Raw genomic sequence first — 72,089 nt, 5'->3', positions numbered from 1 at the left:
GTTTATTTTCTATTCAAGTTTGTGTGCTCCTTTTTGAATTTTCGTAGATAAGTGTTTTGTAACTTTGGAATACTTGGAGTTATATATATATAACTTTTATATATATATATATATATATTTTAACATATTAGTTAAAGCCATGGAGAGTGTACTAGTCTACCTAGGTTCAAATTCTGGCTTTACCCTATGACTTCCCTGTGGCTTCCTCTGCTCACCTATTAAAAAGGAGTATAATAAGACCGCTGTGGTGAGTTATATACTAAGTGCTATTTAAGCATTTGCTATAATGATTATGTATACTCGAAGGCAAGGAACTTGCCCCTTGATCGTCTCTGTATTCCTACTGCTTAAGAATTCCTAGTGCTTTTCTAGTGCATTGTCTTAGGATAGAGATAGCTCAGTATAGTTTTTCTCACTATAAAGTACTGTTAAGTTGAAAGTCTTTGCTTGTGTACTAATAATCTATGACATATCTGCTGAGGAGAAGGAAAGGAATAGTTTTAAAACTGCAATGGATAACAAAAGATTGTATGATGTAATGCCTTTATTATGTAATTATAAAACTAACAAATGATCATGGTAGGAAATTTGAAAAACTCCTAGACAAAATAGAGATCAACAAAATTTGGAGTAACTTTCAGAGTGTAGAATTGTCCATGAATATTAGTGCTTTCACATTTTCCAGGACTTTACGTAGACTCTGTTTCTTAAGAGTCTATTTATGATATTTTATTTTAATGATGTTTTCATCATGGGGACACACACACACAGAAATCTGTTAAAAAAAAGAAAGACATGTAAATCACTGATGTTTCAGATAGCCACATGAAATAAAGTGAGAAAGGTCAACAAGCTGAAAGAATGTGGAGTAGCATCTCCTTAATCACTTACATAATTCTGATAATTACCTCTTTGTGGGTAAAGTAATTAATGGGGAATCTAATTCAAGAAAAATGTATGAACTTCAAGCCTTCTCGAAGCCAAGTATTTCTTTCCACAAAAGGTTACTTTCCATGGCCGTGCTTCCTTATTACCTGACAGGGAAAGTGTATTGTATGGCAAAGGATCTTCCCGAAGGAGGGTGCTTCCCACACTGATTGTCATAAATGACTTCGGAATTACTGTTGCTGTATTACCAAAATCTTAAACTAGGATATTTTTTAACAAATGCGGTCCTTAGTTAATTTTTAGAGCTACAAACTGTCAGATGGCTCTGAAATAACAATTGTCTGGCTATTCTTCAGGGTGATCACAATATGTAATGACCTTGAGGTATCACTAAAAAGCAGAAAGGTGTGAGTCTTCCTTTGGTTGCAGAGTGAAATGCGAGTTGGAGTTGGAGTTGGAAAAGAGGCCGACAACCAAGTGATACAGAAGGAAATGTGAGGTCATTAGTGAAAAACCAGGTTTAAGTTAAGGTGAAGAGGCATGAGGAAATGGTCAGCTGTTACAGTATTACAAAGATCATGAAGAAGCATATCCATGAATGTGGTTTGTATTGCAATCTGCTGAAAAAGAGACAAATATCCTGGCCTGACCTTCATGGAGATTATATTTTATTGACCCTGATAATAGATTATTGTTAAAAAGGGCCTCCTATAAATTATAACCATGCAAAGGCAGCAAGATAATTTGCTTTTTCTTTATGTATGTGTTTCTCATTCCTACTCACTTCTCTCTTAGGTGAAGAGAAAATCACAAAACACAAAAATGTCAAATCTCAGCTATTCATTTTCAAAATATTTTTTTTTCAAAATTCCAATGGAGGCAATAGGTTAACTGTTAAGATTTGTAAGGCTCAAAAAGCTAGATTTTTACAAAGTGTAGCTAAATTTTATTCCATAAATAATAGATTTGGAAAGAATATGTGATGATGTAAAGTTGGAAAAAGCTGGTTTTTCTTCCGTAAATGACTTCACTGTGTTGGGAGAAGAGGCAGAGAAGAAATCAAAGTAATTTAACATGGGGTGAGATTTTCTGATAGGAGACTCTAGTGCTTTAAAATAGACTAGATAATCCTCGGGATAATCTGAGGGTAGAACAGACCAGTGCCTCATTTCCAATCTGGTACCCTGGAAGAAAACAGTGTATTTCCTTTGAGGTCTTGAGAGGTACTTCCTCTGCATTGTTTTGTTTTTGGTTCATTTTGCAATCAACCTTATTAAGGTATCATTTACACACAATAAAATGCAGACATTTTTAGTCAAAGGTTCAGTGACTTTTAATTAATGTATACATTTGTATAACTACCACCCCCATAAAGATAGATAACAATTCTAAAACCCTAGAAAGTTTCCTCCTAGGCTTTTGCAAAAGTATCCCCGTCTCCCACCCCAAGGCAACCACGGATCTGATTTTTATCTTTAGAGATGAATTTTGCCCAGTTTAGAATTTCATGTAAGTTGAATAATACAGTAGGTGCCCTTTTGATCTGGCTTCACTTGCTCAGCATATGGTTTTTGAGATTCATTCATGTTGGGATGTTTTAAACCAGGACTTTAGCCTGGGTGGCTGATGTTGTCTGAAGGCACCTTATAGGTACATCTGAGTCTCTGGCATTGTCACTGTCTGTTCTTGGCTCAGTATTTTCAACTTTACTAAGAAGCACAAGGTTGAAGTAAGGAAGATCATTGTCAGTATAATGGAGGTGAAGTGGGTTCTGTTATATAATATTCTCAGCATAAATTGACCTGCTTGGAATCATTGTGTTGATAATTGACAAGGATACTCTTCCTCCAAAAACCTTGATACTATAAAACTTCTAAAGGACGCTGTCCTAGGACTCTTTCAGTTTTCATTTTTTGGGAAACATTTGTGGAAAATTGAAATGCTCACAACCTGAAAGAAGCAATTATTCACCTGAAGGCTAACTCTGCTAAAGTTGAGTTGTCCAACCTTTATATGCTGATAGAACCCAAATAGCCTTGCAAAACAATGCTCTCTTATTGGATATAAGCATATAGATTGTTTAAGATGGATGTGTATATGCAGTAAAGTGAAAAAACAAAGAATCTTTGAGTTTTCCTTGCTGTTTTTTTTTTTATTTTTTCACTTACGCTTCTATATCATACGCTAATAGTTTAGGGTAACCTCAGGTTAGTTTTAGGTCCACTCTTTACATAAATATTGAAGTACTCCATACCCACCTTTTTTCTACCTTCCTTCTTTTCTTCCATCTTTCCTTTCTAACTTCTTATAATCCATTATACTTAATCCTGCATTTGTTGAGGTGGCAAGTACTGTAGGAAAATTGAAAGCAGTGTGAAATTTTGTTGTTCAGAATGCATTTTGACCAAATTCTATATTGAGAAAAGGTCTGAATTTACCCACAGTAACCCTTTCTCAGCATCTTTGAATAAAGGCCATAGAAACTGGGCTTTATATAATATCCTGACAGGTATGTAGAATTCATAGCAATTGCCCTCAAAGAGCTTAACTAGCATAGATGCATATGAATGCATTTAATGATTACTTTATTGGCTGCAGTGCCAACATACACAGTCTATTTTGTTTTATATCATTATCATTACCTGTTTACCACTGTATACATTGCTAATGGTGTGATTTCTATGGCTTGTGAATTTCACAGACAAATAGTATGTAATTTATTACACACTTTAGTGTAGAAGATAGAGACTTCATAAATTTTCGTGTGCTCTTTGCCCCCTTTGGAATGTATTACACTGAGATCAGGAAAAGTAATAAATTTATTTCAAATGTGCGTGATAGCTGAACATCAATTAGGACTGATGGGAAATATTTCTCCTTCCAGCAACATAACAGTTTTTAAAGACTAAGCCATTGAGTGTGGAGTTACTGAACATGGGACTCAGTTCACTGGGATCCCTTCTTAGAAAAATAAAGGAAAACTTGAATTGGATATGTGTGGCTTATTCAAGTAGTAACTAATCAGCTACATCTTGGTTAACTTAATTTGTCACAATGATTTGGTATTTTATTAACTCCCTTCCCCTTCTTCCCCTGACTCTCCCGAGAATGGATCATGAGTATGTTAAAACATACTAAGTCGTCTTCTATCCCTGTTAATCTAACTACAAAAACACACTTTCCTTATCCAATGTAACTTACTGTCTTTTAGAGTAGCTGTGGTTTTAATTCTCTACAAAATTAAAACCAGCAAAGAGAAACATTTTCAAGGAGCCACCACATTGCAGAGCTTTAGAAAGAAGACTTTAGAATTAAGGGCAACTATATCATTTTATAGCTAAAGCACCTGAGACCTAAAGTAGGAAGGTAACCATCGAGGTCAGGGAAAGGGGTTGAAGATCAGGTTTCAAGCTGAGAAAGAGTCTACAGGGACTCAATCTGAGCAGGTCAAAAACTGAAATGAGACCACGAATGTTCTGGGAAGGCTGGCATCTGGCCTCAGGTGTGGGATTCAGACAGGAAGTGGGCCCGGGGGGAACTGAGCTTCTGCAGTAGGCAGAGAAGTCCACCTCATCTCTGGAAAGTGCCATTAACATCAGGGAGTTGAGGGGAAAGAGCAATGAATTCCAGTCCCCCTGAGAAAGCAGGCCAATCTGATTAACTCTGAATTTAGGCTTATTTCAGATACTTCTTGAGAAAGAACTTGGACAAGAGCAAATCCCGCACAGCCTCTTTAAATCCATGCCCAGTATTTTCTGGTGGAGCTGCTTAAACCCTCCAAGTGACTCCAGTATTTTAATTTCACGCTATATTTAATTCCGACAATTCTATGATTGATTATTTAATGGGCAAATAAGTAGGGTCACAAAAGAGTGTGAATGTATTTTACAGGATGAGGATGGGCGGAGTGGAGCAGTCTGGAATAGGACACCAATAAAAAGGGATCTTGGTAAATAAGAACGTCTATTAGAAATGGAGAGGAATTTGCAAGGAAATTAGTGCCTGACACCACGCCCTTCTCTCTGCATGTTTAGAAGCTAGTTTCTAATTTTATTTTCATAGGAGATGTCCCTGTGATGAATTGTCTTTTACCTCCACACTATTTATCACGTGACATATTGTGAAGTTTGTGTGAGAGAAAGTAAGTATTAGCATTTGTCTTGGAAGCAGCTATAAACATTTCCTGGAACAATCTAGGGTAGAAGGAAAAGGAAAGGAAGGTGGAAACAAAGGAGAAAGACAGCTAATGACGCTGGAGTCTCTCGCTGGGATTTGTGATATCTCTTTTTGAAACTAACTACAGAAAGTCAGAACTTGACTGATTGTTTCTTGATCACGGTTTGTTTTCATTTTTGTTTTTTTCTTGCTCTCTCATCAGTTATTCCAGCCAGTGCTATGTCATTTTCAGTTTCATTAAGCATGCCTGTCTTGTTTCCATTTGCATTATTCATGCAAACGTTGATTGAACTGATGACCCCGAGTTATCACGGAAACATTAGATACACCAGTGGATACATTTCTTAATTTTAGAAAAAAATTACCGAGTGAAGGTTAAAATAACTCCTCTTAAATTTGTCATTTAAAAAAAACTTCTCCTAACATACAATACCTCATTGCCTAATAATGCCAGATAAGTGAAGAATACCTATGTATTCATGAATGCAGGCTAGTCTGTATATTTTTTGGCAGGTATGACCATTACCGAGGGTAACGGCCTGGTTTGCTAGCCATGTCCTGTCTCCTAGAAAGTTGTAGTTTCTGTTGTCTTTCAGTTGGTCCATTGGATATCAGAGGTGAATTTATAAAACTATACTTCCCTTTACACTTACTTTGTTTTGTTTTGTTTTGTTTTGTTTTTTACTTGAAGTATAGTTGATTGACAGTGTTGTGTTTCAGGTGTACAGCCAAGTGATTCAGATATATATATATATATATATATATATATATATATATATATATATATATATATATATATGTATGTATATATATATATATATATTTCTTTTTCAGATCCTTTTCCACTATAGGTTATTACAAGGTATTGAATATAGTTGCCTGTGCTATAGAGTAGGACCTCGTAGTTTATCTACTTTATATATAGTGTACACTTACTTTGTGTGATCCAGGCTGGTCAGACCACATAATTATTTTCACTTCTGATATAATTTTTTTCAGGTTCAACCTCAAATCTTTGATAAGAAGATATTTTATAATAAGGTTAGCATGTGTGTGCTCTAAATCCAACAGTAGTTATTAGAGATATGGTTTTGCACTAGGTATACCTCTCTTTTTTGTTCTTGGACAACCAATTGAAAATTAGCTTTTATTTTCTGGTTGGTTTGCTAGATGTTTATGACTATAATAAAAGTCTTAAATTTTGTCTCATATCTTAAAACACAATCTGAATTAGCAATGGATATTGTGCTATACATAGGGGCTGTGATATAAATATAGTTTCTAACTTCAAAAACATATAACCTAGAAGGGAACACAGACACATATGCAGCAATTATGGCAACTGCATTTGTTTACTAAGTGAAGTAGTACTGAGATGGATAAAGTGCTAGCAAGCCTTGAACAGACAAATCAGCTTCAAAAATAGATGTGCAGTTCTTTAAAATATTTTAACATTTTTCCAGCTACATGTAGAATATAACTTAACATAAAAACGGTATGGGTTTGAGGATATGGGGAGGGGGAAGTGTAGCTGTGACAAAGTGAGAGAGTGGCATGGACATATATACACTAACAAACGTAAAATAGATAGCTAGTGCAAAGCAGCTGCATGCATAGCACAGGGAGATCAGCTCGGTGCTTTGTGACCACCTGGATGGGTAGGATAGGGAGGGTGGGAGGGAGACAAAAGAGGGAGGGGTTATGGGGATGTATGTATATGTATAGCTGATTCACTTTGTTATAAAGCAGAAACTAACACACCATTGTAAAGCAATTATACTCCAATAAAGATGTTAAAAATAAATAAATAAATAAAAGAAGACTGACTCATCCAATTAAAAAAAAAAAGAAATTCTCTCGTCCTGGATTCAAGAGAAGGGATGAAGTAAAAGGGTGAGGAAGAACAAGAAGAGGAAATGTGAGCGTGGAGAGGGTAGGAGGAAGAGCAGAAGGCAACTAAGTGTATGTGCTTCCCTTACCATCCCTGACTTTTTTTTTTTTTGGCGCTTCAGGAAAACCCAAAAGCCAGAAAAGAGCATGGAGGTGGTCACCACTGCGTGTGAACAAAAAGGTGGAGACAAGAGAATGGTGGTAATCTGCGCAGGCAACTGGAGGATGACCTGAGTGCATCTCGCCAGGTAACGGTCCCCGTTCCATAGAACCCCTGAAGATGCCAGGCTCTTATGTTTAGAGGGGGGCCGGAGGCGTCTGTGGGGTCACCACATACATCACTCCTGGTGGTGGTGTTCACATTGTGTTCTTTGTAAAGAGTGTCCCTGGTGAGGTTCAACATCTCCCTCTGCAGGACCCAGCCTTGCCCTCCCAACCCGCCAAGGTCAGCAGGCAACATCCCCAGTTAATCACCAGGTGTGGTGAGATATCTGGAGTGGCCTTGGTACCCCCCAGTTCAGGCCTCCTGGGGAAAGGGTGAGGAGGACAGAGGCACCGGGGCTTCTTCTCATGCAAGAAGACAGCTCACCTGGCCCAGCGCTGCTGCATCCCTGTGGGCACGCGGTAGCCCTGGTATCCAGTAGGGGACACTGCAGGATCCACACCTGGCCGGGATTTTCCCAACCCCTGGGGACTGGGGACCCCTCAGCCTCTGTGGAGCCACACTGAAAGGCCTGGGTCACCTCATGGCATCATTTCTCAACCTGAGGTTCTATACATTTTTCATAGATGTGTAAAAATTGAATACAACACACACAAAAAATGAAGGCAATTCAAGGCAATGCTCATTTAGGATGAATTGAAGGACCAGGATTCCAAATTAATTATGACCTTAAAATTAAATAACAAATACATCTGGTTTTATTACACTCTGAAAGGCAGTGTCTTCTGTAAACTTTTCATGTTGGGATATAGCAAAGCTATAAAATTTATGATTCTATTACCACAGCATCAGGATATTTTTATTTTTATTTTTTTTCCTTCCCTCTTGCATCTCCCTCCCTCCCACCCTCCCTATCCCACCCCTCCAGGCGGTCACAAAGCAGTGATCATCAGGATATTTTTTAATTAAAAAGCACAGGCAAGTTTGGCTGGGGTGTTAAAGAAAGAAAAATGAGTATTAGGGGAAAAGGGAACATTACGGTTCTCTGCCCACTTCCACTGTGCTGGTCTCATGATGGGCCGTGTTGTGTGTGGGCTGGAGGGACAGGGTCACTACTCCCACCTGTGTCATCAGACCTCCCACTCCTCACAGTGCCCAGGTGAGAGGGACCCACACTTTTCACCCTGGAGCCCCAGGGCCTCCCCTTTCCTCTGCATCACTTTCACTGTTCAGGGGACCAGTCACTTGAACGCCGCTCAGCCAAATGCCCAGGTTAAATCGCCTCTGTAGGACATCTCTCTGTTATACCAGAACACACTTGGCAAAGAGCAGCAAACAGGCCTCAGTGCCCTGAGGATGTGAGCCCTGTGGATGTCAGGGCCCAAAGTCACTTCCAGGGTCTGAGTAGCCCCCTGGGCCCCACACACCGACCCCAGGGAGCCCACCTCCCCACTGATTCCAGTCCCTGCCTTTGTGTGGCAGGTTCTGGTCTGACACCTGTGAAGACCGTGACCTGGAGGCCTCAGCCTGAGACTCAGAGGGGATGGAGCTTGTGCAGCGTCTGGCAGCTTAAATGAGACACGAGGCCTAGGAAGGAGGGCCGCCTCTCTGCTCCCCCTCCACTCCTGAGTCAGCTAGTGAGTGCCGGTTACTTCCTGTCAGAGCTGTACAGATTTAGCATTAATTTTAGATATATGTTTTATTTTTAACACTGGAGGCTCTTACATCAAGCAAAATTGATCTCCTCCTTGGTTTATTTTTTAAACATTTCTATGTAAAATAACACACAAGTATAGAAAAGCACTCTCCGCAAAGGGAGGGCTCAGTGAATTACAATGGGCGCTCCACTCTGGGGAGCAGTAGTTTTTCCCTCTGTAAAAGCCCAGATGCTTCTGAGAAGCTCCTCTCAGCTTCCTTACTCTGGCCCCAGACCTCCACAGCGGAAATCCCAAAGGGACTGGATTCTCCCAGCCCTCCAGCGCCCTCCACTACTCTCTGATTGTGCTGCCACACTAATTTTGAGTTATTTGTGTGTAAATCACTGCACTTGGAATATACACGGAGTAACTGATTTCATTCTTAGAACCGAATAAGTTAGCACTTATTCTTCTCCCCTTCTACAGGGGGCTGTGAGGGTGCTGGGGATGTCCTGTGTATTGAACTGGGTGTTGGTAATAGATGTGTTTATATTTACAAGACACCATAAAGCTCTACACTTAAGATCTGTGCCCTGTACAATACACCAAGTAAACTTCAATTAGAAAGAGATGCAAAAAAATTTCCCCGCAAAACAAACTTCAGGCCCAGGTGGCTTCCTCTGATTTCTACCAAACATTTAAGACAGAAATGATGCCCGTCTCCTACACACTCTTCCAGAGAACAGATACAGAGGGAACACACCCACACTGCTTTCATCGGACCAGGAGAATACTGATGTCATACCAGCAGCAGATATTACAGGACAGGAGAAATTACAGGCTAAACACTTCTGAATGTCAATGTCAAAATCCAAAAGCAAATGTTAGCAGTCTAAATCTAGAGGTTTTCAGAAAGGAAGGAAACTGGGATTTCATGGCAGTATTTCCAGTGGTTGATGTGGACAGGATCACTGGGTGTTTGCGTGGAGAGAAGGGACAGTGCCATCGGGTTAGTGGAATGAACATTTGGTGACAGAGATTGGGAGGGCCTGGGTCATCCTCAGAGACAGTCCTGGGATGGGATCTCTAGGCTGTGGCTATGGAGGGGTCCCTCTAGGAGGACATGGGCTTCTCTCCTGTGCCACTGCAGGGTCTAGGGATGGATGAGGAGTTTGTAGGGGCTGGATTTTGATGAGGAAGGATGAGCAGGGAAGGTGCGCCCTCAGAGCCGGTGCAGCCACGGCCCCTCCCCAGCCGGGCTGTAGCCCAGGCTACTCAGACAGTTGCTCACATCAATAGTCAGGCGACAGTGGGGCACGCCAGCTTCACCCACTAAACCACCAAGCACAGCCCAGCAGGCCACTGTCCTCATTAATCAGCACTAACTGTGCATCCAGGGCTGGTTGTTGAAGACCAAGCTAATTTGTTAGAGACGTGCCATGTGGGCAGCTGGCTTGGAGAGACCAGGCCTCTGGGCCACGTGGAGACAAGCCAACCACTGGTCAAACCACCAGGAGGCTCACCCGGTGTGTGAAGATGCTGAGGGAGGAGGGTCGTAGATGGGACCCCCTGATCCTTCAAGGTACCCTCTTTCAGGGATATTTAACAGCTATGGAGTCAGGGATCAACATGTAAGGGAGGCAGCTGGATCAGGCATGGGCCCTCCTGTTGGCTCAGACCCCTCCTGTCCTTGGAGCAACCATGGGGCAGGCAGGAGGATTGGGGGGATGGAGGGAGGGGAGCCCTGGGCTCAGGAGTCCAGGGCACCACCTAGAGGATTCAGGGGTTCAGTGATTTCTGTCCCAGGGAACCAACTACATTCCTGTCCCACATCCATCTGTCATCAGCTTTGCGACTCTGGGAAAGTCACTTAAAATCTCAACATTTTAGTGCCATGTACCATAAAATATGGATCACAGCACCTGCCGTGAGTTCCCCACGGGGCTGATGTGGGGATCACAGGAGATGATAACAGATATTCTTCACAAGCTCTAAAGCATCACACCCATAACCTTCCCTGCTCCCCTGCCCTGTGGCATCCAGGTCCCCTCTCTGGAGGCAACACTACCACATTTCTTGCTTATTCTTCCAGACATTTACTATTTGAACACTTAGGTAGCACTTATGAAGTACCCATCATTTTTCGTCAGGGTCTACCTGATTTGTTGTATTAAGCTTCATCATGTAATACTAGTAAGTGGGCCCTATTAACATTTCCATTATCACAGAACAAGGAAGTGAGCACAGAGGGTCTGCATAACTTTCCCAGGTTCACGTGGCTTCTGGTATGATTTTAATCCAGACCATCAGGCACCAGCCCCCACTCTGTTGGTCACTGTGCTGTGCTCCCTTTCTATATTATCTCACTAAATAAAGTCATGTCCCCGTGCAGTCAGCCTGCTGGCTAGTTTAAGTGCACACCACATTGCAACACCCTCTTCTCAAGCCCAGCTTTGATTCACTTGGCTCCCCTAAGAGGCTGGTGAACAAAGAGAACAGACGTGTGACCTGGGAATGAATTGACACCTCCTCATGGCCTTCTCCCAGCAACATATCAATAGTTCTCTCAATTTTTCTTATGTTTTCCAGGATCATGACTTGGGTACCAAGAAGAAAAGGAAGATTATAAAGGAATCAAACACAGGATGCACAAGAATATCTTCTGCGATCAAGATAATCTGTTGGCCATCCGCAGCGGTGGTTCAGACACATCAGAATCAGCATCTGGCCAAACAACAGGGTACAGACACAAATAGCACCCTCACTAACCACTCCATCGAAGGTACTGTGGAAATAATACCAGTAAGTAGATTCAGGAGTAATGGCTGTAGTTTGTACAGCAGAGCCTGGATCTGGCTGAGGGAGGATTGGGCAGGGAAGGTGCCCACTCAGAGCCCATGCAGCCACTGCCCGCTCTTAGCCAGGCCTTAGTCCAAGCTGCTCAGATGACTGGGCAGTTTCTAGTCAGTGAGACCCTGGGGGGCTGTAAACTTCATCTGTTAAGCCACCAAAACACCAGCCCAGTAGACCCTGTTCCCAGATAATGAATATTAACTGCTCATCATCCAGGTTTGGTCAGTTGAAGATGATGCTAGTTCTCTGTGCAACTGTCATGTGGGCAGTTGGTTTGGAATGTCCTGGGTTCTGAGTCGTTAGGGAGTCAAGTAGACTACTGGTTATTCAGGGTGGTCACCTGACCACCAGGAAGTCTCACTGCAAATCAGCTGCTAGAATCCAGTGCTGAGGGGGAAGGGAGGGGAGATGCACACATATTTGGATATCCCGCTCCATCAGGGTGTCTTCATTTGGGGGAAAGGCATTGTATTTGGGGTCAGGGATTGAAACGTAGAGCCAGGAGGTGGGTCCCGATTTGAGCTATTCTCTTGGGCCCGGTACCTCCTCCGAGTATCAGCTGTCTCCCTGCAGCATCCTTGGGGCAGGAGGATGTGGGAAAGGGAGTGAGGAGAGCTCTTGGTTTGTGTATCCAGGGCATGATCTCATGTCCACGTGTTCAGGAATCTCTATCCCCAGGGAATCAACTCCCTCCCCTGCCTCAGACCCATCACTCCTCAGTGTTGTGACTCTGGGCAAGTTACTCAATCTCTCTAAATTTCAGTGCCCTGAACCGTAAAATATGGGCCACAGCCCCTACTCTGTCCACCCCACAGTGCTGATGTGAGAATCCCAAGAAATAATAGATTCTCTCCACTACTGAAAGTTGAGTATTGACGTTTCTCACTATTATTGTTGAGGAGTCTGTTTCTCTTTTCAATTCTGTCAGTTTGCTTCACGTATTTTGGAACTATCTTGTTAAGTGCAAAATGTTTATAATGTTTCCTCCTTGAGAAATGGACCCTTTTGTCACTCTAAAATGTCCTTACTTGTCTCTAGAAAAAAATTGCCATAATGTTTTTTTTTGCCTTATATGATAAAGCCAGTCTAATTCTCTTTTGGTTAATATTTGCTTGATATAAGTTTTCCCATCTTTTTTCTTTAGATCTCTTTGTATCTTGAATTTAAAGTGCAACTCTGTAGATGGCATATAGCTAGATCATAGCTTTTTATCCATTCTGCCAATGTCTGCCTATTGGAGTCTGTAAACTATGTATGAATACATTTAATTTAATCACTAATCAGGTAGCATTGAAATCTGTCATTTTGCCATCTGTTTTCTGTATGAGTTATATCTTTTTGTTCTAATATTCCTCCATTGCTGCTTTCTTTTGTGCTGGTTATTTTCTAGTGTACCAATTTAATTCCCATGTTGTTTCTTTTACTATAGATTCTGGGTTATAGTCTTAGTGGTTTCCCTGGGGACAATTAACATCTTAATTTATAGCATTCTAATTTGGATTAATACCAAATTAATTTCAGTGACTTAAAGAGACTTTACTCATCTGTGGATCGGTTCCATGTACCCTTCTGTATACTGTTATTGTCATATAAATTACATATTTTATACATTGTGTGTTCAGCAATGTAGATTATTATATTCTTGTAAGTGTCCTTTTTAAGCAGATAGAAGAAAATAGTACATTGTTTATATGTTTGTACTATATACATCTTATGTACTTATATTTACACTTTCTTTTATATTTACATATGTAACAATTTCTTCATGTAGATTTGCGTTACTCTGTTGTCTTTTCATTTCAGCCTAAAGGACTCCATATTCCTTATAGGCCTGATGATAGCAATGGATTCTCTCAGGTTTTATTTATCTGGGAATGTCTTAATGTCTTCTTCATTACTGAAGGGCATCTCTACTAGAGAATTCTTGGTTGACAGTCAATGTCTTTCAGCACTTCATTTTTTTTTTTTTTTTGGCCACGCTGCAGACAGCTTGTGGGATCTTAGTTCCCCAACCAGGGATTGAACCCGGCCCCTCTGCAATGAAAGCGTGGAGTCCTAACCACTGGACTGCCAGGAAATTCCCTGTTTTAGTACTTTTACTACGTCATCCCACTGCCTTCTGTTCTCCATGATTTTTAATGAAAGTCGACCCTTAAACTTAGTGGGGAGCCTTTGCCCGTGATTAGTCACTTCTTTCTTGTTGCTTTCATGATTCTCTCTTTGTCTTTGACCTTGAACCATTTTATTGTGATGTGGGCTTATTCAACTTGATGTTCATCGAACTTCTTGAATATTGATTGTGTTTTCCATCAAATTTGGTGAGATTTTGGCTAATACTTCACATGGCCTCCCTTTCTCTCTCTCATGTCTTTTTGGGACTCTTCTTTATGCATGTGTTGGTATCCTTGATAGTATTACCCAGGTCTCATAAGGCTCTGTTCATTTTTCTTCCCTATCCCCCCCTTTTTTTAACTTACTGTTCATCAGACTGGAACTCAGTTAACCTGTCTTCAAATTCACTGATTCTGTCTTCCTCCTGCTCACATCTGTTCAGCCCTATTGTGGGTTTGTGTCCCCCCAGTTATATATTAAATCTCTAATACCCAGTACCTGTGACAGTGTCCTTATTTGGAAATAGGGTCTCAAGTTAAGATATGGTTATATGGGATTACTGTGGGCCCTAACCCAATGGCTGTTGTCTTTAGAAGAGCAGGGAAGTTTGGATACACAGACACAGAGGAAAGAAGGCCCCGTGATAATGAAAGCAGAGATTGGAATGATACAGCTGCAAGACAAGGAAAACCAATGAGTTCCAGAAAATACCAAAAGCTAGAAAGAAACAAGGAAGAATAATTTTCTAGATCTTTCATAGGGAGCATAGCCGGGCCTACAGCTTGACTCCAGACTTCCACCCTCCAGAAGTGTGAAACAGTAAATTTCTGTTGTTTTAAGACATGTGGTTGGTAGTAATTTGTTACAGCAGCCCTGGGAAACTAATCTAAGCCCCTCCAGTGAAATTTTTAGTTATTACTGTCCTTTTCAACTACAGATATTCCATTTGGTTCTCTTTTATAATTTTATCTTCTTTATTGCCATTCTCTACTTCGAGGAATATAATTTTCATACTATTGTTTAGTTTTTAAAATATGATTTCTTTTAATTCTTTGAACATACTCAAAAAATGTTCCAGGGTTCATAGCAGCACTATTTACAATAGCCAAGACATGGAAGCAACCTATATCTTCATCAACAGATGACTGGATAAAGAAGATGTGGTGTATATGTATATATATATATATATATATATATATATATATATATATATATATATATATATATATATATATATATATATATATAATGGAATAATACTCAGCCATAGAAAAGAATGAAATAATGCCATTTGCAGCAACATGGATGGACCTAGAGATTATCATATTAAGTGAAGTCAGACAGAGAAAGACAAATATCATATGATATCACTTATATGTGGAATCTAAAAAAAATGATAGAAGTTAACTTATTTACAAAAATAGACTCACAGACATAGAAAACAAACTTATGGTTACCAAAGGGGATAGCAGGGGGAGGGAGTAGAGATAAATTAGGAGTTTGGGATTAACATATACACACTACTATGTATAAAGTAGATAAATAGGAAGGACCTACTGTATAGCACAGGGAATTATATTCAATATCTTATAATAACCTATAATGGAAAAGATTCTGAAAAAGAACACACACACACATATATATATATAAACTGAATCTTGTTGCTGTATACCTGAAACTAACACAACATTGTAAATTAACTACACTTCAGTTTTAAAAAATGGTTTAAAAAATAGCTGATATAAAGTATTTGTCCATTGTCAGGAGTTTCATGAAGATACTGTCTACTAGGGCTTTTTTCCCCTTGTGTGTCAGCCTGTTTTGGGGGGTGGCGAGAACACCCCCAGGCTATGTGATTCTCTCGCCGCCCTCAGTATATTATCATACTAGCTGCTATGATTTATTACCATGACAGCACACGAAGCAAAATAAGCTAAGGGTAAAAGTGCATGAAGGAGGTCCAGAGGAAACCAGGCACAGGCTTTTAGGAATCCTGCTCCAGTGGAGTCACACAGGCACACTGAACTCCTCCAGCAAAACTTGTGACAGCACATGTGAAATGTTGTCTTCCAGGAAACCTCATTAGAGACTGTGTGCCCAGAGGTTGTTACTGGGGGCTGGTCATTTAGTCATCCTCTGCCTAGCACATACCTAAACTCAAGAATTTCAGCAGGAAAGAGATGTTCAACATAAAGCACAGTGTTTGCAACAACAGCTTAGGCACAGTGAGCCACTTTGACTGGAGAATGGTGGGGACTGTCTTGATTCCAAGTTCCCAGTCTCGAGCCAAGGGCCAACCTAGCAAGCAGGCCTTTCTAAGGAAAGCAGTCTCAGCCCTACTATGTCAACTCTTTTCTGGACCACGTAGGACACTTTTTTTTTACTTTCTTCTTTTTTTTGGTGGGGGGGCATAAACTGGACATTTAAATTAATATCACATGGAAACTCTGAGAATCAGATTCTCACCCTTCCCCAGGATTTGTTGTTATGCTGTTTTTTTGTACTTGGTTTTTTTTTTTTTTTTTGCAGTACGTGGGCCTCTCACTGTTGTGGCCTCTCCCGTTGTGGAGCACAGGCTCCGGATGCGCAGGCTCAGCAGCCATGGCTCAAGGGCTCAGCCACTCCGCGGCATGTGGGATTTTCCTAGACCGGGGCACGAACCCGTGTCCCCTGCATCGGCAGGCGGACTCTCAAGCACTGCGCCACCAGGGAAGCCCTTGGTTTGTTTTTTGTTTTGGGGTTTTTTTTCTTTTGTTGTTTTTTTGCTATTGACTTTCCTGGGGGAATTCACTAAAGTGTATTCTGTGTCGTGTGTGACCACTGTCGTCCCTGTTTGGTTACTTGGTGGTCATTTGTTGACTGGATAGAGATTTCATTAACAGCCTGGAACCAAGAAGTCACCCAATCTTTACTGAGGGGCTCTGTGAGCATGGGGATTTTTGTCTTAACACTCAGCCAGGCAGTGGAAATCCCCACCTAAGCCTTCACTTCCTGCTTGTGCAGAATGGCAAGGTCAGCCAGAGGTGAGAGCTTAGAACCTTCCCAGGTCTTTCCTGAGCATGTGCACAGCCCTGAGTATGTGAGCCAATTCCTCATAATAAATCTCCTTCTATCTCTTTTTGTTTCTCTAGAGAACTCTGACTAGCTCAGGCTCCACATGACCTCTACAGCCAAATGCATACTTAGAATGTGTCAACTTTACAACATGGCTGCACCCTTCCTTCATCTCATCCAGACACATCTAGAGTCACTTCTCCTGACCCTGTCCCTACCGCCATCTGCCACACTTAGGCCCAGTGCAAATTCTATTATTTACTTGGATGAACAACCAAAAATTTTTTTTTTCTGTTGTTGACATATGCTGTTACCAACACCTAGAGCATTTCCCCCCTCATTTCTCCTTCTAGCTCATTTCCATAAATCCTAAAGATATCACCCTCTGGGGTCAGGTTTCTGTGTCCTAAATGCTTCCCCCAAGCCCAAACCCTCACTGGGGATTTAACTCAATTTGTGCTCCCAAGGCACCCTTCTAATTCTCACACCGTTGTGTTCAGGGACTGGTAGAAAAAGGTGAAGGTGGGGCTTTGGAGGCACAATTGAAGAGACTGACATCCAAAAACATAAGCTGTGTGAGAGCATTACTGTTCTAGCGTTAGGGACCCCAGGAAGTGGCCAATATATGCTGTAATGGTGGATAATCCACAGGACTGAAAAATTAGATCATTGCATGGAATTGAAAGATTGTTAGGAAGAAGTTGGGTAAGTAAATGTCCCTTTAGCTATTCTTGGCATTAATTGTTTACAGTTCCTTTATGGAAAAAAAATCGGAGGTTAAATAAACATTTAACCTAGCTCCTCTTCATTAATAAATACATGTAATACACATCATCAAGTAGATCCCAGTAGGTTTAGAACTGTGCTGCATATAAATATTTTTGAATGAGTAATTCTAAACATCCTTAACTGGATTTATTGAGTTTTGTTGGCAGTCCCAACTTTAAAAAGCCCCTTCAAGTACCCAATATTGTCTACTCCATATCTCCTCAGGGATCCATTGCTCCCCGATGCTCTGGGCAGCGAGTAGGTAGCCTGAAGCCCAAAGGTCTTTCTCTCACTTCCCTGTGGACCTTGAGCACAATGCAAGCACCAAGCTGCTGTCCCATGCTGAGCACTAATAATTAGCCTCATCTCCAGGCTGGAGACCAGAGAGAGAGAAGCCAGTCTGCCTTGACCCAGAGCCCACGAATCTCTCTGTGATTCCTGAGAGTCGGTTAACATACTTGTGGGTCAGGAGTGTGAGGACACAGCCTGAGTGTTGCTGCAGCCAAGCTGCTCCCTGGTTGCCCACATTGTTGCTATTTCCAGTACAGGTGATGGTGGCCATCTGTCCTGGGCCCTTGGATGCTGAGGGTGGCTAAGTCAGCCCTGCCTGGGCCAAAGACCCTAGAGGGAGAGAGGGAAGAGTGAGCCAAGTGAATGAGGGTACAGGGCAGAACTGAGGGGTCCCCCACAAATATTCCACCCAGAACAGGTCAGCCCTCACCTATGCAGAGAGGGAGGAGAATGATGAGGAGAGGGGTGCAGGTCATGGGGCAGGTGCTCAAGAGCTGTGCTGCCTGAGACTCCAGTGGGTGCTCCCCTAAGTCTCTCTTATTCTGAGGCACCCATTGGAGGAAGGAGTTCCTACATTCACGTGTCCCTGTTCCCCGACACGCTCAGCCCTGGACAATGTCTCTGTGGCAGGTTAACGGCCCCTCCAAAGATGTCTATGTTCTAATCCTTGGATTCTACCCAAATGTTGCCTTATATGGGGAAAGGGAATTAAGGTTGCAGATGGAGCTAGGCTGCCTATCAGCTAACATTAAAATAGGGAGAATATCCTGGATTATCCAAGCGGTCCCAACATCTTCACAAGGGCCATTAAAAGTGGAAGTGGGAGGCAGAAGAGTCAGTGTCAGTGGGATATGAGAATGACTCCGTTGGCCATTGCAGGCTTTGAAGATGGAAGGGGGTCCAGGAGGCAAGGAATGCAGACAACTTCTGGAAGCTAGAATGAAGGAAACAGACTCCTACAGCCTCCAGAAAGGAATGCAGCCCTGCTGATATTTATTTTAGCCCAGTAATGCCCACATCAGACCTCTAACTCAGAGTCAGGAAATTCATTATTCTTAGATTATATATTATATTGCTGCTTAGGCCAAATTCATTCCTAAGCTACTCAGTAACGTGAAACTTAGGTACTATGATACACTGGAGAAAGTTTATCTATAAGCCTTTGGAACAATAAAGCTTTCTCCTAGGAATATTTTTTGTTTGTTTTGTTTTTTTGTGGTATGCGGGCCTCTCACTGCTGTGGCCTCTCCCAATGTGGAACACAGGCTCCAGACGCACAGGCTCGTGGCCACGGCTCACGGGCCCAGCTGCTCTATGGCATGTGGGATCTTCCTGGACTGGGGCACGAACCCGTGTCCCCTGTATCGGCAGGTGGACTCTCAACCACTGCACCACCAGGGAAGCCCACTTTCTCCTAGAAATATTTGATACCCAGTTTCCTTCATCTTATTTATAAAGGACTAGTAGGCTAATAAAGTCAGATGGTGTCCTGGTCACAATATTTCTATTCATCTTACAAAAGCAACAATTTTTTCTAATCAGTAGATTAAGAAGCCTAAGACCATATTTTTAATAACAAGACTGAATTCAGTGATTTTAACATGAATACCTTTATTGAATCACATTTTAAATTTATAATTCTAGACATTATAGTTTTGTGAATAAATAATATATGTATTGCATTTATAAGAAATGTTCAGAAAGTTCTCATTACTTTGAATTTGTTCCAAGTGGTTTTTGTAGCTCTCTAGAAATGTACTACCATAAATGTATTATCATAAATCAAATTCTAGCTTTAGAAAAGAATGTGTTATCTTTAATCATGGAGACCATATCCTATATTATATTTATCATTATTAGCAATACAGCTAGGTAGGATGTTACCTGGATTACAGTATATTTAAAAGACTTGTTTTAATTTTGTTTCTTATAAGATGGGTTCAAATTGCAAACCTAAATTGATTAACCTATAATCAAAGCAATTATATTGTTTTTACACATATCCTTTTTGATGTATTTGAAGCCCCCTAACTACCCCACCTCAAAAAAAAACCACTCTAGGAGTATAAGAGAACAAAAGTTTCACATATTGTTTTTTAAATAAATAAATAAATAAATAAATAAATAAATTATTTTTGGCTCTGTTGGGTCTTTGTTGCTGTGTACGGGCTTTCTCTAGTTGCAGTGAGCGGGGGTTACTCTTCATTGTGGTGCACAGGCTTCTCATTGCGGTGGCTTCTCATTGTGGAGCATGGGCTCTAGGCGTGTGGGCTTCAGTAGTTGTGGTGTGTGGGCTTAGTAGCTGTGGCTCACGGGCTCCAGAGTGCAGGCTCAGTAGTTGTCACGCCCAGGCTTAGCTGCGCCGCGGCATGTGGGGTCTTCCCAGACCACGGCTTGAACCCGTCTCCCCTGCATTGGCAGGTGGATTCTTAACCACTGAGCCACCGGGAAGTCCCTCATATTGTTTCTTAAGTCTATTTAAAGATAGTTTTAAGTGGAGAGAGAAAAAAAATGTGTCTGCTTTCAGGAAAAACATGATAGCTTCATTTAAACAACTTATTCAAGACTTTCTTCTGATGATGATACAGCTAACACAATAATGTCACTCTTAGACATGCACAAGAGAATGAATTAAACAGAAATGCTAACAAAGCCCTTAATTTACCTTCTTTGTGGAAAAAGTGACAAAATATTACATTCCTGAGCCACCAACTTTTAAATCGCAAAGCTCTCCTTACTGCAGCTCCACCAGAAAAAATTCAGATTCCCATGCAGGTACAAAGAACAAACTATTTCATACATAGGTTGTTTCTTTCATACAAAATATTACACACAAATAAATTCCCATTTAATTTTGCCACTTTTATGTCTTTGTTGTCCTTGAGAAAAAGGATGTTACAAAAATAAAGTAGGTATGATTTTCCAAGTAGAATTTACTTGTTCATAGATATATATATTCTCCATGTGACTAATGACCAACCTTTTTTAAAAAATTTATTTATTTATTTATTTATTTTTGGCTGCGTTTGGTCTTCATTGGTGTGTGCAGTCTTTTCTCTAGTTGTGGTGAGCGGGGGCTACTCTTCATTGTGGTGCACGGGCTTTTCATTGCGGTGGCTTCTCTTGTTGCAGGGCATGGGCCCTAGAGTACGTGGGCTTCAGTAGTTGTGGCATGTGGGCTCAGTAGTTGTGGCGCATGGGCTTAGTTGTGCCATGGCACGTGGGATCTTCCTGGACCAGGGCTCGAACCTGTGTCCCCTGCATTGGCAGGCAGATTCTTAACCACTGCACCACCAGGGAAGTCCCCCAACCTTTACAATTAGAGCAGCATTGCTTGGAGTACAGAATATTCAGGCATGTTTAATCATAAAGTCCTTGTAACACATTTGAGAGGTAAATTGTAAAACAAAACTCTCACTGTCAGTTCTCCCGCCTGGAGAAGAGAAGCCTCATGTTAAGTTAGTGGTAGTATTGAAAATAGCATAACACACTTGGAGTCTCATCCATGTCCAGTCAAGAATGGTTTTAAACTCTGATCGTGCATCTAGGAAAAAAATTTCAGATGTACAGATGCAGAATGAGAAAATAAATTTACAAATTGTGGTTTTCAACATCCCATCATGCTTTCTTCTCTATGTTAAAGGTAAAAGAGACTTTTGACAGAGATCCATGTGGTTCTTGGTGAAGACTCTGGCCCACCAGGTAAGCCAGCTTATGGGCATAATGGCAAGGAGCAGGAACTCGGATGATACCCTTTAGGAGAAAGATCAACTAAAAATTTTTTTTTACCTTTATATCTACTTTCCCTAAGTTTAAATTTTTATGGATATCCAAGGTTCAAAAAGTAGATTCAATTTTGAACAGTTTCACAGATCTGAAGGAAAATCAGTATCAAAAAATACCATAGCCATTATGGAGAACAGTACGGAGCCTCCTTAAAACTAAAAACAGAGCTACCATATGACCCAGCAATCCCACTCCTGGGCGTATATCCAGAAAAGATGAAAGCTCTAATTCAAAAATATGCAGGTACCCCAATGTTCGTAGCAGCACTATTTACAATAGCCAAGACACAAAAGCAAGCTAAATGTCCATCAGCAGATGAATGGACAAAGATATGGTAGGTGTATACAATAGAATAATACTCATTCATAAAGAATGAAATAATGCCATTTGCAGTAACATGGATGGACCTAGATATTATCGTACTAAGTGAAGTAAATCAGAGACAAATATTATTTGATATCACTTACATGTAGAACCCAAAAAATAGCATACAAATGAACTTATTTTTATTTACAAAGCAGAAACAGACTCACAGCGACAGAAAACAAACCTATGGTTACCAAAGAAGAAAGTGCAGGGGGGAGCAATAAATTAGGAGTATAGGATTAACAGATGCACATTACCAAATTAAAGAAAAAGAATACTTACTAAAAAAGTGTAATACATGTGGCATAGTATGTAAGTTAGACTCTGTACTGAATCTGGGCTCAAGTAAAGCATGTCATGGATGACATTATAATGAGTGGGAGTGCCAGTGCCAGTGCCTTCTTTCACAGACTGACTCACAATAAAAAAGTCATACCTAGAATTATAGAACATAATTGGTATCAAGCTTATTTTAGAAGAAAAACAATGTAGCAAACCTAGTCTTTGAAGTAACAATTTACAGAAATCTATGATACAGAGTTTCCTTTATATTTAGAAGCCTGGCTAAATTTTGAGCAATGATTTGCTAAAGCAAATCCACAAAGGACAGTGAAATCATTGACAATAACACTCATGGGATTTAAACTCACAAGCATATGCGCTGATGCCTAGAGGCAGCAAACATCAAATTATCATGTTAGACATGGTCATAGGTAATGTGATTCAGAGATTCAGGGAAAGATCGGAATATCCATCTCTGCAAATCACCAGAATATATTCAAACTAAGTTATATAAGTGGTAAGGTTAACCAATTTATTGTAAATATTGAATGTTTATGTCATTTTATGTTATACTTTATGTTAATTGTACTTTTCATTTGCTTTGTTTTCTTCAATCCTTTCATGCCTTCTACTAGAAAAATCAATGTTTCTGCCTTCAAATTTAATTCATTTCTCCCTATCAGTTGGTATGAATGTCCTGTTTTATTTCTTGCTGTGGTTTTGCATAACTTTCTTATTTGCATAATTCACTTAGAAGTCTAAAGTTAACCAGAAGTTCTAGCCTTCTTCCTAACAACTGAATCAGAACGATCAATAAATATTTGTCTGTTTTTAAAATTCTCTGAAAAACAAAATGATTGAAGACAGAAAAAAATATCATCTAATATACCTATCATTTTTAACCTTCTTTAGGTCAATTCTTCCTTTCTCGTCCAAATCATGCAAACCTTAAAAAACTCTGTTACTATTTAAATAAAAAGGAATCTTTAAAATAAAGAAAGATGGCTTACCATTCCATCCTAGTCACCTCTAAATCAATAACTGTTCCTGGAGATGGATTGTCAAGTCTTCATCCTTTTCAATAAAAAATCTGATGTTTGTTTCTTCACCACGATGAAAGTTAGTCTGACACTTAAAAGATTAAGATCAATGTCACTCTGTTTGCTTTGCATTATCTCAGAAGCATTCAGAGTGTCGAAAACAGCCCACACATAGGAGCCATTAAAAGGAGTCTGCAGATGGTATCTCTCCACACACCCCAATTTTACTGTCTTAGCTCCAAGAGCCTGATTCAGGAAGTAAAGGAGGAGGTTTCTATTCATAGCCATTCAGATCCTAGGGGAAGGGTCCCTTCCTCCCAAAGTCAGGATTACTAGTACTGTCTGTGCTGGGCGCCAGGCTTCACTGACAAACAGGTGAAGCCAGAGAAGGGAACTGAGAGGAATCCCCAGTCCTGGGACGTACAGAACTCCAGGATAAAGGAGCTGCATAGTACAAACCATTGACAGGCTATGTTCATGGATTTTTAGGAATATCTGAGGTTAGCAAGCCCTCCTCCATCAAGGTTTGGAAGGAGATTAGAAAAAGAGAAGAATCATGCGGTTCCATATGGGGAAACAACCTGCTACTGCAAGGCTTCAGTTCTGCTTTCTCCTCTGACATGGGCATGGAACACAAAGTGGGAAGGGTCTGTTTTTTTCTCCCCACCCATCCACTGAAGCCCTCTGTATCCAGCTTTCCAATTCACACATCACAACTGTTGTAGATATTTCCCCCTGCCCCCGGAAACTAAAATGTAAAGCTTACAAAATCTGCACTTAATGAGTAATATACCCACTTGTGTCCTCTGTAAGCACTTTCTAAGTAGGACTCCATCTGTTTTAGTTCTTGGTCAATCAGTGCTTGAAACTGTCCATCTCCCACTCCAACTCGATGCACAATGGTAGAATGTGGCAGAGATGAATTTTGTTCATACCAGAGCTTCAAGGCAGCTGAAAGGAAGTCAGAAACACATATAAATAAACCATAACTTGGAACAAAGTGGCCACTGTTTTTGACAACTTCTATGTTCATTTGTCAACATGGTAGCTTTCAGGACACTGCTTAAATCTTCAGTCTAGTCCATACTTAACAACAGTATGAAAATTTTGAGCCAGATAATTCTTTGTGGTGGTCAGGGACAGGGAGTGTTGCTGTCCCATGCATGGTAAGACATTTAACAGCATCCCTAGCACTCTATCCCCATTGTGACAATGAAAAATGTTTTCACTCATTGCCAGATGTCCCAGGTGGGGGGACAGTATCTCCACCAGTATAGACTCAAGCCCTCCAGCTTCCACCAGGCACTGACTATGCAAACAGGTCGTCAGCCCATTGACAAGCTCCTGCCCCGATTGCTGGATGATGCATTGAGAGAACCACCTGTATGGAGAAAAATAAGCCATTAGTTTGGAAAACAATATTAATTCAGAATCAAAATGATGAAATTAATCCATGACCAAAAAAAATTCACTATCAGTGGTTGAGGACCCAAGTAAAGATCCATTCTTCATCCTGCTGTAGAGATCCAAGTATTGGTCTCTTCACATATCTTAGGCATTTTGTAACATTTTGCATGCACACAAAGAGTAAGAATGGAAACATTTGTTAACATTAACTACAAATTATACATGCTTTGAATACATATGACTCATATTGTTTCAGCTCCTGGGGAATTCCACAAAGTGCAAACCCAGTGTTTTTCTGGAGACTCCTACTTCTAGTTCAATGTCTTAAACAATGGTTCATCCATATGAATCTGCTTTGGAGGGAGCAGTTTGCTTCAAAACAGTAATAGCTATTGTGACCACTGCTCAACGTATCAAGTAAAATCACCTGTTTGTCTAGAGTTTCTATCCCCTTATTGCGTTTTTGTTTACTTCAGAGTATTAGGATGACCTGATAGGGTATGATGTATGTTTGCCTCTTCATCTGAATTTGTACTCCGATGGATGGGATCAGGTATTTTGGCTTTACATTTTCACTGCTGCATTCTCAGTATTTACACATAGCAAGTGCTCAAAAATATCTATTGCATGAATGCAAGCTTAACTTTTTACCTATTATCACAACATTTTCTACTAAAAAAGGCAGAGTAAATCCATGTTACTGTATTTAGAGTATGACTGGAAAAAAAAAGATCCTTAAAGGATACTGTGGAATTATACTTGGTGGGCCACAAACAACATTGAACATAGTGGTGGTTTGTGACTGTCCCACATACCATAATGCACAAGAGAAGAATATGCAAACCCATCTGCACTATGGGTTTTATTTTCTACTCTAAGCACAGAAAAAAGAAGGTCCCTGGAGAAAAGGAGAATCATAGGCTATAGAAGCACATCTCCTTATTCAGGTACATTATATACAAATGTATGAAGACAAGATCTTATGATACCTACAGGCCACTAGGTATGTTCCCATAGGTGTCTTCACCCACGTATATCCTAAGTGCTTCCTCATGTGTCCCTATGCAGAGGCTCACTGATCAAATCCTGCGGTTGGCAGAATTCTACCTGTCCTCATCCTTGGAACTTGTGAACATACTGAGATCTAGCCCCTGTGATGATGTTATATGGCACAGTTGACTTTAGGATAAGGAGAGTCTCCAGATGGATGATATCCGACCTCATGAGCTCCTTTAAAATCAGCAAGTTTTCTTTGGCTGATGACAGAAGAGGAAGATGGAGAGATTCAAAAGAGAACAAGAGCACAGTGTGAATTGGCGGGTTGGAAGTTGGAGGGGAGGCAAGGAGCACATCAGAAGGAATGTGGATGGAACTCTAGAAGCTGAGACTAGCTGTAGGTGACAGCCAGCAAGGAAGTGGGGTCCTCTGTCCCACAATCACAAGAAAATTGGCTCTGCCACATCGGCGTATGCTGGGAAGAGGATCCCAAGCCTCCAGGTGAGAATGTGGCTTCTGTGACACTTTTAACTTAGCCTTGGGACTTCCCTGGTGGTCCAGTGTTTAAGAATCTGCACTTCCTCCTCAGGGGGCATGGGTTCGATCCCTGGTCAGGGAACTAAGATCCCGCATGCTGTGCAGTGCAGCCAAAAAACAAAATCTTGGCCTTGTATGGCCCTGAGAGCCACGCAGTGCCCAACATCTGACCCACAGGACTGTCCATGGTCATGTGAGTGTCGTCTTAAGCTGCCATATTTTGTCATAGTTGTTAGGCAGCAATAGAGAATGATCAGAGGCTTCCATACAGAATGTTCTGGGAGCCTGACTTTGCCAGAAGATCAGGAGAGCACATCTCTAAGAACAACTTGCCCATGGAGCTTGCCAACAATGTGTGTTAGGTCCGCCTCTCCTATCTGGCCTCCAGATAGCTCCCCACTAAACACTGTCTGCCAAAGCTTACCCACCGCATCAAGTCTGGATCGATGCTTGCCACAAATCCTGCGACTGACTTCCGTCAATGTACAATACCGTGGAAACAATTGATAACGATGAACATTGCATTCTGCAACTTAAATTTTAAACCAGGTAGCAGCTTGAGTTAGAACACAAAGCAAATTTCCAATTAAATAGGACCTTAACAAATTCTACCAAAGACAGATGAAAGCAAGAGAAGGCAACAAAATCCCCACGTACTTCTATATCCACCTTCCAGAGGGCACCTCCTAGCTTGCAGTTCATCTGCAGGGCAATCTTTGTAGTGATGGTCTCTCTAAGGTCCATTTCAACACACACTGGCTTGGAATCGGGTAACTGACACACAGATATCTTTTTATGCCTTCATAACTTTCTTTATTTTCAGTGGGCAGCAAGAAAAGGACCTTGAAAGAAAGCAAACATGACATTCCCCAAAATGCAAGAACACAGTGATGTGAGAAATGGATGCGTGTCGAGGAAGCTATATAGGTGGAGCACTGACAAAGTAGAGACTATTTATTAAATAGATATCTGAATCCATGAGGGTGAAGGGTCTAGAATCACACTGCATTCAACAAGTGTGAGTGTGAGTGTATGGAAGAGACAGGCTTCGAGACAGGCATTTGGCAATATGCATCGATCCTTTAAACTTGCAAAACCCTTTCATCCTAGTCATTCCATTCCCAGGAGTCATTCCATTTCCAGAAGTTTATCATGAAGTCAATATGGGTGGGTTAAAAACACAGACTGATCTATACCATCCTCAGGACAGTCACCGTCGATGGGATGATGGCTCTGTGTGGGCACTTCCCAAGCATTCTACTTGATTCACTTAATTCTCTCACCAATCGACTGAGATAAATACTATTATCTGCCCCCACCAGCAAACAAGCTTGGGGGCTGTTATGGAAACTGCCTGATTTACAAGCAGCAGAGCAAGTTTCCAAACCCTCGCCAGGACCTTCAGTAGGACACTGAGCAGTTAGGAAGAGAGGCTACTGCTTGCCTTTTTTCTGACTAATGGGAAAAATCATCAGTATATTCTTTTTAACATAATGATGCTTATAGAAGTTTTTGGCAGACGTTCTTTATCAGATTAGGATAATTCTTTTCTCATTGTAGATTAAGTGAGTTTTTCTTTTCACATGAAGAAGTATGAGATTTTATTAAATGCATTACCTGCATGGACTAAGAAATATTCACCACACTATAATTCACCACACTAACCAGTTTTTTGAAAAATATAAACAACCTATTTCGAACTTAGTGGCCCACTCTAGCCCATGGTGTTCTCCTAATATTTCCTTAACCACCAGCAAATCTCTAATAATGAACTCTATTTATTCCTAGTGTTGTTGAGACTTACTCTTTTTCTTTATTCTTGACAGTATCTAATTTTAACTTTTCCAAAGCTTTAGATTTATTTGCAGATTGTTTTCTATTTAGTTTCTCTTTTTACTGTTGATTTCATTCATTCTATTTTACTTTGGTTGACTTGGTTCTTGGTGCATTAAAATCCAGACTTCATTCCCAGTGTATTCGTCAAGGGCTGTTGGTCTCATTTCTAGTTTGCTGTGTCACCCACGTTTTGATGCCTAGTACTTATTTATATAGTCCCTCGGTTGTAAGAGTTTAATAAATTTCCATTATTCTCTCTAATATCACTGTTACTTAAAAAAATAATGGTTTCTTCAGGTGTACGTGGTTTAATGATTTCTAATTGTAATGTACTGTGGTCAGTGTATGTGGTCGATAGGATCCTGGTCCTACATTATTTGGCTAGGTTTCTCCAAGCCCAGTGTGATCAGTTGAAGACAAAGACAAAATGAACTTATAGATGCACTTTTAAAGAGCACCTAATCTTTTGAGTCCATATTTTATACACACACACACACACATGCATGCCCACGTGCACGCACACATCTCCCTGTCTCTCCTTCCTCTCTCTCTCTCTCTCTCTCTCTCTCTCTCTCTCTCTATATATATATATATATATATATATATATATATATATATATATATGAGTAGGTTAATAGGTCAAGCTTTTAGGTACAAGTTTAAAATCTTCTAGATTCTGTTTTTTTTTTTTTAAATCTGCTGATCTGAGTTTCCTGGAGTGGTCAGCTAATATTGTCTCCTAAAATTTCAGCTTCTGGAATAGCATGGACCTGTCTCCTCTTAAGAGCTATTCAAGCTGATGAAGATATAGAAACATGCCTGTTTCAGGCTCAGCCAGTTTAACAAGGCAATAAAGAATGATAGGATTAAGATAGGAGAGAAGTAGGGACCCAGAGAGGTGATCCCAGCAACTGAGGCTGCATTCTCTCCTGAGGTATCTGCCCATCCCAGTAAACACGGCTGAGAGGTTGGGAGGCTCTGAAAAGACTAACAGCCTCTCCTCAAAGAGGGAGAAGGACAGAAATCAAAGACCAGGTCCTGCCAAGGAAAGGGTACTCGTGTTAAATCTTGAGCCTACCACTCTAAACAGATTCGATTTATAATACTATGCTTTAAAGACATGAAGCTATGAGAATGTTCCAGCTGATGGTGGGTGTGTACCACCTTGGTATAACCATTTAGAAATCTGATTAGCAGCATCTAGTGACAAGGAACATTCTTCTCCCAGGTACATCCCAGCAGAAATGCATACATATGAGCACTAAAGACAAGTACAAAAGTAGTCATGATAGTAGTCATGATTATTTGTAGTAATAGCAAAACTACAAATATCCCAAATGTTTGACAATAGGATGCATTAAGTTAAAAACAATGGGTTACTATCTAGAGCAAGAGAACAAAAAACTACAGCTACACCCAACAAAGATAAACCTCAATGCTGAGCCAAAGAAAAACCAACACAAGACTGAAGCCACATGGCTCTTTAGGTAAAGTTCAAGAACAGACAACATTAAGCTATGGTGATAAGAAGTCAGGGAAGTAGTTTCTTTCGTAGGATAGTGAGTGTGAAGGGGACAAAGTGAGCATCCAATGAGATTAAAAGATTATGATCCATTAAATAAGAATCCATGAGTCTGTGTTTACATAAGTAAGAATGAAGAGCTCTTCCTTATAATAAAATATCAACTAATAAATATAGAAGGGATATTGGAAACATAGACATCACTATTTGGTGAGACTATGTTAACTAACAACTGTTTCAGACAAGAATCCTCAATGGATGCTAAAATTAATGAGTGAAACTTCAATGAGAAACAGAACATTTGCATAGTCTTAAAGTGTCGCACCATAATAACTTTAATCAATTACAAAGGGATAAAACAGTAACTTTATAATGGTGAAACCTACCAGACCTCAACTTAATCAAATGAGCAAAATTACAATGACCAGTTAATACAGCAGAAACTAACACAACACTGTACATCAACTAAACTCTAATAATGATAAAAAATTATTACATGGAGAGCTGATGACTTAAACCATGAAAAGAAAAAAAAAAAGACCAGTTAAATCAACATCATGGGCTTCCAAATATGATGGATTTAGTAAACCATAGAATACTTCTGTGATATTCTGCAAGAATGCATTACCTGAATCTAGTCATAAGGAAATGGGCAAACCTATATTGAGGATTGTTCCATAAAATAACTGGCCAGTACACTTCTAAAATGTCAAGGCCATAAAACCCAAAGGCAGATTGAAGATACTTCCCAGATTAAAAGAAGACTGAAAAAGCCTGTTGGTTAGATGCCTCAGGTGACCCTTGATGGACCAAAGAATTTATTTTGCTGTAAAAGGGAATGATTGGAAGAATTTGGATTAGGGGTATAGATCAGATAAATGGCTCAGGAAAAAACATATATATACACATGTAACTACTATGAATAATGACACGTGTATATATATACATATATATGTATATATAGTGAGAAGGAAAGAATGATTATATGTAGGTAGATATAGAGAGGGAGAGAATGATTATAGGAATGTGCTAAAATTTACTGGTTGGGAAATCTGGATGATGGTTATAGAGAGATTTGTACTGTCTTTGCAACTCTTCCTATAAGTCTGAAAATATAAAGTGAAAAGAAAAAAGTTTTAAAATATTCAGGAAAATAGATAGTGGAGGTTTTAGATTGGATTGGTGTGTACTCATTTTTAAACAGAAAATTTGTAAAAGATTCTCTATTTAAAATAACAGGGACTATGTTCACAGTTGCCATTTTTACTGCCAATATCTGATTTTGAGGAATAGGTTATTAATGTTATGTGTAAGAGGGCTATTTTTATTCTTTTAGTCTTAAATTATTAATACAGTACTAGATTGCTTTTCCTTCCTGGTTTTAAAATTGTCTATAGTTTACCTATGCTTTTATTTCCTCTATTTCTGCCTTACTCCACCAGCTCACACGTTTATAGGAATTAAATTCTTTACTATTCCCAAACTATGTGAGTACTTATGAACTCTTGGTAGTGTTACCACAAATTCATATTAATATTTGGGAAGTTAATGTTTAATTTGGGATATAATATAAATATGTGACTTGATGTCTTCCCATCACATTCAGTGGATTACCTTACACAGCCTGGTTCTGGCCCCCACCCAGCACCACACAGCGTTTGAAATTCGTGAGCCACATGGCTTCACCCCTGCTTATATACGAGAATTCCCCTCTGTTCCTGGTCTAGGGAGACTTACATTTGTGCCAGAAGATGTTTTACACATAATTTCCAGTTCCTATTTTATTGGTCATTCCCAGTTGTTTGGAATGCATAAGATTGTAGGCATGCTCTCCCCACCATTTGAAAAGATACCTTAAAATATTTAAGGGACTGCCCTGAATAAAAGATATTGCTCCAAAAAGCAAAACTAGGATAAATTAGTAAAAGTGGGGCAAATTCCCATTCAAGTTTCAGATAAACTTTCTTAAGAGAAATTCCCACAATTAGAAAGGCAGTCTTTCACTTTCTAGGCAGATGCTAAATGAACAAAGAAAGTCATGTGATGAGTTGGGATGCAAACCACCACCAAGGCCTCTTCAACTCCATTCTAACACGTGATGCTTTGCTGAGTCCCACCAGAGGCTTCCTTGACCTAGCTGAGCATTTAAGGCTACAGCACCAGAGAAGCATGAAGCATGGCATTCAATCAAAGTAACAGGAAGCAAGACACAGATTTAAGAACAGGATTTCAAAAGTAAGACATTTCATTTGAGTATAATAATGGCTCACAGAAGGTATCCTTCAGAGTAGCCTACAAGGTTGCTTGGTAGAAGCTGAAAGGAGAGAAAAGTCTAGGCTCTATGGAAAAGACAATAGGAGGAATATCCTGGTTTCAGGATCAAGAAACAAAGATCCCTTTTAAGAGCATCCTGGGGACTTCCCTGGTGGTCCAGTGGGTAAGACTCCACGCTCCCAATGCAGGGGGCCCAGGTTCGATCCCTGGTTGGGGAACTGGATCCCGTATGCCACAACTAAGAGTCAACATGCTGCAACTAAAAGGCCCTGCATGCCACAACTAAGAAGCCCACATGCCGCAACTAAGACCTGGCACTGCCAAGATAGATAGATAGGTAGATAGATAGATAGATAGATAGATAGATAGATAGATAAATATAAAGAACATCCTGGATGATGAGGGAAGAATGGGAGATGAGTTTGGGAAAAGAATCCAAGGAAGAAAGGAAAAAGATGTTGCTTTAGTAATTCAGATACAACGTAGTGACAACAGATGGGAGAAAGGAAAAATCCCAAGAAAAATACCAGACAAAAGAAAGAACACTTACTGGAAGAGAACAGATCATAGACTTTGCAGGTTACAGCTGGAGAGAGAAATGATGAATGTGTACCTACCATAATCCATATTACTTAATATTTGTATGGTGTTTTTTAATCTGAGACTTAAAAGATAATTCTAAGTCCTCAAGCCTAAAAGAATGAGCATAACATGGTGATATTAAGTAGTAGCTTAAACCCCAAAGTCTGTATTCAGCTACATTATAGGGGTAAATTTATATTTTCTGGCCGGTTTAGGAAACCAATGGCAACATCCAAATTCTAAAATACATACAAATGCAGCTCACTAAGGACGGGGCACACATCAAATAGACACTTACAATCTGTGTTTTTTGTGAAGCATGTTTTTCAAAGGTGCTTATATAAGAATGGACTGTATCATCTGCTTCAAGCCTAGAAAATAAGTATTTCATCTATACTTCAAAAGTAATGAACAGTGAAACATGTCACATTTTATACAGCCAATGAACCATGATATAAAACAAGGCAAGATAAACTGCCAAGGTAAGTATTTCAGTTGAAGGTTTTTAAGACAAAAAGAAGTTCAATTTTTGGAAACAAGACTGGGAAGTAGTTTTTGCTATTCCCTCCTCCCCCGTCCACTCATATCAAGTTGCTAATTCTCATGTCTTCAAGATGTAGCCCAATAGCCAGAAATCCACAGATCACAAAAGCCTGATTTAATATGTGTGGGCTGGAGCAGACTTTACTTTTTTGCTTACACACTTTCAGAGTTTGGATAACGTGTCAGATTCCTACAATTTAAGAAGTTTTTCCACTTTCAAATTGCCAGCAATCGATTTTGAAATTGTAGATAATTTCTGCTCTACTTACAGTTTTGCATTTCTGACAATTATGCCCATTTTGGGTGTGATTTTCTGTAGATTCTGCTGAAAGGTAAGGGCTGTTCCATAATTTCCCTTAGTGTAGAGTATTAGCCAATGATCCAGTGACATTGCTCTAAGTACAGGTACCCTTGTATTTCTTGACCAATCTTCATTATGGTTGTCAAACTGGAAGAGAATTCCAAGACATGGTATAAAACTTCATTAAAAAAAAAGAAAACCAACATCATCTAATATGCAAAGGCAATTATCCATTTACAATCCTTTCCACTGTAAATCTGTGCTATCTCCCATTGAAACATTACCATTTTAAACTTCAGTCATGACAAGATTTTTTAAGTACTTTAAAAATAAGTTTATTATAACTAATGAATACAAAATCTGACATGTTTTCAAACATGTTTGCAAAAAAAGTAAATCCCTCCCTTGTTACCCCTCCCCACAAGATACAGAGTAAGAACTTGGACAGAGTTTTACATGAAATCTAAACATGAAATTCTCATTTGTCAGTTGATCCTGAAAAGCTCCAACACATTATATTCTAGGTAAAGGTCCATTAAAATTAAGAAATCAACAAACCACTTGCTTTCTACTGTCATTACAATGCTCATTCAAAATGCTGAAGGACAAGAACAGGTAATATAAGATTGCACGTGACAGATATTCAAAGTTCACGGATCTATGAAATCACGAACAACTGAGATGAGAATCCTGGGGGTGGAATTAAACGCTGACTTAAAAAGGCAGTCCGGGTCTTCCCTGGTGGTGCAGTGGTTGAGAGTCCGCCTGCTGATGCAGGGGGCACGGGTTCGCACCCCGGTCTGGGAGGATCCCGCGTGCCGTGGAGCAGCTGGGCCTGTGAGCCATGTCTGCTGGGCCTGCGCGTCCAGAGACTGTGCTCCACAGCGGGAGAGGCCGCAGCGGTGAGAGGCCCACGTACTGCAAAAAAAAAAAAAAAAAAAGGCAGTCCAAGGAAATCTATGTACATTGTAGTCTTTCACATCTGGTCTAATGTCAGCTATTTTTCCTTAAGATATAGGTTAGTCACACTAGAATACCATGGGTTATTATGATCTTAGGTATTTGACTCTTAAGGATACATTTGGAAGATCATTTTACTATGAGAGAATGTGCACAATACTAATAAAGATATAATACAGAGTCTACTATATGCCAAGCATGTTACCTGCATTCTTATTAAATGATGGCTTGTCCTCTCATATGGAAATGACAGGTAGTCTGAAAACAGCAGTCATAGTTATTGACATGACCGAGTTAGTTCCCCTTTGGGTTGTTACTAATTTGACCCAACTTTGACGTGACAATTCTGCAGCTGTCTTACAATTCTTCTTCCTTGATGAATTCTTACATCTTGCAAAATTCTTCCAGAAAAGAATAAAAACTCTGTCTCAAGTTCCAAATTCCAGTCTCGAAGCTCCTTTTGCACAGTATTATTTCTGAAAGAAAAAATATTTCCACATGCTCAAATCCAAGAAAATATGCAGAGGCAATTATCCATTTGCAAAACACAAGTCAGTGTTCCTTTCATCTAAAGTTCCTTATTGCTTGTGCTTTGTGTCAAGATGCTACAGGTAAACTCCCTAAGACTCAATCTTGTCTTTGTTCTCACATTTGTGCAGACACTTAGAATCTATTTCATTCTTAGCCCCTCTTGGCCTCCTCTGACACTGCAATGACAGAAAAAATTAGAGTTGCACCTCCCCACTCCCCAAATATCACTTTCTTCCCAATCGTCACTTTTTTTTTTTTTTTTTTTGCGGTACGCGGGCCTCACACTGCTGTGGCCTCTCCCATTGCGGAGCACAGGCTCCAGATGTGCAGGCTCAGCGGCCATGGCTCACGGGCCCAGCCGCTCCCCGGCATGTGGGATCTTTCCGGACCGGGGCACGAACCGTGTCCCCCACATCGGCAGGTGGACTCTCAACCACTGTGCCACCAGGGAAGCCCCAATTGTCACTTTTTAATTGAAGAATCTGAGATGCCAAGTGATCCACACAGGTCTCCACTTCACACACACAGAAAATAGCACTTACCCTGTGCAGCTTGCAGAATCTTAGTTTCCTGACCAGGGATTGAGCCCAGGCCCTCAGCAGTGAAAGCATGGAGTCCTAACCACTGGACAGCCAGGGAATTGCCACGCACTTACTCCCTTAAAGCATCCATGAATGTTAGCAATTTATGCTGCCTTCTACCTGGATCCATCCTCATATAGGTGGACAACTCTCTCATCATTCTGTAGTCTTTATGCAGGTCATCCGTTAAGCCTTAAAAAAAAAATCCGAAAGATAACACTCCAAACTAGCAAGAATAGATTTCTATTAGAGAAAACTTAACTGTTGTATCTGGAAGAAGAAGAAAATCAGAGAGAGCAAGTCTGGGTCATGTGGAGTCTTGTGAAAATCCTGTAAAGTAATATTGGTGACTTTAAAGAAGGGCTCTCTTTTATGAAAATGGTATAAATCCACAGTACCTGTCAGGTGGCATAGCTCAGGAACCAGCATTATAGGTTGATGGAGTGTGTCCTGTCGGCTCATTTTCCATTTGCCCTTGGTGATCAAAAGTGGCTGATTTAAGGTAGTGACCACTGTACCACAGTGCTGTTCAACAGAAAAACGAACACTGGCATGCCTATTAGCAAAACCTTAGTAACATCAAATAAATAGGTACAAAAGTGCATTTTCGGATCACAAATGGAGGCCTAGAGGTGTGGTGATATTGTTTCCCCCAGTTTAAGAAAGCCTCCAAAACACTCTTAATATTCTCTTAATTTGATGTCCCAGGGATCACTTATAAACATAGATGGCCAAGGAGAGTAGAACACCCACAAAACATAATGGAATCATTGTGCTACCCTTTTTATTATAGATGTAGATGGGTGAGACTTGTGTAGTATGTTTTTCTCACCACAGTAATGCCTTGAAAGTTTCTAAAACATATTGAGAATTTTCAAGAGGATTCCTCTACTAATGGGGGACAAAAAAACCTGGCAACTTTTTAGAGTGGCAATTCCAGATCTATTCCCAACATTCCTCTTACTTTATTTCCCCTAAACCCTTAGTCTCTGCTTCCAGTAGGGAAAGGCATCTTCTAAGACATCACATACAGAAGTTCCTATCCCTAAGGCAGCAAATTCTTGTACAACAGAGTGACTTTACTCCCCAACACAAAGTGGAGATTCTTTGTAGATCTTCCTAAGCTGCTTATTAGCAAGGTCCTCATCAATAAGTTAACCACATGAATTCTGGTATCATCTGTCATTTAAGCATCTGAGAGCTTCAAAAGGAGTTCCAACTTTGGGCAAGAAGACTTCAAATCGAGGTTTCATGGCTCTTTTCTTTTCAAGCTGGGCGGCTACTATTAATTCTCATGCTATTGTTGCAGATTATATATTTTTTCCTTCAAGCACTGTAGTTATTTGAAGGCAGCTAAGATTCACCCCCTATTTCCTTGTCCTAGACCCTTCTTTAAGGAGGGCACTTGTGCAGGTATATACATGCATGTAGAATCATGGCATCATTTTAAGCTTCATCCACAGCTCCTATCACCCAGTTTATCAAAGCCTTTGGACATGCTGTTCCTCCTATAGAGAATTTTGGAAATCACACTTCCCATTTCTTATAGCTTTTGTAAAAAATAAACAAACCTCTAGGGAGGGTGGGAGGGAGACGCAAAAGGGAGGGGATATGGGAACATATGTATATGTATAACTGATTAAATTTGTAAAAAAAAAAATAATAAATAAAAATAAAAAAAATAAACAAACCTCAATTAAATAGAGTCAGGAGACCAGAGGGGGGGCTCTCTCATACCCTGCCATGATAGCAGAGCCCAACAGGAAGAAGAAAGACTTCTCTTCTTCCCAGGCAAGACCTTGGCCAATGAAAAGCCATGGTCTCTTTGTTTACTAAAGCCCTTCCAACTTCCTTTTCTCTTCTATGAAAGGGTTCTCCTGTCCTCCTCAAGTGGGACTTGCACATGGATCACCAGGGTTGCAGACCCCAAATTGCAATTCTCCACTGATCCCAAATCAACCCATCTTTGCTGAAGAAGAAACCTGCAGTCTATTGTTTTAGGTCCAAAAAACAAATCAGTCCTGTTGTCCCTATTTCCATTATTTGAAAGGTAGGATTGTGCCTACTTTCTAATGCCTCATCTATGAATTCAGCAGTTTTTCCCAGATCTCATTATGAGACTCTTATGAGACTCAGCTCCTACCAGGGCATCCTGAGACTACCCTAGTCATTCAAATACTTCAGCACATCCATTTCACTCAAGTAAATCTGCTGGAACCATTTTCTTATGTTTACATGTAAGACTCTATATATCAACACATGCTGAGAAGGTAGTTTGCCTTAATGTGACACACTCTCTCAAATTATTACTAATCCCACTACTCTCTGATGCTATCATGCATGAATTATCTATTACAACCTATGTGTATGAACTACTATGTGTCAGTCATGGTGTAAGGTATAAAAGATATGTATTGCAAAGAGCAGAATCATAGCTCTCCTAGTCCTATGAAACTCATAGTCTATTGGGGAGGGGAGAGATTTATAAAAATCACCCAAATATATAATTACAAATTGGGATAAGTGTTATGAAATACAAGTACATAACAGAACAGGGTGACCTCACAGAGGCCTGATGTTGCAGGTCAGTGTATGCATGGGAGGGAGGGGTACTGTTGGGATATCCAGAATAGCTCTTTTTAAAAAAATTTTATGAAGTATTGTTGATTTACAATACTGTGTTAATTTGTGCTATATAGCAAAGTGACTCAGTTATACATATGTATATTCTTTTTCATATTCTTTTCCATTATGGTTTATCACAGGATATTGAATATAGTTCCCTGTGCTATGCAGTAGGACTTTGTTGTTGTTCCATCCTATATATAATAGTTTGCATCTGCTAATCCTAAACTCCCAATCTTTCCCTCCCCGACTCCCTCCCACTTGGAAACCACAAGTCTATTCTCTGTACCTGTGAGTCTGTTTGTTTCATAGATATGTTCATTTGTGTCATATTTTAGATTGCACATATAAGTAAATCATATGTCCATCGACAGATGAATGAATAAAGAAGTTGTGGTGTATACACACACACACACACACAATTGAATATTACTCAGTCAGAAAAAAGAATGAAATAATGCCATTAGCAGCAACATGGATGGACCCAGAATGGCTCTTCTTAATCAAAGATCTTTGAGATAAAATTTGTAGGATGAACAAGCAAACATCAGCCTAGGTGGAGGAATCAGCACACATAAACTGAGAAGGAGAGAGGTCCTTAACTCTCTCACAGCCTCACCTCCCTTACTTCCCCAGCTTGCATTCCATAGCCTGTCACAATCACGTCCTCACAAATGCCATTCATTCCTTCACTATGCCTTGATCATGCTACGTTGGCAAGTCTCAAACCCTGGTAAAACCCAGCTGTCTGTTCTGCCCATGCAACCAACAACCAAACCCTGCTGACTGGTTCTAGAGTTAGTCTGCCACAATCTAAAAGGGGTGTTCTGTTCAGATTCCCTAGTTATGCTTCCTACCCGTTCAAAAAACCAGCATTTCACACTTTCTCATCTCTTCTCAAATCTGCTATACATCTCCCTCATCGCTGCCCATTAACTAACTCAGCCAATGATCTTGCTTCATACTCACTGAGAAGTGAATGTCTGAGGATTCAGACAGGAATACACTTATATTCTGCCCAGTGTTTGCCTTCTCTCTACACATATGTATGTTCTTCTTGCCCTCTGATTACTATGGAGGATGTGTCCTGCTCCAGAAAAGGGTCTGTAATCTCTACTACAGCTATGGATTCTAACCTCTTCTTTCCTTCAGGGATTTTGTTCCTATCATTACCCCTCATTTATCTTGCCTTCCGTATTAACAATTTCTCCTTCTCTAGTTATACCAGGATAAACACACACTGTAGTATTCTCTGACTTAAAAAAAATCCTTCATCTACATAGCATTTCTCTTCCCTTCTATGCAAACATTGCTAAATTTTTCCTTCAGTACCCTCCACCTGGACTTCAATGCCCACCATTACACAATTTGCTCTTGGCAGTGAACTCCATGCTATGAAACTCAATATACTCTTCACTGTGTATTTTTCCCCCAGCTCTATTGAGGTATAATTGGTATACAAAAATCTGCCCATAATGTGTACAGTTTGGTGAATTGGGGCATATGTATACGCTCTCATTTAACCTCATCTTAACATTCTACAGAGACGCATATCTTTCTTTCCTGAAATATTACATTCTCTTGGTCATCTATATATTCTGCCTAGGTGACTGCATATCAAAATCCAAGACTAGGTAAGAGCTAATAATTCCCAAAATGAAAACTCCAGGCTTTACACCGTGGGACTCCAGACTCATCAGCATGCCCAAAGAGCATACTTTATTTACCCCCTTTGGCAGAGAGATGATACTGAACTCACCACATCTGTACACGAAAGAAAAGAGTGTCCACTTAGGTAGGTTCAGGCTATAGGACTGAATTTTAACAAAGAAATATGAGTGAAAGTAGTGCATCAGCCTATCACTTTCAGTCTAAGGGACCTAAGAGCCAGTATGCTGCTTCTACCTCTTTTCTTCTAACATGACAACCTTGGAGTCCTCTTGTTGAGATGGTAGAGCCACAAAATGGTAACAGATGAGATCACTGAGTCTCCCTGACTCTCATTAGACTTTATTCAAGCCAGAAATAAACCTTTTAAAATTAACTTACTGATATTTCAGGTTGCAATTCCATCTGTGCCTATCTCATCCCAGAACAATCTTATTACACTTATTACAACCAAGCCTTCACTATGTCCTCTCCATTTTCACCCACTTCTCCCATCCTGCTCCAGGCCACCATCATCACTTAAGTCAACTGATTTAATAACCTCCTCACTGGTTTTCCTGCCTCCATTTTTACCCCCGTACAGCCCATTCTCTGTATATTAGACAGAAATCTTACAAATATCTACATAATATGATTTTTTTTTCTGTACGCGGGCCTCTCACTGTTGTGGCCTCTCCCATTGCGGAGCACAGGCTCCGGATGCACAGGCTCAGTGTCCATGGCTCATGGGCCCAGCTGCTCTGCGGCATGTGGGATCTTCCCCGGACCGGGGCACAAACCCGTGTCCCCTGCATCGGCAGGCAGACTCTCAACCATTGCACCACCAGGGAAGCCCTACATAATATGATTTGACAATAAAATCCAATTTACTTCTCTAGAGAACACTCCAGCCTAGTTTGGGCTCTGGGTACACCATGCCCACCCCAAAAATAGTGCCTTTGTTCTACCTCTTCTCCCTCATCCGTACCTAGCTCGCTCCTTGCTGCCATTTACATATCAGCTTCGCAGAGAAGATATCCATGACCTTGCAGACTAATAGCCACCAGATGTTCTCCATAGTACCACCCAATTTTAATTATCTCCATATCCCTTATAACTATTAGAATAGTTTTCTTCTCGTTTGTCATCTCTCTGTCTGCCATGAGAATGCAAGTGCCTTAAGAGCTGAGAACTAAATAGTCTTACTAATGTATACCCAAGATATACAATAGGCACTCACTAAATGCTTTTGGGATTGAATGAACAAGTAATAAGTGTGGAACACAAATGAGGATAATGTCATAATAACCCTCCCTTGAAGGGATGTCAGAGGGTTATGTACCTGCAATTGTTCCAAGTAGCTATGTTTTGACTCCCAGTATAATACAAGCTTTCTTAAAAAAAAGCATCCATCTATAAGTTCTTTCCATTTGCCACAAATATCTGCCATTCCTTCAATTACCTTTCTCTCATCTGCTAAAGCTAGAAAACCAACCTCACCAACTGGCCTGAGTTTATTTGTGAGCACTCAAATTAAAAATAGAGGAGGGAGGGCTTCCCTGGTGGTGCAGTGGTTGAGAGTCTGCCTGCCGATGCAGGGGACATGGGTTCATGACCTGGTGTGGGAAGATCCCACATGCTGTGGAGCGGCTAGGCCCGTGAGCCATGGCTGCTGAGCCTGCGTGTCCAGAGCCTGTGCTCTGCAATGGGAGAGGCCACAACAGTGAGAGGCCCGCGTACCGCAAAAAAAAAAAAATTAAAAAATTAAAAATTAAAAAAATAGAGGAGGGACTTCCCTGGTGGCACAGTGGTTAAAAATCCGCCTGCCAATGCAGGGGACACGGGTTCGTTCGGTGGTCCGGGAAGACCCCACATGTCGCAGAGCAACTAAGCCACCACAATGAGAAGCCCGCGCACCACAATGAAGAGTAGTCCCTACTCGCCGAAACTAGAGAAAGCCCGCGCACAGCAACGGAGACCCAACACAGGCAAATATAAATAAATAAATAGAGGAATCCATGAATTATGAGATTTAGCACATAACAGACATCATCTCAGATTGTAACTGGTCATTTTTTCTTCTTTTTGAACCAAGTTCTGTAGGGCTGAAACTCCTACATAAAGTTCTCATTTCTGAAGTCTTACCATATTTTATTTCTACCTAACAATCCATCTACATGGTCAAAACATCCATAGCCACTTCTAAGCCTGACAGGGAGGGCCATCTTGGAGCCATTCTAATTATGTGACATTACCCTATACACAAAACACTGAATACATGGATAACAGATATAAGCCACGCTATAATACCCCAAAAGGAGAATATATACAAATACATATATATGTGTCTAACTAAGACTTGAGAAATATACTTAATTGTATAACATGAAAAATTTTAAGACAAATATGTTTGAAGAAATAAAATTTCATAACTCCCTGTAATAGTCTACAAAGGAGGTTTCACTGCCATCCGATCTTGTAAATGTAGAGCTGGGAGACTTCTCCCAAGTAATACCATCCACCCTATGGGTTCTGTTGTCATACCTGTGGAATAAATGTAATATGTGGTATTATTCCTGACGTTATTGCATGAAACCATGTAAGAAAGAAGTGGTTTAAAATCCTACAGGTAATTGCAGGATATATATAGCTTTGTTAAGATTAATTCACATAACATGCAATTCACCCATTTAAGTGTGCAGTCCAATGGTTTTTAGTATACTTACCGAGTAATGCAATCATAACGCGATTTTAGAATATTTTCATCACCCAAAGAAGAAACACCTGAACCATGAGCAGTCACTCCTTGTTTCCACCCAATTCCCCCAGTCCTTAAACCACCACTAGTTTACTTAGTGTCCCTATGCATTTGCCTACTCATCACATTTCATATAAATTGAGTCAAATAATATGTGATCTTCCCTGACTGGCTTCTTTCACTTAGCATAATATTTTCAGGGTTCATTCATGCTGTAGCATGTATTGCTACTTCATTCCAGTTTATTGACAAATAATATATCATTGTATAGATATACCACATTTGTGTTTATCCGTTTACCAGTTAATGAACATTTGGGTTGTTTATGCTCAAGCTATTATGAATAGTGATGTTGTGGACATTCATATACCAATTGTGGTGGATATGTTTTCATTTCTCTTGGGTATATAAGCTGGAGTGGAATTGCTGGGTCGTATGGTAATCCTATATTTAGCACATTGAGGAAATGCCAGACTGTTTCCCAAAGAGGCCATACATATACCAGCAGTGTATAATGGTTGGTTTCAATTTTTACACATCCTTGCCAACAGTTGTTAACATCGTCCTTTTTAAATTTTAGCAATCCTAGTAGATAGGAAGTGGCATTTCATTGTGGCTTTAATTTGCATTTCCCTCATGGCTAATGATGTTGAGCACCTTCTCATGTGATTATTGGCCATTTGTATATTTTATTTGGAGAAATGTCTATTCAGATCCTTTGCCCATTTTTTAAAGTTGAGTTTCTTTTATTGAGTTGTAAATATTCCTTATGTATGTAGATACAAATTATTTACTACATGTGATTTGCAAGTATTTCCCCCTGTTCTGCCAGTTGTCTTTTCACTTTCTTGACAGTATACCTTAAAGAACAAACATTTTATTTGGTTAAGTCCAATTTATTTGTTTCTTTGGGCATTACTTGTGCTTTTGGTGTCTTATCTAATAAGGTTTTTGCCTAACTCAAAGTCAAAATTTACTCTTATGTTTTCTTCTAAGAATTTTATATTTTTACCTCTTTTAGTTAGGTCTATTTTGAGTTAATTTTTTAGTGAATTTGAGTTAATTTTGTGTATCCTGTGATGAAGGGGCAGGTGAATATCCAGCTATCCCAGCAATACTTGTTGTAAAGACTGTTCTTTCCCTGATTGAATTATCTCCATACCCTTGTTCAAGTCAACTGACTATAAAAGTGAGGGTTAATTCATGGATTCCCTATTCTGTTTCACTGAGTTTTAGGTCTATACTTACACCAGCGTCACACTGTCTCGGTTACTGTAGCTTCATAATAAGGTTTGAAATTAGGAAGTGTGAGTCTTCCAACTTTGCTCTTCTTAAAGATTGGATTTAAGGTTACTTAGCCAAAACATCCTCTTATCAATTTAAGATTTCTGGTGTAGAGGGAGATTAAAAATAAAAGCTTCCTTCGAATGGAAATTTTCTAGTAGATTGTAATTAAGCACCAATTTTTAAAAATAGCTAGACAGAGAAAGGAAAAGAGAAATTTGGAAGATGCGTACTCTCTTGAGTGCAAGTGAGCGTTCAGAGCCAACAACTGAGTTAACAGTAGGCCTCACAAGAGCCTCAGAGTTTACAACTGACACATGTTCCTCTCCCATGCTGTACAACCAGATGAGAAAAATTATCCAGTGATTCTTGCCATTTTCATGCTATTTCTACTTCTGAATGTCTACATTTAATCATTCAAAAACCCTAGGAACATCTCTAATGAAAAAAAGTCAAAGTGATTGGATAGGTTTCCAAAAAGCAGACATACTTTGTAAGAACAGATGACCCAACTAATTTTTTAAGAATTTCTCTTTTGCATCTTCTCCTCTGGCTTTTTCACGAGTGTGTGATATTAAATCATAAGCAGTTTCCATTCGGAGCAGTTTATGGCTCACATCAGCACAGAGGGTAAGACCAGTTTCATATGGAAGAATGGAAGTAATATAGCCAGGCCAGATTTCCGATCTGCAAATAAGTTAGATGTGGGTGTCAAGATCCCAGCTCTGGACGTAAATCCAGGTATTAGGGAACCTAAACTCACTGTCTAAAATTGAGGCTTTTAGAGTCAGTTTTAATCTCTTATTTTTAATAATCACTGGTCTTTTGAAGGATCTTCAAACAGAGATTTTTACCAGATACACTAGTTATAAGTAATACATCATCTTTGTTAAACCATTTTTATTATCACCTATGGGCTTAAACTATTATCTGTACTCAAATGTGAGGATATATATGATATATACATATGTAAATTATATACACGTATACCAAGGAGTAATACATACACAGAGACACAAGTGTGATGACTGACAATATTTTCAGAGAAATTACCCAAGTAATCAACCAACATACCTGCTCAATTTGAAGACCCATAAAGGACTTTGGGGCATTAGTGTGAAGAGGGCTTCCTTTTGCGTTTTGTGTATGTGTGTTATTTGCTTTGACACTGTGGTTAGGCTAAAGTAGCACTATTCTGGGTTTTCATCTTTGGCAACTATTTTCTCACCAAGAAGCTTTTTTATTGGGTTGATGCCAAATGAGTATTTGCCTGATTCTTCCTGTCCTGATTCTTTAACTATTTTCCTAGTTTGGACAGCCACAATTTCGTTAGTATGTGTTAATTTCACCCTTCAACGTGGACACACTTGAAGCGAAGTGAACTCCCACCACACTGATGGTAGACTCCATCTGAGCATACTCAAAAGAGCACAGAAGTTTGTCCATGGGGAGGGTACTATCAGACGCTGATTGACAGTATCTGTGTTGTAGACCAACTTAAGGGAAAACACATACGGTTCTTACCCTTTGCTGCTCCTGATAATAGGCAATGGCAGGCTCTGGATCACAATGTTTGAACCCAGCAGGAATAGTTTTGCACTCTATGTGGCATGACTAGGATAAGGGGTATATGTATCTTATCTAGCTTGTATCTTCTTTTCTATGCTACACAAATACAAGGCTGTCACTTTCTGAGACAATAAACTTTCTCTGGATGTGACAGATTCAAAGCAGATGCCAAATTAGAAACATTTCTGAATTAGGTGATTTGGGTGCCTTGACCAGGTTTAAGAAACAAAACTGTTTTTCTTCTTGGTTTCACATTTAAACAATATGTGTTAGTCTAAACTATATGACCAAAAAATAGAACTACTAAAATAACAGGCCCTGGGCTTCCCTGGTGGCTCAGTGGTTGAGAGTCTGCCTGCTGATGCAGGGGACACGGGTTCGTGTTCCGGTCCGGGAAGATCCCACATGCCGCGGAGCAGCTGGGCCCGTGAGCCATGGCCGCTGCCCCTGCCGTCCCGAGCCTTTGCTCCGCAATGGGAGAGGCCACAACAGCTAGAGGCCTGTGTACCGCAAAAAACAAAACTAAATAAATAAATAAATAAAATTACAGGCCCTTATCATTATTATTTTGATATAATAAATAATAGAGGGATATTGTTTTACTACTAATTACCAGCATTTAGTAACGACAAGCTAAACATTAAACCTTTAGGAAATTTGTGAACACCTTCATTTCTTCCAATAAGTCTGTCAGATTGGTACCAGTATTTATCACCATTGATGAAGAAACTCAGTTTCAGAGGAAGACACTGAGGCACAGAGAGGTTGAAAGGAACTTGTCCATAATTGCCCTAGCTGCTATGCTAGTCTGCTTCATCAACCACTATCACCACTATCACATTTACTTAATTGGGCTCTAGATTCAGATAAACAACTTTTCCTGGTTGCAAGGAAATCATTTAACAAGCCCAGATTGCAATGCTTGAAATGCAAGTCTGAGCCCAAATCTTAGAACCCAAAACCATGTGATCACTAAAAATACTGAGTATCTATTCTGCGCTGTATAATAGGAGTTTGCTTTTAAAATAACAGGTCCTATTAGGAATAAGTGTACAAATGACATTCTAGGAGGGAATATATCCAACAGGTGTTTTCAATTCCTTTAGTGGCAATGGAAAAGTATGAAGGCATTTCCTGCAATACTAAATGAGCTGATTTGCTTTTGGTGGGTGAACACTGAACTTTGCTTACAAAACTTAACCTGAAAGCATTTTCTAAGTATACTGCTATTACTCTACTAAAAGTTAGCCTTGTTATCTCCTTTAACAAACAAGAATGGTAAGACACAGTCTCAGTTAGTATAGTATGGATAAATCATTTTTGGTGTTGGGTAAACTTGTACCTTAATGAGTGTCTTCAATTTTGGGAAGACATGAATTCAGAATTGCCATTCTCTATGCACATTATTGCCATCTAAACTAATTCCAGCAAGACATAGCTATAGTTAGGTAGATCCTTTCATAAAATGATGCAGTCACTCAGGAATACTTTATAACGTAAAATGACTGGACAGTCAGTAACCAATGAATTATCCTAATGCTGATTCATCTGAGAGGTCCTTTATTCCAATGACTGCTGTTGCTATCCTTCTCTTTTCCTTTTGGGATTAAGAACTATGCACAAAGTCTTACTTACTCTAAGGTTCACCTTGTACCTCTCCTGTCACACAACTCATCATTTTCCCCATCATATGCCACCAAATGCCAAAAAAAATCTGAGCACTCTGCGGTCATGGCACAGGTATTTCTAAAGAGATGAACACTTGTTCAAAAATCATTAATCTGAGAATAAATATATGGGGAAATGATTGGAATCAACTGAAACTATGAGAGGCCAGCAGGGCAGATATGTGTGTGTCTGTATGTGTCTTAAAGAATAATGTTCTCTATGAGAAAAAATGCTTTAGTGCCCCAAAACTTAATCCAATTAATATCCTGGAATATATTTCAAGACCACTTGTATATATGTGCATGTACATAATTTCAGCATTGTATATTGTTTGTGTTATGTTCTCCCTTCTATTCATGGGAATATGTTGCCTTTAAAGCTTAACTTTTCTTGTCGATTTTGTACATGGATGAAGGTTCACACAATAAGATAACTTCAAGGATTTCTTTCTCCAATACCATTGATATGAATTCCTATTACTTAATTTCTTTTTCATTGATTTGCAGATGACAGTCCAAGATAGTTCTGCCAATGGAAATCACAGGACTACCAAGTATGGCAAAGACTTTGGAACAATTAGAGTGTGTTTTCATGGTCTGCATCAGAATTCTACAGATGGCTTTTGGCTGAATTGGCAGTGAAATGAGAATGGAAAGTTAGTGTATCAGTTACTTTTCAGTTTGGTATTTTTTCTTTTCTAGTATTCTACTATGTATTAGAAATTACATAAAAATCAGGAGAAGAGAAATGGTTAAGAAAAATATAACCTGTCATGTTAACGACATTCAGCACTTACCTAGACTCACAGGTACCACGAGAGAACATGAGAGCTGGCTTGTGAGAGCTCACTTTGTTCTAATTCCCTCATTATATTCATGAAAAGCTTTGAGGCTCAAAGAAGGAAGTGACCCTGCCAGAAGCATACCATGAATCAGTGATGAAAGGGAGACTCCTTGGCTTCTGTAGAGCCATGTCTCTGTGCACAAGGTGTTAAAGAAGCATTAGTTAAGTGCCCCTTTACCTAACAACGTGGAGCTTAATCATTGGGTTTGGGCTTCTTGTCTCTTCTTTTCTTTTGCTTTCTCTTTTACATCCTTGGGGGCCTTAGGTTTTAGTTGCTCTCTTGAACTGGATTTAGAAGACATTTATTTTCACTAGCCCTTATTTTTTTGGGATTGTTGGCTGAATTTTTAAGAAGTTGGGGAAGGATACTGAACTGCCAAAAGTTAACAGATTATTGGCAAAGAAATAACAATAATTATAATGCCAATTTCTCTGGGTATTCCCTGTGTACTTTAGGGGTAGAAATAGTATTTGAAAAGTGATTTCAAAACGTGCAAATATTACCTGTGGGACATAACCTACTGGTTAAGACCACTAACTCTGAAATTAATTTGCCTGGATCTTTTTCCCCCAGCTTTACCACTTATTAGTGGTGGGACTTCAGGAGTGTTTCTTCTTTGTTTCACTTCCTTTTTAAAAAACAAGGGGTTAATAACCTCACCCATTCTACAAAGCTGTGGCATGGAGTTAATACATGTAGAGTGGTTAGGAATCTATGCCACTCTTAAGTCTTTTAAAATCAACCTTACTATTGTTGTTACTATTATTATTATTTCGTTAGCTGTCCTTGAAACAGTTTGCCAGCAGTACTCACTTGTTTTTCTTTTTGTTGTATATTCTCTAAGCATTCTACCAAACCCTAAGTGGCTGGTTTCAGATATTTTACACCTCTTTACCTGTTTGTCACAGCAAAAGTAAAAGGACTTTGGCTCACCTTGATCAAATGAACCAGAACTTTGGTTTTCTCCCATTCATACACACTGGTAAACAGATGTGAAAAAGCGACTCCATGGGGCTTTCAGTCTGGAGCCAAACATCCAGGCTCTGTGTAACTCAACACTATTATGAACACATGTGGGTCCCTTAGGTCCCAAAAGAATCTCAACTAAGCCCATCATTATTTCAGGAATATGAAGAATGCTTTTTGTGAAGTGGTTGAACATAACAGAAATACAAGAAAAGGCAGAGATGTTTCGTATCACAGCTTTTTGAGAAATGCTCAGAGCTCTAAGATGTAGCTGACAATTTCCGCATCAGGTAAAGCTTTCAAAGTTACCAAAAATTTCACCATAAATATGTTTTTTCATCAATGGCAATAATGTGGTGACTCTATTGCTCAATTCCACACAGCATCAGCATTAAATACATGAAAAGGGTAAGTTAAAATATCTGTATGATTGCTTCTGACATAACACTGAGAGCTCTTTTATTTAGGTACTCCATCAGTTATAATGTGGAACATTAAGACAAATTATTTCTAAACACTAACAAGCAATGTAGCAATAAGTGGCAGACAATCAAGGGGAATTTTGCCATAGCATGGTGTTTATTTTGGTACAAGCAAGAATGCAAATCCAAAGGATGTAATTTAGAGGAAACTCTTCCTGTCTATTCTCTAGGAACTAGAACAGGGAGAATGAGAAGATGATTGTGGGTAAGTCAAACCGTTTTCTCCTAATTACAGCTGAATAACTGGGAGCAAACTCCCATGGAAAGTTGTGATCTGCTTGAAGAGAACTAGGAGGGTGCCCTGGTTAGGGTCTTCCATATACAGTTATTCAAGCTCAGACTTGATCGTCTGTCAGGGATGTTACAGTAGGGAGAGTTTTGCTGTAGCTGTGAGACCAGCAAGATCACTTCCAACTCTAAAACCTACAATTTGAATCACCAACACCAGCCGTCATTAAGCGCGACCTCAAATAACTCCAAATCTGTTCATCTACTCACATCTTCTTTACCCAGTCAACAGACCTCAAGTGATTACTACATGCCAGACACAGTTCTAAGACACAGAATAAGGGATAAGAAAAGTAACAACCTCTGTCACTGCGGGGCTTGAGTTCTTTGGGAAGAAGTTCATCTAAATACAAAGAGACACCAAAGATAATATTTGTTTTTATTATTATTCTGTGAAAGAAGTAAGGTAATCTGATAAATTGGGACTGAGTTAGGCTCGTAGGACAATCAAGGAAAAAAATATCTTTAAGAGATGAGTGCCAAATAGAAAGGAATCATTTATGGACAATTTTTCTGTAAATATTATTTCCAAGACATGGGAACAGCAAATACAAAGGCCTTGAGGGAAGATGAAGCTTAACTACAATCAAGGAACAAAAGGAAGCTACAAGGTAAGGTCAGGAGATAACCACACAAATTTATACCAGCTGGTCCCTAACTTCAAGTCTACGTGTATATATTCTTGAGGTGAGTTAAGACATATATATCATCCAAAAAACAAAAACAAGTTGACTCCAAAATTACCCTGGAAATTCTGAGTGAGAGTCTTTACAAAGGCAAACCATATTAAAGATCACAGCCATCATTCTCCAAACTCCACTCTGGCCGTCACTTGCAGGCATTTAACAGGGGTGGTTTAATTTCCTCTCTAAAATATTGTGCAGGAAGAACAAACATCCTGGCATGTCTGCACCGTGCACCTAGTGTCTCACAATTGAAAAGTAGCTGGAGCTCACCCTGCTGATGGCTTTGCCGGTTGTTTTGTTTTGTTTTGTTTTGTTTTTACCTTTTATTAAGAGTCCCATCTCTTTTAAGAACTGGGATATATTTTTTGAGGGAAATAAAGTATAGGAAAATTCAATGGACAGAGATCATACTGTACTTGACTTTTCTGTTCTTTGCTACATTTGTCGAGACAAACGTCTGTTCTTAGCCTTTTTTAATGGCTCTGTTAAATATAACGGACACACGGTACACTGCACATACTTAAAGAACACAATTTAAGTTCTGAACTATGCATATACCCATGGAACTGCCAACACAATCAAGAAAACGAACATATCCATCACTTGCAAGTGTTTTTATGCCTCATTCATAAAGCCCCTTTTCCCCCCTCACATTCCACCCCTCCACATCCCCAAATGACCACTGATATGCTTTCTATCGTTATAGATGTGTTTGCATTTTTCTAGAAATTTATATAAAGGGATTCACACAGTGAGGACTCTTTTATCTGGCTTCTTTTACTCAATGTAATCATTTTGAGAGTAATTCATATTTTTGTGGCTATCAATAGTTTATCACTTTGTTTTGCTGAGTAGTGTTTCACTGTATGAGGATACCACAGTACGTTTATTCATTCGCCTGTTGATGCGTGCTTGAGGTTGTTACAATTCTGTCTATTAAAAATAAAGATGCTATGATGATCCATGTACAAGTCTTTGTATGAACATATACTTTCATTTTTCTTGCATAAATATCTAGGTGCAGAAAGGCTGGATCATACGGTAGGTGTATGTTCAACTTATAAAGAAACAGCCAAACTGTTGACTGAAGTGACTATGACACCTTCCTTCCCACTGGCAGTGTAAAAGACTTCCAGTTCCTACACTGCCTCACCAATACGTGGTGTGGTTGGACTTTTCTAATTTTAGACATTCAATAGGAATGTAGTGGTATCTCCTGGGGCTTTCACTTTCATTTAGCTAATAATTGATTACAGTGAGCAACTTCCTGTGCTTATTTGCATCCGTACACCTCCTTGGCAGGATCTCTTTTAAAATATTTTTACCCATACTGTTAATTTTTAAAATTTTTTTCTAATTACTGAGTTTTGAGAGTTCTATATGTGTTAGAGATACAAGTCTTTTCATGTATATAATTTGTAAATATTTTTTTCCAACCTGTGGCTTTTATTAATAATGGCTTCCAAAGATGAAACCCAATTTATCACTTTTTTTCCTTTATGGATCTTGTTTCTGGTATCATCTGTAGGAAATCTTCACTTAACTCAAGGTCAAAAAGATTCTGTCCATGTTTTAGAGATTCATGTTTTCATCTACATTTAGTTAATTCTTTATATGGTGTGAAGTAGGGATCAGAGGTCATAATTTTGCATATGGCTATCTATGCACAATATCCGTGTACTACATGCTTCCAGCATCATTTGTCAAAAAGACTATCCTTTCTCCTCTAAATTGGCTTTGAACCTCTGTTGAAAATTCAATTGTCCTTATATGTGTGGATATGCTTCTGGGATCTACATTCTATTTGATTGACCTATTATATCTGACTCTTGGTTATAATATATTCTTCCACTGATTTCTTTTCACTTGCTCATGTAAATAGTCTCCCAGTAATATAGCCTTTCCATTTGACTGGACATATCTAGGTATACCTGAAATGCATTTGATAAATCGATGGAATTTGCACTCAAACTAGGGTTACTTTCCAAAAACACTTAAAATGTTGAGGTGTATAAACGATGTATCCTACAGCCTTCCTGCCTCAACCAAGTGTATGTTAACACATCCCCACAAGCTATTTTGCATGTGTATGGGGCTGTAGAGTCTGGGGAGTATGAGAGCGGTATGTGCTGTCTATCCCAAAAGATCATCATAGGAGGCAAAGGAAACATTAAGGAAATAGATAGGAATAGTCAAATGCCAAATGTCAAAATATTTCTCATGTGTTTTTAATATTTACATTGAGATAAATAAGCAAATTATAAAATACAAAACTTCACAGAATATTTCAAAATGCTCTTTTTTGCCAGATGCAACAAGATACTAGGAATAAATAGAGGAATTTTCTGGAAACAGCTTGTCTTTCCTTTTTTTATCACCATCGAGTGATGGGGTTGTATTTTATTCAGTGTCTTGTACATGTGGGTGCGAATAAAAAGGAACTTCTCTCAAAAAGAGAAATGAGCAAAGAATATGTGTTGTCAACTTGTCTAAAGCATTTTTTCATGTTCTGACTCATTTTTCTTTGTATTGGCATTTCAAGGGATTTTGGTTTTTAATTTGACTATTCAAAAACCTTGATAACTTCAGTGAAACTCCATGAAGATAATATAAACAACTGTAATGGAAAATGAAAAGATGATAATAGCAACCAGCACTGTGATATTTCTTGTCAGTGTTCTTTACTATTTAAATAGTAACAAATCCCATATTAATTTGTCTTTTCGAACTTTGGCCTTTACTTTGGTGGAATAAGTTCCTTTTGCTTTATTATCTGTTTGCAATTAAAAACAATTAATGACCATACTTTGATATGATCATCTTAGAGTTGTATAGAGGGAGGATAGTTATGCAACTACTTATATATCTATGGGTTCAAAGAAGTTTAAAGGCTTGATATTTGAATCCTGTGGAATGCAGCCTCCTTTCCCAGAGGGAAATGAACATATACATGTACTTAATGTAGTTTAAAATAAAGCAACACCTGTTCGTAGAGGCACCTCCTATTTCAGGCATGTTTAGGCATAGGGAAGGGGAACAACAGCTATAAAATATAATTCTTGTCTATAAGGAGTTTACAGTTTAGGGGGGTTGAGGGCTCTCAGTGACTCAATGAGGATGAGCCTGATGCACGTGGCTACAAGGTCACTCTTGAATAAAGTCTGCTTTAGGAAAGACCAGCCTACTCTTATTCTGTTAACCTCTTTAATGTGGTGTCCAATAAACCTGAATATCAAGCTCAAATGCCACTTTAGAAATGTTTCCAGGGGTGCTAACAGCCAAGAAGTCAATATGATTCCTATACACTTGACACAACTCACCAGAGGTCTTGAATTCGGTGAGCATATTGACCTCTTTTAAGAAGGATCACCACTTAAACTTCGAATGCTGAACTTCTAAGAGAATGAAGTAAGTAATAAGTGATATTCAGGTTCAGAGGTGGAAGAGAAAAGAGGTCTCACCTTGAGTAGAACATTTTGTTGGATTCTCCAAAGTGGCAAACAATAAGGAGAACATTAACCAACTAAGACTCTGAATAAGTTGATAATTAAGATGAAAGCCTCAGATGGAGGTCATAATGTCCCCTAGATTTAAGGATACACTTAGGCTGAAAGGGAAACTATTGAAAAAGATATAGAAAATGCTAAATATTTCACAAAAAATTTATTAGAATAAAACAACTTAGCAAAGTTTGCAGAGTAAGAAATCAACATATACACATCACTTGCATTTCTGTACATTAACAATGAACAATCTGAAAAAGAAATTAGGAGAACAATTCCATTTACAATACCATCAAAAAGAAGAAAATACTTAGGAATAAGCTTAACGAAAGACATGAAAGACTTGTACACTGAAATCTACAGCATTGGGCTTCCCTGGTGGCGCAGTGGTTGAGAGTCCGCCTGCCGATGCAGGGGACACGGGTTTGTGCCCCGGTCCGGGAAGATCCCACATGCCGCGGAGCAGCTGGGCCCGTGAGCCATGGCCGCTGAGCCTGCGCATCCAGAGCCTGTGCTCCGCAACAGGAGAGGCCACAACAGTGAGAGGCCCACGTACCACACACAAAAAAAAAACAAACAAAAACTACAGCATTATTGAAAGAAATTAAGGAAGACATAAATAAATGGAAAGATACCCCATGTTCATGAACTATTGTTAAAATGTCCATATTATACAAAGCTATCTACAGATTTAATACAATGCCTATCAAAATCCCCTATTTTTGCAGAAATAGAAGAAACGACCCCAAAATTGATATGTAACCACAAAGGACCCTCAATAACCAAAGCAAACTTGAAGACCTCACACTTTCTTTTGAAATGAAGTTTTCTTGTTATTGTGGGTTAAAAATCCAAAGTCCTAAATGTCCATAAATTATCCTCCCAAATTTATATTTTGGTTCATTCTCAGTGACAGGGCTTTCGGTACCTGAGCGGCATTGAGGGTTCCTTCAATATCTGTAGCTTGGACTTCTGTCACTGACATGGTGTGGGTATCTCAGAGCCTTGGTTGTTTTATCAGTTTATCACGTCCCTCATGAACAATGCTCAGGAAGGCCCCACGCTTGCTTGGTTTCATGCTCTGCTACTGCTGTCTTGAAATTCTTAATAATTTTATCTTTGAACTTACGTTTTGTAAGGAACGTTTATGGGATGATAAAATGTACGCATGAGCAGAGGAGACACGTGCAATATGTGTGCCTGCCACCATTCCTGCTGCCCCTGCACATCTAGTTTTTACCCTGCTTATGGTGTGCTTTCCATGACATGCTGACTTGCTACCATTTGGAGTCTTACTGAGTTCCACCAGAGTTCTGTGCTACTGGTCACATCCAAGACTAAGTGAACATGTTAACAGCTTCGGGAAGCCATGCTTTCCATCTGAATATGAAATTACTTCTAACAGAGAAAGGAAGCAGTTCTTTTTTAAGAAACAAGAATGTCTAAGGAATCTTATCATATCCTTTCTTACTCGTGTTACCTCCCAATATTAGCCAAACACATCTGCTGAAAAAGATGACATATATGAAAAAGAGAAGAGAGAAAAATATGCTAACGGATTTCTAATTACCCAAATGCCCCATATCTGTTTCAGTAAGTATCATTATATATTATGGAAATTTTTCTCAGTGACAAAGAAAGACATCCTGGCTGAACATCCCTCTGCCCATGACACAGAGATGATGGTCTACAGCTACCTTGAAGGCGTTGGAGCCCACTTTACCCGTCACTAATATTAATGGAGGACAAAACTTCATATTCCGTTTGCTCTGTATTTGTTACAGCACTTCTTCCCTTCATTAAAATGGATGGCCCATAATTCAGTCTGTAGTGTGTGTATCATTGGAAATTGAACAAATTTTTGTTGGTTTTATTAATGCCATAGGTTTCTAGGGAGGGTCTACTCAATAACTAAGTCTAGTTTCACAGTTACAAATAAATTATGATGTAACTTTGCATAAATTAAGTTCATCATAAAGGAAGGATACTGAGAGCTGCTACTACCCCTTCACTGAGGGGCTCTTGTAAAGCGCTAAATAAAGCAACAGAGGTGTATATGAGTGCATATATTTTCTATATTTGTACACACTTAAAAAGAACTCTTACAAAATGCATTATAAAAACCTTGATGCTGTGTGTCCCTAGTTCCCAGCTCTCTCATTAAAACTATTGAAATGAACAAAATGTTATCTATTAGGATAGCTATCAGAGTACTCCAAATACTACTTCTGCCCTGAGCAGGTAGTCAACGTTAGGAATCTGGTACCATCCAGTCACCTCCCACTTCCTTCCCCAAAGGAGAGGGAGGTGAAGGTCCCATCCCATGCCATGGTGTTCTCTGCCCCAACCGCATGCTGCTCCCTGCTGCTGGAGAGGCCAACAAAAGAAGTGCTGGGTGAAGACCACCAGCCCAAATCACCAGGCTCACTGATGGCTGGGAAGGAGCTGCAGCGTGAAAAGTCTTCACGCATCCCATCAAAAAGCTCCTCTTCCCTGGTATCTACCAGCAGTAGGCCCTGCAAGGGGGATTCCCCTGCCGCTTTTTCTGCCGCTGCCAGGGCTGAGGTCGCTCCCGTCAGGGATCGAGGCACTGACATGGGATCAAGGTGAGCTGTCCCCTCCTAAGCTTCTGCGCTTAGCTGCTGCCAAAAACCCAGGCACCTTGGAGAAGAACACTGACTGTCAGTGGAACAAGATCCTGAATCATATAAGGACAGTCAAGGAAGACTGCAGTGCCCCTCAGCCTGCCCCTTCTCTCTCCCCACCTGCCTCACACACTGCAGACTCCCTGCCCACGGCCACTCACACTTTGCAGGTCCCTGCTGCTACCACCGCCTTGGCCGACCTATATTCCACGTCCCTCATCCTGTCTGCCCCTCCACCTTCCCCAACACCTAATATTGATCAGGAAACAAGATACACAGTCCCTAAGCTGCCAGTCCTGCTGATTCTCTTCCTCCTTCAGCTTCAGATCCCATTTTGGGAATTCCACTAAAGAAGAATGAAGGACCTTTTCATTCAGTCACAGCCACACACCTCTTATTTCTGAACTCCCCACACCTCCTAGCATCCAGGCTTTCTCCTTCCAGCCACCATTCCACGAAAAGGAACCCCCAACACCTGTTTGTGTAGATTCTAGCCCCCCTTTATACTTACTTACCCCTCTTCCAGTCCCTACCATCAATCCCCCTATTTTAACCGGGCGGCCAATAAGTTCTATGGGAATCCCTTCCACCAGCATGGCCACGGCATCGGGAAGTTTCACCTTCCAGTCTACTGCAAACTCTGATTTCTACATGGACACGACAGCCTCTTCCCAAGCTGTAATTTTTAGGTCTCTCCCAGGTTTCAGGGTGGAGCAGAGGCACCCTGCAGGGGTAACAGTGTCCATCACCGCACATCTGCCGATGGTGCCCTAGGCCACCCCAATTTTAATCATCCTTTTGGCCCCCAAACCAACCCACAGCCCATATTTGGGACCACTCATGGGCAGCAGAGGGCCTCTCCCCGTGGTGTTCCTGTTTTCCCAGCCCCCCCATTTACGGCTTCAGCAGAAAAAGCTCTGACAAAGAACCTATGGACAACATACCTCCTTCCCAGGTTGTCATTTTTCATTCGACTCCTGTTTTCTCAGTCCCACATTTATGCCTTCAGCCAACAGAAGCTTTGACACTGAACCTAGGGACACCACACCTCCTGCCCAGGATGTCATTTTCATTTAGATCCTGTTTTCACCAGTCCCCCATTTATGGCTCCGAGGGCAGTAGCTGTGACACTGAACCTATGGACACCACACCTCCTTCCAGGCTGTCATTTTCCAGTCGGCTCCTGTTTTCCCCAGCCCCCCATTTACCGCTTCAGCAGGCAGAAGTTCTGACAGTGAACCTATGGAAAACACACCTCCTTCCCAGGCTGTCTTCTTACATTGGGCCCGTGTTTTCCACAGCCCCCAATTTAGGGCTACAGCAGGCAGAAGCTCTGACACTGAACCCATGGAAAACACACTGCCTTCCCAGGCTGTCATTTTCATTGGGCTCCTGTTTTCCCCAGCCCCCCATTTCCAACTTCAGGAGGCAGAAACTCTGACACTGAACTTAGGCACACCACACCGCCTTGCCAGGCTGTCATTTTCGACTCGGCTCCTGCTTCCCCCAGCCCTCTATTTACGGTTTCAGCAGGCAGAAGTTCTGATGCTGAACCTAGAGACACTACACATCCTTCCCAGGCTGTCATTTTCCATTCGGCTCCGGTTTTCCCAGTCCCCCATTTAAGGCTTAAGCAGGCAGAAGCTTTGACACTGAACCTATAGATAACACACCTCCTTCCCAGGCTGTCATTTTCCATTCGGCTCTTGTTTTCCCAATGCCCCATTTACAGCTGCAAAAGGCAGAAGCTCTGACACTGAAACTGTGAACACCACACCTCCTTCACAGGCTGTCATATTCTCTTTGGCCCCTGTTTTCCCCTGGCCCCCATTTAGGCTTCAGCAGGCAGAAGGTCTGACATTAAACCTATGGAAAACACACCTCCTTAGGAGGCTGTAACTTTCCATTGGGGTCCTGTTTTCCCCAGCCACCCATTTCCAGCTTCAGGAGGCAGAAGCTCTGACACTGAAATTATGGACACCACACCCCCTTCTCAGGATGTCATTTTCTATTTGGCTCCTATTATCCCCAGCCCTTTATTTACAGCTTCAGCAGGCAGAAGCTCTGACACTGAACCTATGGACAACACACCTCCTTCACAGGCTATCATTTTCCACTCGGCTCCTGTTTTCACCAGCCCTGCCTTTACGGATTCAGCAGGCAGAAGCTCTGACACTGACACTATGGACAACAAACCTCCTTCCCAGGCTGTCATTTTCCATTCGGTTCCTGTTTTCCCAGCCCCCCATTTACGGCTTCAGCAGGAAAAGTTCTGACAAAGAACCTATGGACAACATACTGCCTACCCAGGTTGTCATTTTTCATTCGACTCCTGTTTTCCCCAGTCCCCCATTTATGGCTCAGAGGGCAGTAGCTGTGACACTGAACTTATGGACACCACACCTCCTTCCAGGCTGTCATTTTCCAGTCGTCTCCTGTTTTCCACAGCCCCCCACTTACGGCTTCAGCAAGCAAAAGCTCTGACACTGAACCTATGGACAGCACACTTCCTTCTCAGGCTGGCTTCTTACATTGGTCTCCTGTTTCCGCCAGGCCCCCATTTCCGGCTTCAGCAGGCAGAAGCTGTGACACTGAACCTACGGAAAACACACCTCCTTCCCAGGCTGTCATTTTCCATCTAACTCCTCTTTTCCCCAGCCACCCATTTAGGGCTTCAGCAGGCAGAAGAGCTGACACTGAACTTACGGACAACACACCTCATTCCCAAGCTGTCATTTTCCATTAGGATCCTGTTTTCCCCAGTTGCCCATTTACGGCTTCAGGAGGCAGAAACTCTGACACTGAACTTATGGACACCACACCGCCTTCCAAGGCTGTCATTTTCTATTTGGCTCCTATTTTGCCCAGCCCTCTATTTACAGCTTCAGCAGGCCGAATCTTTGACACTGAAGCTATAGAAAACACACTTCCTTCCAAGGCGGGCCTTTTCCAATGGCTCCTGATCAACCCTTCCCCCCATTTATGGCTTCAGCAGGCAAAAGCTCTGACACTGAACCTATGGACGACACACCTCCTTCTCAGGCTGTCTTCTTACATTGTTCTCCTGTTTCCGCCAGCCCCCCTTTTCCGGGTTCAGCAGGCAGAAGCTCTGACAATGAACCTGTGGACACCAAACCTCCTTCACAGGATCTCATTTTCCATTCATCTCTTGTTTTCCACAGACCCCCATTTACGGCTTCAGCAGGCAGAAGCTCTGACACTGAACCTATGGAAAACACACCTCTTACCCAGGCTTTCAATTTCCATTTGGCTCCTGTTTTCCCCAGCCCGCCATTTGTGGCTTCAGCAGGCAGAAGCTCAGGCAGTGAACCTATGGACAACACACTTCCTTCCAGGCTCTCATTTTCCACTCGGCTCCTGTTTCCACAAGCCCCCCATTTCTGGGTTCAGCAAGGAGGAGCTCAGACACTGAAACTATGGACAACAAACCTCCTTCCCAGGCTGTCATTTTCCATTCGGCTCCTGTTTTCCCATTCCCGCATTTACAGCTTCAGCAGGAAAAGCTCTCACAAAAAACCTATGTGCAACATAACTCCTTCCCAGGTTGTCATTTGTCATTCGACTCCTGTTTTCTCAGTCCCGCATTTATGTCTTCAGCCAACAGAAGCTATGACAATGAACCTATGGACACCACATCTCCTTCAAGGCTGTCATTTTCCAGTTGGCTCCTGTTTTCCCCAGCCCTCCATATACCACTTAAGCAGGCAGAAGTTCTGACACTGAACCTATGGAAAACAAACCTCTTAGCCAGGCTATCATTTTCCAATCGTCTCCTGTTTTCACCAGACCCACCTTTAAGGATTCAGTAGGCAGAAGCTCTGACACTGAACCTACGGAAAGCACACTCCTTCCCAGGCTGTCATTTTCCAGTTAGCTCCTCTTTTCCCCAGCCACCCACTTAGGGCTTCAGCAGGCAGAAGCTCTGACACTGAACCTATGGAGAACACACCTCATTCCCAAGCTGTCATTTTCCATTAGGGTCCAGTTTTCCCCAGCCGCCCATTTAAGGCTTCAGCAGGCAGAAGCTCTGACACTGAAACTGTGGATAACACACCTCCTTCCCAGGCTATCATTTACCACTCGGTTTCTGTTTTCCCCAGCGCAGATTTACGGCTTCAGCAGACAGAAGCTCCCACACTGAACCTATGGACAACACACCTCATTCCCAAGCTGTCATTTTCCATTAGGGTCCAGTTTTCCCCAACCCCCATTTACGGCATCAGCAGGCATATGGTCTGATACTGAACCTATGGACAACACACCTCCTTCTCAGGCTGTCATTTTCATTGGGCTCCTGTTTTCCCAACCCCCTATTTACGGCTTCAGCAGGCAGAAGCTCTGACCATGAACCTGTGGACACCAAACCTCCTTCACAGGATCTCATTTTCCATTCGTCTCTTGTTTTCCACAGACCCCCATTTATGGCTTCAGCAGGAAAAGCTCTCACAAAGAACTTATGGACAACATACCTCCTTCCCAGGTTGTCACTTTTCATTCGACGCCTGTTTTCTCAGTCCCGCATTTATGCCTTCAGCCAACAGAAGCTTTGACACTGAACCTATGGACAGCACATCTCCTTCCCAGGATGTCATTTTCATTCAGCTCCTGTTGTCCCCAGTCCCCCATTTATGGCTCCGAGGGCAGTAGCTGTGACACTGAACCTATGGACACCACATCTCCTTCCAGGCTGTCATTTTCCAGTTGGCTCCTGTTTTCCCCAGCCCTCCATTTACCACTTCAGCAGGCAGAAGTTCTGACACTGAACCTATGGAAAACACACCTCCTAGCCAGGCTATCATTTTCCAATCGTCTCCTGTTTTCACCAGACCCACCTTTAAGGATTCAGTAGGCAGAAGCTCTGACACTGAACTTACGGAAAACACACCTCCTTCCCAGGCTGTCATTTTCCATCTAGCTCCTTTTTTCCCCAGTCACCCATTTAGGGCTTCAGCAGGCAGAAACTCTGACACTGAACCTATGGACAACACACCTCATTCCCAAGCTGTCAGTTTCCATTAGGGTCCAGTTTTCCCCAGCCGCCCATTTAAGGATTCAGCAGTCAGAAGCTCTGACACTGAAACTGTGGTTAACACACCTCCTTCCCAGGCTATCATTTACCACTCGGTTTCTGTTTTCCCCAACGCCGATTTACAGCTTCAGCAGGCAGAAGCTCCCACACTGAACCTAAGGACAACACACCTCATTCCCAAGCCCTTATTTTCCATTAGGTTACTGTTTACCCCAGCCCCCCATTTACGGCTTCAGCAGGCATAAGGTCTGATACTGAACCTATGGACAACACACCTCCTTCCCAGGCTGTCTTCTTACATTGGGTTCCTGTTTTCCACAGCCCCCCATTTAGGGCTACGGCAGGCAGAAGCTCTGACACTGAACCTATGGACAACACACTGCCTTCCCAGGCTGTCATTTTCATTGGGCTCCTGTTTTCCCCAGCCCCCCATTTCCAACTTCAGGAGGCAGAAACTCTGACACTGAACTTAGGCACACCACACCGCCTTCCCAGGCTGTCATTTTCGATGCGGCTCCTGCTTCCCCCGGCCCTCTATTTACGGCTTCAGCAGGCAGAATTTCTGACGCTAAACCTAGAGACACCACACATCCTTCCCAGGCTGTCATTTTCCATTCGGCTCCTGTTTTCCGCAGCCCCCCATTTACAGCTTCAGCAGGAAGAAGCTCAGATACTGAACCTATGGAAAACACACCTCTTCCCAGGCTGTCACTTTCCATTCGGCTACTGTTTTCCCAGCCCCCCATTTATGGCTTCAGCAGGCAGAAGCTCTGACCATGAACCTATGGACAACACACCTGCTTCCAGGCTGTCATTTTCCATTCGGCTCGTTTTCGCAGTCCCCCATTTAACGCTTAAGCAGGCAGCAGCTTTGACACTGAACCTATAGATACCACACCTCCTTCCCAGGCTGTCATTTTCCATTCGGCTCTTGTTTTCCCAATGCCCCATTTACAGCTGCAAAAGGCAGAAGCTCTGACACTGAACCTATGAACACCACACCTCCTTCACAGGCTGTCATTTTCTCTTCGGCCCCTGTTTTCCGCTGGCCCCCATTTAGGCTTTAGCAGGCAGAAGCTCTGACATTAAACCTATGGAAAACACACCTCCTTCGGAGGCTGTCATTTTCCATTGGGCTCCAGTTTTCCCCAGCCCCCCATTTCCAGGTTCAGGAGGCAGAAACTCTGACACTGAACTTATGGACACCACACCCCCTTCCCACGCGGTCATTTTCTATTCGGCTCCTATTTTCCCCCGTCCTCTATTTACAGCTTCAGCAGGCAGAAGCTCTGACACTGAAGCGATGGACAACACACATCCTTCCCAGGTGGTCATTTTCCATTTGGCTCCTGATCACCCCTGCCCCCCCCGTTTACGGCTTCAGCAAGCAAAAGCTCTGACACTGAACCTATGGACAGCACACTTCCTTCTCAGGCTGGCTTCTTACATTGGTCTCCTATTTCCACCAGGCCCCCATTTCCGGCTTCAGCAGGCAGAAGCTGTGACACTGAATCTACGGAAAACACACCTCCTTCCCAGGCTGTCATTTTCCATCTAGCTCCTCTTTTCCCCAGCCACCCATTTAGGGCTTCAGCAGGCAGAAGCTCTGACACTGAACTTATGGACAACACACCTCATTCCCAAGCTGTCATTTTCCATTCGGATCCTGTTTTCCCCAGTTGCCCATTTACGGCTTCAGGAGGCAGAAACTCTGACACTGAACTTGTGGACACCACACCCCCTTCCCAAGCTGTCATTTTCTATTCGACTCCTATTTTGCCCAGCCCTCTATTTACAGCTTCAGCAGGCCGAAACTTTGACACTGAAGCTATAGACAACACACTTCCTTCCAAGGCGGGCCTTTTCCATTTGGCTCCTGATCACCCTTGCCCCCCATTTATGGCTTCAGCAGGCAAAAGCTCTGACACTGAACCTATGGACGACACACCTCCTTCTCAGGCTGTCTTCTTACATTGGTCTCCTGTTTCCGCCAGCCCCCCTTTTCCGGTTTCAGCAGGTAGAAGCTCTGACAATGAACCTGTGGACACCAAACCTCCTTCACAGGATCTCATTTTCCATTTGTCTCTTGTTTTCCACAGACCCCCATTTATGGCTTCAGCAGGAAAAGCTCTCACAAAGAACCTATGGACAACATACCTCCTTCCCAGGTTGTCATTTTTCATTAGACTCCTGTTTTCTCAGTCCCGCATTTATGACTTCAGCCAACAGAAGCTTTGACACTGAACCTATGGACACCACATCTCCTTCCCAGGATGTCATTTTCATTCAGCTCGTTTTCCCCCATCCCCCATTTATGGCTCAGAGGGCAGTAGCTGTGACACTGAACCTATGGACACCACACCTCCTTCCAGGCTGTCATTTTCCAGTTGGCTCCTGTTTTCCCCAGCCCCCCATTTACCGCTTCAGCGGACAGAAGTTCTGACACTGAACCTATGGAAAACACACCTCCTAGCCAGGCTATCATTTTCCAATCGTCTCCTGTTCTCACGAGACCCACCTTTAAGGATTCAGTAGGCAGAAGATCTGACACTGAACCTACGGAAAACACACTCCTTCCCAGGCTGTCATTTTCCAGCTAGCTCCTCTTTTCCCCAGCCGCCCATTTAGGGCTTCAGCAGGCAGAAGCTCTGACACTGAACCTATGGAGAACACACCTCATTCCCAAGCTGTCATTTTCCATTAGGGTCCAGTTTTCCCCAGCCGCCCATTTGAGGCTTCGGCAGGCAGAAGCTCTGACACTGAAACTGTGGATAACACACCTCCTTCCCAGGCTATCATTTACCACTCGGTTTCTGTTTTCCCCAGCGAAGATTTACGGCTTCAGCAGGCAGAAGCTCCCACACTGAACCTATGGACAACACACCTCATTCCCAAGCTGTCATTTTCCATTAGGGTCCAGTTTTCCCCAACCCCCATTTACGGCTTCAGCAGGCATAAGGTCTGATACTGAACCTATGGACAACACACCTCCTTCTCAGGCTGTCATTTTCATTGGGCTCCTGTTTTCCCCAGCCCCCCATTTCCAACTTCAGGAGGCAGAAACTCTGACACTGAACTTAGACACACCACACCGCCTTCCCAGGCTGTCATTTTCGATGCGGCTCCGGTTTTCCCAATCCCCTATTTAAGGCTTAAGCAGGCAGAAGCTTTGACACTGAACCTATAGATAACACACCTCCATCCCAGGCTGTCATTTTCCATTCGGCTCTTGTTTTCCCAATGCCCCATTTACAGCTGCAAAAGGCAGAAGCTCTGACACTGAAACTGTGAACACCACACCTCCTTCACAGGCTGTCATATTCTCTTTGGCCCCTGTTTTCCCCTGGCCCCCATTTAGGCTTCAGCAGGCAGAAGGTCTGACATTAAACCTATGGAAAACACACCTCCTTAGGAGGCTGTCATTTTCCATTGGGGTCCTGTTTTCCCCAGCCACCCATTTCCAGCTTCAGGAGGCAGAAGCTCTGAAACTGAAATTACGGACACCACAACCCCTTCTCAGGATGTCATTTTCTATTTGGCTCCTATTATCCCCAGCCCTTTATTTACAGCTTCAGCAGGCAGAAGCTCTGACACTGAACCTATGGGCAACACACCTCCTTCACAGGCTATCATTTTCCACTCGGCTCCTGTTTTCACCAGCCCTGCCTTTACGGATTCAGCAGGCAGAAGCTCTGACACTGAAACTATGGACAACAAACCTCCTTCCCAGGCTGTCATTTTCCATTCGGCTCCTGTTTTCCCAGCCCCCTATTTACGGCTTCAGCAGGAAAAGTTCTGACAAAGAACCTATGGACAACATACCGCCTACCCAGGTTGTCATTTTTCATTCGACTCCTGTTTTCCCCAGTCCCCCATTTATGGCTCAGAGGGCAGTAGCTGTGACACTGAACTTATGGACAGCACACCTACTTCCAGGCTGTCATTTTCCAGTCGTCTCCTCTTTTCCACAGCCCCCCATTTCCGGCTTCAGCAGGCAGAAGCTGTGACACTGAACCTACGGAAAACACACCTCCTTCCCAGGCTGTCATTTTCCATCTAGCTCCTCTTTTCCCCAGCCACCCATTTAGGGCTTCAGCAGGCAGAAGCTCTGACACTGAACTTATGGACAACACACCTCATTCCCAAGCTGTCATTTTCCATTCGGATCCTGTTTTCCCCAGTTGCCCATTTACGGCTTCAGGAGGCAGAAACTCTGACACTGAACTTATGGACACCACACCGCCTTCCAAGGCTGTCATTTTCTATTTGGCTCCTATTTTGCCCAGCCCTCTATTTACAGCTTCAGCAGGCCGAATCTTTGACACTGAAGCTATAGAAAACACACTTCCTTCCAAGGCGGGCCTTTTCCAATGGCTCCTGATCAACCCTTCCCCCCATTTATGGCTTCAGCAGGCAAAAGCTCTGACACTGAACCTATGGATGAGACACCTCCTTCTCAGGCTGTCTTCTTACATTGTTCTCCTGTTTCCGCCAGCCCCCCTTTTCCGGGTTCAGCAGGCAGAAGCTCTGACAATGAACCTGTGGACACCAAACCTCCTTCACAGGATCTCATTTTCCATTCATCTCTTGTTTTCCACAGACCCCCATTTACGGCTTCAGCAGGCAGAAGCTCTGACACTGAACCTATGGAAAACACACCTCTTACCCAGGCTTTCAATTTCCATTTGGCTCCTGTTTTCCCCAGCCCGCCATTTGTGGCTTCAGCAGGCAGAAGCTCAGGCAGTGAACCTATGGACAACACACTTCCTTCCAGGCTCTCATTTTCCACTCGGCTCCTGTTTCCACAAGCCCCCCATTTCTGGGTTCAGCAAGGAGGAGCTCAGACACTGAAACTATGGACAACAAACCTCCTTCCCAGGCTGTCATTTTCCATTCGGCTCCTGTTTTCCCATTCCCCCATTTACAGCTTCAGCAGGAAAAGCTCTCACAAAAAACCTATGGGCAACATAACTCCTTCCCAGGTTGTCATTTGTCATTCGACTCCTGTTTTCTCAGTCCCGCATTTATGCCTTCAGCCAACAGAAGCTATGACAATGAACCTAGGGACACCACACCTCCTTCCCAGGATGTCATTTTCATTCAGCTCCTGTTGTCGCCAGTCCCCCATTTATGGCTCCGAGGGCAGTAGCTGTGACACTGAACCTATGGACACCACATCTCCTTCAAGGCTGTCATTTTCCAGTTGGCTCCTGTTTTCCCCAGCCCTCCATTTACCACTTCAGCAGGCAGAAGTTCTGACACTGAACCTATGGAAAACACACCTCTTAGCCAGGCTATCATTTTCCAATCGTCTCCTGTTTTCACCAGACCCACCTTTAAGGATTCAGTAGGCAGAAGCTCTGACACTGAACCTACGGAAAGCACACTCCTTCCCAGGCTGTCGTTTTCCAGCTAGCTCCTCTTTTCCCCAGCCACCCACTTAGGGCTTCAGCAGGCAGAAGCTCTGACACTGAACCTATGGAGAACACACCTCATTCCCAAGCTGTCATTTTCCATTAGGGTCCAGTTTTCCCCAGCCGCCCATTTAAGGCTTCGGCAGGCAGAAGCTCTGACACTGAAACTGTGGATAACACACCTCCTTCCCAGGCTATCATTTACCACTCGGTTTCTGTTTTCCCCAGCGCAGATTTACGGCTTCAGCAGGCAGAAGCTCCCACACTGAACCTAAGGACAACACACCTCATTCCCAAGCTGTCATTTTCCATTAGGGTCCAGTTTTCCCCAACCCCCATTTATGGCTTCAGCAGGCATAAGGTCTGATACTGAACCTATGGACAACACACCTCCTTCTCAGGCTGTCATTTTCATAGGGCTCCTGTTTTCCCAACCCCCTATTTACGGCTTCAGCAGGCAGAAGCTCTGACCATGAACCTGTGGACACCAAACCTCCTTCACAGGATCTCATTTTCCATTCGTCTCTTGTTTTCCACAGACCCCCATTTATGGCTTCAGCAGGAAAAGCTCTCACAAAGAACTTATGGACAACATACCTCCTTCCCAGGTTGTCACTTTTCATTCGACGCCTGTTTTCTCAGTCCCGCATTTATGCCTTCAGCCAACAGAAGCTTTGACACTGAACCTATGGACACCACATCTCCTTCCCAGGATGTCATTGTCATTCAGCTCCTGTTGTCCCCAGTCCCCCATTTATGGCTCCGAGGGCAGTAGCTGTGACACTGAACCTATGGACACCACATCTCCTTCCAGGCTGTCACTTTCCAGTTGGCTCCTGTTTTCCCCAGCCATCCATTTACCAATTCAGCAGGCAGAAGTTCTGACACTGAACCTGTGGAAAACACACCTCCTAGCCAGGCTATCATTTTCCAATTGTCTCCTGTTTTCACCAGACCCACCTTTAAGGATTCAGTAGGCAGAATCTCTGACACTGAACTTACGGAAAACACACCTCCTTCCCAGGCTGTCATTTTCCATCTAGCTCCTTTTTTCCCCAGTCACCCATTTAGGGCTTCAGCAGGCAGAAACTCTGACACTGAACCTATGGACAACACACCTCATTCCCAAGCTGTCAGTTTCCATTAGGGTCCAGTTTTCCCCAGCCGCCCATTTAAGGATTCAGCAGTCAGAAGCTCTGACACTGAAACTGTGGTTAACACACCTCCTTCCCAGGCTATCATTTACCACTCGGTTTCTGTTTTCCCCAACGCCGATTTACAGCTTCAGCAGGCAGAAGCTCCCACACTGAACCTAAGGACAACACACCTCATTCCCAAGCTCTTATTTTCCATTAGGTTACTGTTTACCCCAGCCCCCCATTTACGGCTTCAGCAGGCATAAGGTCTGATACTGAACCTATGGACAACACACCTCCTTCCCAGGCTGTCTTCTTACATTGGGTTCCTGTTTTCCACAGCCCCCCATTTAGGGCTACGGCAGGCAGAAGCTCTGACACTGAACCTATGGACAACACACTGCCTTCCCAGGCTGTCATTTTCATTGGGCTCCTGTTTTCCCCAGCCCCCCATTTCCAACTTCAGGAGGCAGAAACTCTGACACTGAACTTAGGCACACCACACCGCCTTCCCAGGCTGTCATTTTCGATGCGGCTCCTGCTTCCCCCGGCCCTCTATTTACGGCTTCAGCAGGCAGAATTTCTGACGCTAAACCTAGAGACACCACACGTCCTTCCCAGGCTGTCATTTTCCATTCGGCTCCTGTTTTCCGCAGCCCCCCATTTACAGCTTCAGCAGGAAGAAGCTCAGATACTGAACCTATGGAAAACACACCTCTTCCCAGGCTGTCACTTTCCATTCGGCTACTGTTTTCCCAGCCCCCCATTTATGGCTTCAGCAGGCAGAAGCTCTGACCATGAACCTATGGACAACACACCTGCTTCCAGGCTGTCATTTTCCATTCGGCTCGTTTTCGCAGTCCCCCATTTAACGCTTAAGCAGGCAGGAGCTTTGACACTGAACCTATAGATACCACACCTCCTTCCCAGGCTGTCATTTTCCATTCGGCTCTTGTTTTCCCAATGCCCCATTTACAGCTGCAAAAGGAAGAAGCTCTGACACTGAACCTATGAACACCACACCTCCTTCACAGGCTGTCATTTTCTCTTCGGCCCCTGTTTTCCGCTGGCCCCCATTTAGGCTTTAGCAGGCAGAAGCTCTGACATTAAACCTATGGAAAACACACCTCCTTCGGAGGCTGTCATTTTCCATTGGGCTCCAGTTTTCCCCAGCCCCCCATTTCCAGGTTCAGGAGGCAGAAACTCTGACACTGAACTTATGGACACCACACCCCCTTCCCACGCTGTCATTTTCTATTCGGCTCCTATTTTCCCCCGTCCTCTATTTACAGCTTCAGCAGGCAGAAGCTCTGACACTGAAGCGATGGAAAACACACATCCTTCCCAGGTGGTCATTTTCCATTTGGCTCCTGATCACCCCTGCCCCCCCCCATTTACGGCTTCAGCAAGCAAAAGCTCTGACACTGAACCTATGGACAGCACACTTCCTTCTCAGGCTGGCTTCTTACATTGGTCTCCTGTTTCCGCCAGGCCCCCATTTCCGGCTTCAGCAGGCAGAAGCTGTGACACTGAACCTACGGAAAACACACCTCCTTCCCAGGCTGTCATTTTCCATCTAGCTCCTCTTTTCCCCAGCCACCCATTTAGGGCTTCAGCAGGCAGAAGTGCTGACACTGAACTTACGGACAACACACCTCATTCCCAAGCTGTCATTTTCCATTAGGATCCTGTTTTCCCCAGTTGCCCATTTACGGCTTCAGGAGGCAGAAACTCTGACACTGAACTTATGGACACCACACCCCCTTCCCAGGCTGTCATTTTCTATTTGGCTCCTATTTTCCCCAGCCCTCTATTTACAGCTTCAGCAGGCCGAAGCTTTGACACTGAAGCTATAGAAAACACACTTCCTTCCAAGGCGGGCCTTTTCCAATGGCTCCTGATCAACCCTTCCCCCATTTATGGCTTCAGCAGGCAAAAGCTCTGACACTGAACCTATGGACGACACACCTCCTACTCAGGCTGTCTTCTTACATTGGTCTCCTGTTTCCGCCAGCCCCCCTTTTCCGGCTTCAGCAGGCAGAAGCTCTGACACTGAACCTATGGAAAACACACCTCTTACCCAGGCTTTCAATTTCCATTTGGCTCCTGTTTTCCCCAGCCCCCCATTTGTGGCTTCAGCAGGCAGAAGCTCAGGCAGTGAACCTACGGACAACACACTTCCTTCCAGGCTCGCATTTTCCACTCGGCTCCTGTTTCCACAAGCCCCCCATTTCTGGGTTCAGCAAGGAGGAGCTCAGACACTGAAACTATGGACAACAAACCTCCTTCCCAGGCTGTTATTTTCCATTCGGCTCCTGTTTTCTCAGTTCCGCATTTATGCCTTCAGCCAACAGAAGCTATGACAATGAACCTAGGGACACCACACCTCCTTCCCAGGATGTCATTTTCAGTCAGCTCCTGTTGTCCCCAGTCCCCCATTTATGGCTCCGAGGGCAGTAGCTGTGACACTGAACCTATGGACACCACATCTCCTTCCAGGCTGTCATTTTCCAGTTGGCTCCTGTTTTCCCCAGCCCTCCATTTACCACTTCAGCAGGCAGAAATTCTGACACTGAACCTATGGAAAACACACCTCATTCCCAAGCTATCATTTTCCATTAGGGTCCAGTTTTCCCCAGCCGCCCATTTAAGGCTTCAGCAGGCAGAAGCTCTGACACTGAAACTGTGGATAACACACCTCCTTCCCAGGCTATCATTTACCACTCGGTTTCTGTTTTCCCCAGTGCAGATTTACGGCTTCAGCAGGCAGAAGCTCCCACACTGAACCTAAGGACAACACACCTCATTCCCAAGCTGTCATTTTCCATTAGGGTCCAGTTTTCCCCAACCCCCATTTACGGCTTCAGCAGGCAGAAGCTCTGACCATGAACCTGTGGACACCAAACCTCCTTCACAGGATCTCATTTTCCATTCGTCTCTTGTTTTCCACAGACCCCCATTTATGGCTTCAGCAGGAAAAGCTCTCACAAAGAACCTATGGACAACATACCTCCTTCCCAGGTTGTCACTTTTCATTCGATTCCTGTTTTCTCAGTCCCGCATTTATGCCTTCAGCCAACAGAAGCTGTGACACTGAACCTATGGACACCACATCTCCTTCCAGGCTGTCATTTTCCAGTTCGCTCCTGTTTTCCCCAGCCCTCCATTTACCACTTCAGCAGGCAGAAGTTCTGACACTGAACCTATGGAAAACACACCTCCTAGGCAGGCTATCATTTTCCAATCGTCTCCTGTTTTCACCAGACCCACCTTTAAGGATTCAGTAGGCAGAAGCTCTGACACTGAACTTACGGAAAACACACCTCCTTCCCAGGCTGTCATTTTCCATCTACCTCCTTTTTTCCTCAGTCACCCATTTAGGGCTTCAGCAGGCAGAAACTCTGACACTGAACCTATGGACAACACACCTCATTCCCAAGCTGTCAGTTTCCATTAGGGTCCAGTTTTCCCCAGCCGCCCATTTAAGGATTCAGCAGTCAGAAGCTCTGACACTGAAACTGTGGTTAACACACCTCCTTCCCAGGCTATCATTTACCACTCGGTTTCTGTTTTCCCCAATGCCGATTTACAGCTTCAGCAGGCAGAAGCTCCCACACTGAACCTAAGGACAACACACCTCATTCCCAAGCTCTTATTTTCCATTAGGTTACTGTTTACCCCAGCCCCCCATTTACGGATTCAGCAGGCATAAGGTCTGATACTGAACCTATGGAAAACAAACCTCCTTCCCAGGCTGTCTTCTTACATTGGGTTCCTGTTTTCCACAGCCCCCCATTTAGGGCTACGGCAGGAAGAAGCTCTGACACTGAACCTATGGACAACACACTGCCCTCCCAGGCTGTCATTTTCATTGGGCTCCTATTTTCCCCAGCCCCCCATTTCCAACTTCAGGAGGCAGAAACTCTGACACTGAACTTAGGCACACCACACCGCCTTCCCAGGCTGTCATTTTCGATGCGGCTCCTGCTTCCCCCGGCCCTCTATTTACGGCTTCAGCAGGCAGAATTTCTGACGCTGAACCTAGAGACACCACACATCCTTCCCAGGCTGTCATTTTCCATTCGGCTCCTGTTTTCCGCAGCCCCCCATTTACAGCTTCAGCAGGAAGAAGCTCAGATACTGAACCT

General features: G+C 42.0%; 1 pseudogene across 1 annotated transcript; it reads right to left on the bottom strand.

Annotated features, from left to right (window-relative positions):
• Positions 1 to 21,450: 21,450 nt before the first annotated feature.
• Positions 21,451 to 54,635, bottom strand: LOC309797826 (piwi-like protein 3; annotated as a pseudogene). Its single transcript has 15 exons — positions 54,625 to 54,635; positions 44,181 to 44,377; positions 42,081 to 42,192; positions 35,775 to 35,901; positions 35,451 to 35,568; positions 34,626 to 34,740; positions 33,273 to 33,451; positions 32,759 to 32,831; positions 26,904 to 27,088; positions 26,675 to 26,778; positions 24,617 to 24,687; positions 24,104 to 24,257; positions 23,277 to 23,397; positions 22,267 to 22,420; positions 21,451 to 21,585 (listed from the first exon to the last, which is right to left on the bottom strand). The product of its transcript is annotated as a piwi-like protein 3 (transcript).
• Positions 54,636 to 72,089: the final 17,454 nt, after the last annotated feature.

Source organism: Mesoplodon mirus (assembly GCF_964341445.2).
Source record: "Mesoplodon mirus genome assembly, contig: HAP1_SCAFFOLD_1045, whole genome shotgun sequence".
In the NCBI taxonomy this organism is placed as follows: domain Eukaryota; kingdom Metazoa; phylum Chordata; class Mammalia; order Artiodactyla; family Ziphiidae; genus Mesoplodon; species Mesoplodon mirus.
The sequence above is the reverse complement of the archived record's forward strand: the minus strand, read 5'-3'. Positions and strand labels throughout refer to the sequence as shown.